Here is a 72089-nt window from a genome sequence, read left to right as displayed (position 1 = left end):
AACCTTTCTCATCTCATAGGAAATGAGGATTCCATGGAGTTCATCCATCTTGAGAGTATCTAGATCCTTCATTTCTTCTATGGCACTTACTTTGGATTCAAATCTGTCTTGGAGAGATCTTAAGGCCTTTTGAACAATGGTGCTTTCTTCAATCTTTTCTTCCAATCCTATAAGAGAATTGACCACTTCAACTACTCAGAGAAATTATGATGCAATATCTTCTTCATCATCCATTTTTAGACTTTCAAATTTCCTTCTATGAGTTTGAAGCTTTGCCTTCTTGACTTTGGAGTCCCCGTCGTATAAGCTAATTAGCTTATCCCATACTTCTTTGGAAGAGTTACAATTCATGAATTTTGTAAATTCAGAATCAGTGATTCCACTAGTGATGGAGTTTAAGGCTTTTGCATTTGCAACGTAGACTTTCCTCTCGTCTTGATCTGTTGGAAGAGTGGAAGGAGTTGTGTACTCATTTAAGACCGAGTGCTGAACTTCAGGTCCAAGAGACATTAAGTAGTATGGCATTCTCTTTTTCTAGAAACCAAAATGTGTGCCATCGAACAGAGGAGGTCTTCCTGACACTTCTTGATTTCTCATCATGACTAAGAATCCTTATTCAAGTTGTTAGATTGATATGAAGAAGCCTACTCTGATACCAATTGTTGGAAATACTTGGGGGGGGTGAATCTTTATTTCTTTTCAATTATTATTTTTATCAGTTAAAAACATTTATATTTGGAACACAGAAATAGATAACAGGAATAGATGCTTTTATTAATGTGATCTTTGCAATAAATCAAGTAAAATATATATGTGTGTATGTGTATATATATATATATATATATATATATATATGGTTTCAATCAGTTTCCAAGCACCAATTCTGTCTTGTCAAGGCACCAACCTTGAATTTAGAAGCACCAACTCCCAGGACACCAATCCTTTCAGTTCTGAGGCAGCAACCTCAAGGGCTCCAACCCTCTGCTGTAATTGTCTGGATTTGTTTGGTTGTAATACGTTGCTCCCAACCATGTTGGACCTATGACTTACTTCTGTCCTCCTGTTCCTTCCACTTCTGCCAAAACTTCGGCTCCCTTTTTTCTTACAGTTCGCCAGCACCTCAAACTTTCCCTTGTTCTCTGTTTTATATGCCTAATACTCCTGACCTTTGTCTTCCGCTCGTTTCCTCTTCGCTCGCTTGATATTTCGGCTTCCTTTGTGCTCACTCTTTAGCTTCCTCTATCTCTTCGGATTCATCAAATTCTTATAGGACACATTAATGCAGAAGAGAGGTTGTATTATGATAGTATTGCATGTTAAAGAAATAACTATATCAGAGAGGCCCCCCTTTTTTTCAATATTCATACAATGGAAAGACGTGTTTAGTGGAAGAAGGTCGACCGACTTGAATATTAAAAACATAGTGAAGAGTCTTCCATATTCACGGAAATCATATAGAATAGGTTATACCCATATAGAGGTCTCACATGCCACGGCATCCTTTTATCGCAATTGCAACTTACGGAGGTTCGCACATAACATAGCCGATTCCCAACTGCTGACGGAGCGGATGCGATATGGTATGAAACAATTATTAATAAGTCTGTCAGGTCCACACCCTTATCGCAATCACCAGTTTGACATTCCTTTGTACATTGCGATTACCGTGGATGCAACATTTGATTAAGCCATGCTATAATGGTGTAGTCAGGTCCGAAATTATATCGCAATCGGCGGATTTCAATGTGGCAAAACTTTAACAAGGCTTGCGATATTGTGACGAACGCAATATTACAATAGGGCATGTTATAACGTTGCAGCGGGTTTGCATACATATTGCAATTGGCATTTTAATGTGGCAAGGCTTTTAAAGAGGCTTGAGATATTGCGACGGACGCGATATTATATTACATCATATTGTAGTGATCCCGAGTTAACCCGATCAACCCAAAATCGTCCGTTGATCCTTCGCCATCGATCAACCCACGCTAGATCAAATGGCCTACATGCATTTCGGGTGAGCCACTTGCGAGAGAAATAACCACATAAAAAGTGGTTTTCTCTCTCCACCGGAGTGCTACGTGTTGCTCGGTTAATGGAATCAGGCGCTCTCCTCTAAATACCACTTACCACCTAGAGTCAGCCTGATAACCACTGCCACTATGACAAACCTGCCGATTAATTATTGAACATGGTTACACAGAGTAACGACTCTCTGCTCTTTGCTTCTCGTGGTTTAAAATGAATCTTCCTCTATGCTTCTCTTGCTCATCTAATTATTCTTCCGTTTGGATTCTGATAGTTCTTCTTTGGCATATATTACATGCGATGCTCCTCCGTTAACTCCTCTTCCGCTGGCTTCTCCTCCTGATGCGTGTTCCTCTTTGTTCCTTCTAATGAACTTCTTCCCTGCTTTGGTAGCTCTGCTCTGATAGCTCCTATGACTTCCGATATTGGTTTCCCTTGGACATATCTCTCTGTGACTTCTGATGACTCTGTGTATGTACCTTCGCTGATGTGACCCTCTTTCCAGTGGCTTTGCTCCTGTTCTTCACAAGTTTGCTCTGCTTCTCCTTGGCTTCATATTGACATTAATGATAATCTAGATCAAAATGTTAATGGAAACTCATTAATGAATCTTTGGACCTTCATCTTATCATCCTTGAGGTAAGGCACATACCTCAATAACTCTAGAAACTTTGTTGTGTACTCTTCATATGTCATAGACCCCATCTTCAGCTCATATAACTCCTTATCCTTTCCATCATAATATCTCTCAGACAAGTACTCCTTTATGAAGAGTCTCTTAAACTCATGCCAACTCATCTCCTCTATCATGATGCCTCTAACATGCTTCACGTCTTCCCACCAAATATCTACTTTTCCTTTGAGACTGAAAATAGTTATCCTAGATTTCATGTTCTTTGTATAATCATGCAGCTCGAAGAATGTCTTCATCCCAAGCAGCCATGCTTCTACATCTTCCATTTCTTCAACTCTCTATCAAAGGTAGGAGGCTTAGCTTTCTTGAACTCATTCAGTAAGTAACCCTTCTCACTCCTCCTGTAAGGATGATTGTGATGATGACAATGATGTCTCCTTGAACCAAAACTAGAATAGAACCCATAAGCACTACCTCTCCTTTCAGGTGTATCCAACCATCTGCCACCTTTGACCATGTCATCCTTGTCCAGCCTTTTCCCTCATCGAGACTTGCGACCATATGTACCATTAGTCCTTTCCTCATGTCCATAATTGATCATTGTTTGTCCCTGTCTCTGAAAATTTAATAAGCTTTGAAGGATAACTACATTGACCTTGACTTACTTTTCCTAAGCTCTAGAAATCCTTTCCTATGACTGAATTATCCTATCATTATCTGCCTTGCAAGATCTATTTTATGGCTTCAGAATTCTCAAGGTATTTCTTATTTCAAGAGAGTATTCCTTCCCATGTTGCTCAACTAGTCTATAAGGAGAGTCACGTGAACTGTAATCCACCATTTTGCTCGTCATCTTTGATTTTCTTCTTCTTACAAACATGCCATGTTAGATAAAAAAATATATAAACATAATCAAACATACCTTAGTGAAGTTTAGGGGAGGCTAACTCGTCTACACAAATCAATCCAGATTAGCACGATATACATGTATATACTCATAATGACATAATGACACCAATATATCAACCTATCGACGTCGTGCATGATAACTTAAATTGGAACACTAAAAATATACATGACAACCATAACCACTACAATGCATGGATACACCTGACATGTATGCATAATAATCACATCTAGTCCATCCAATCTAAGTGTTTGAACCCAAAAACTCTGATACCAATTTGTAACACGTCCTCCCCACATTTACCCACTCAGAGGGCTACAAACCACCCTCGATGGTTAATCCATGTGCTAGAACCCTTGTTCACTAACCTAACACCCCAACCGCATGTACAACAAGTCAAGGGTGTGGTTATAGTCCTCCAACCGCATGCATATGCTTGCTTCCATGCAGTTATGACTTAATTTTCCTTGTTCTATGCCAATAGTCCTAAGATCTAAGCCACATTTCTAGGTTAGCCTCCAGACCACTACATAGAATTTCCTGTAACTTTCCATAATCATATTTGACATAGCAACAATGCTAAACCTTCAAAATTGAATCAGAAACTTGACCTAGACTTCCTAGAACACACTAGACATTTCGTCAAACATATGGTAAACATGCGAGTTACATGTCATGAATTTATATCTGATCATAAATATTTGAACTTCATTTAAACATCACTGAGAATTCCTAATTCCCTCTCAATTAGCTGCAACAACACTTGTTAGCCCGTGCATTCATCAATTATTCAAATACGTATCAAATCACGAACAAGAGCCATAGCTAGAGCACATCATAGAACCACGCTTATAACCAGCATATAATCAGAATATTAACCATGGCCAAATATCCATCGAATCAACATAATGAAAAGTACAAGTGCTCATAAATAACAATAGGAAAAATAGCTCTTATTAACATATGCAAAATCCAACCAAGTCAGGGACTTCCACATAGAACCCAATTATAGAATGAGCTGAACCAAATATTTGTTTCAGTTAATCATACCCGTGCCATATTATAAGCGTGAATGTGGATCTCATGGGATAAAAAAAGACATAATCAACCAGGGAATCCAGAGGTTAAACCACCTCCACCCTCAAACTATCGTGGTCTCACCTAAACCGGTCTCAAGATCCCATAACCAAACTGAGCTTGGATGCCTCATAATTTATTCACCATATCTTGAGGAATTTTTCTATCTCAACCCACATGTTTAGTGCTTCCCGAAGAAAACCATCTCTACCCCCAACCCTTGGGAATTTTCTTGGGACCACCTCACTCGATTCCAAAACTTTCCAGCAATCCAAAGGCCAACCAAAATGAATCCCATCACACAATGGCTATCCAGGAAATGTCAAGGCAAGGTTGAAACCATTGTCAAACTAGGAAAAACCCATGCCAATGACAACAAATGAACAAAACAAAAAAATGCATGTACCATGCATTCACATCCTAGTAAGGAAATCACACATTCAACATGTTACTTGCAATATCTTCCTACTGAAGATGTTGATCAACCTTCTTCTTGATTTCCTCCTCTTTCCTTTGCTTTCATTTTCTTGTCCTTTTCTGTCCTTTTCTTTCTTGCTTGCTTTCTCCTCTTTATGATCTCTCTCTAACACTATTCTCAAGCCAAAACTGACAAAAGATGTGAACTAGTTCTCTAAAGCCTTTTTATTATTAATATCTCATTTGTCCTCATTTTCCTTAATTTTCCTTCGAATTTACTTAGCATGCAAATTTGTGTCTCTTCACCTCCCTTTTCTCCTATTTTCTTTTATTTTCATAATTTAATGTAAATTATTGCCTCTTTTCCTTTGACAATTACTTTTCCAATTTCCATAGCCCTAAATGAACCAAAAGTGATGCCCACTATAGTGCTTTGCCTAAAATTTAGCTTGGAAAACTTGTCCCATAACCTCGATCTTATTTTTCCTTTATTATCCTTTATTACATGAACTTTAACCCAGTGTTGTTACATCCTCAATCTTAGCAGGATCTATCTTTACCTCCCCTCCACCTATTACATACCCTAGATACACCAAAGAATGTTGTGAAAACTCATGCTTCTTGAGATTTTCTAGTAGTTGGTGCTTCCTTAATGTCTCCAACACCCACATCAAATGTGATATGTGCTCCTCCCAGGTAGCAATGTCTATGAGTATATCATCCAAATAGAAAATAACAAATGAATCCATAAAACTATGTAATATACCATTCATTAACCTCAAAAATGTAGTTGGTGCACTACATCTATCAAATGGCATGACTAACCACTAATACTAACCTAGTTGAGTTTTGAAGGTAGTCTTCTATATATATTCTTCTCTAACTGGAAATTGGTGATATCTAGACGTTAAGTCCATCTTGGTAAAGTATTTCACTTGTAACAAATCCAACAAATCATCTATCTTGAGAAGGGGGTATCAGTTCTTCAGCATAATTTTATCCAGCGCCATGTAATCAATAAACATCCACCAAGTCCCATCCTACTTTGTTATAATGATGATGGATGACCCACATGGTGATTTACTCAGTCGAATGACACCATGTTCTAGTAGTTACTGCAATTTTTTCTTCACCTCACTAGCTTCTATAATAGACTACCTATACAACCCAATGCTTGGCAATGGGAAGTCCTGAAATAGTTGGATCTCATGCTCCACTTCCATCTTAGGTTGTATAACTTTAAACTCCTGAACCACATACCTATATTCTTGTAGAAAATCTTCAACTTTTTTTTATTATTTCTTAGTACACCCCTTTAGGATTCCTTTCCTTATATTGACTCTTCTGCTAACAGGTTTTCTCTTAAAGATATTGAAACATACTTCTTCCTATAACTAATATTTTTCTTGGCTTGGTGGGCACTTACTAATGAAATTTTTGAATTTCCTTAGTGTGAATTGATGGTCAATTATTCTCCATCATTAACGAGTCGGTATATGTTGGATCTAGACATGAAGATTACATCCCACATAGACATTTAGGGACTTCCAAACACCAAACTACACACATCAAGGGGAACTACATTTAATTTTACTTCATCAGTAAAATCAACATTGATAACAGATTTAATTTTGCACCATTTTGTTACCTTCAACTATGCATCCTTATTTACCCATCCCAATGTATATGTGCTTAGATGATCGCGAAATTGCAATCCCAATTTTTTGGCCAACTCTGCTACAATGAGATTCACCTTTGATCCTGTGTCAAATAGAGAATCAACCTTTGCCTTGTTAACCTATATCTTTGTGTGGAAGAGTTTGATAATTTCTTTCTCTTACTATTATTGAAGGATACTAAGATTCACCTCCTTCTACATTGATGTACATATGATCTTCTTATCCAAATCCAACCTATTTCAACATTGTTTCTCGAATTAATGGCCATGAGATTATTCTTATTATTACCTTTCTTTTTGTTCTTTGGGTTAAGTTCTGAATGTAACTTCCAACACTTCTCCTCTGCATGACCGTCAATGTTACAATGGTTGTAGTGGTTACTAGGATATTTGCACCGGTGTGTTGTGACTTTTGTATTTTTTTATCTTTTCCACTTTTTCTTCCCCTCCTTAGAAGTATCATGTTGCTCCTTCTACTTCAATCCACTTGATTTCCCTTTCTTCAGGCCTATTTTCTTCAAGTATTGTGCCTATACACAAGCCTTCAATTGATCCGGGTTTGAAGAACATCACTTGCTTCCATAAATGGTTGTGTAGACCCCCTAGATACTTGAGGAGTATATCTAGGCTATTTGAAGAGATATCGATCTTTATGGCTATCTTTCTAAATTCTATGGTGTACACCTGTACACTTTGCCCCTACTTCTACCTATAGTGCCACCAAATCGACTAGTCTTGTACATACCTAATAAAGTAAAATTGGGACTTTATGATGGTTTTAAATTCCTCCCACTTAGTCACTGGAGGATCTCCCTAAAATCTCAAGGTGTTTGTGTGGCTTTCCCACCAGGTCATGCTATTTCCCTCGCGCAAATGAAATCTTTTGTTCTTCCTCTATATGACGAACATTGAAATACACTTATAACTATTGCAACTAGTGATTTAGCTTTAGAGTGTTGATATCACCTTAGTATGGCTTTATTTCGACCTTCGCCTCTGTTTAGAATAGGTACTATGAATGGTTTATGACACTCGAACTAGGTTTATATCTTTCAATTCCTTTCTTCTGCTTATTTTATTTCTTCTTGATCTCCTAATATCCCCTCTAATCATACTTCTACATTATAACCCCCATCTTCTTTAAATAGCCTCAGCTTATTGCTTAGGTCTGACACGAGGAGATCCACATTATGTCTTATGTATGAAACTTGTGCTTCTAGTTGCAGAAACCTCTCCTCTACAAGTTCACGAGGGTTATTCATAAATCTGTTAGTGATGACTAGAGTTTTCTGACTTTTGGCTTAACTTATCAAGATCCCCTATAAATACTCACAATATACCCAATCAAACCTAGTATGATATCAATATTATCCATAAAATACCATGGATATTCCATTGGACAGTTTGTCACAACATATCTAATAAAACTATATTTAAAAATACAAAATCTACAATATTAAGGTTTATTTCTCTTTAGATTTATGGATCTATAAATCATTGTTTATTTTTTATGCATGCAAATTAAATTTTATGCAAAAAATAGAGAACAACAAAATAAAAACTCAAAAACAAATTTGACACAAGATATATCCTGGGAAGCCCTTTCGAGAGAAAACCCTATTAGAAGGTAAGGTTGCTCTGTTGTCTATTTGAATATAAAATGATTGTGAGTACAAATAAATAAGGCCTATGTATTGTAGGATACTACATCGCATAAATAATATCTATTTTCTCTTTCCATATCCCTTTCGGCTACTCTGATCATCTATGGAAAAATTGCACTCGAAAACAATGGAACCCATGTTCCTCCTAGTGGCTCAATTATAACACATCCTGATAGCGTACTAGTGGTTAGGTTTGAATACCTCAACTCTTAACCTGAGTTACAATATGGAATCTTCTAAATTATTCTTCATCGTGATCACATGGCTAGCCCCTTTTCCATAAGTAATTTGGGTTGATATGGCATCCTCTAAAATTATGGTGGCCAAAACAAGAATGTAAACTATCGAGTGGCATAACTTTTGCATACAAACTCCAATTTAGGTGATTCTTGTGCCATTGGAAAGGTATCTATGTGTAGAATAGGATAAAAAAGGTGCAATGCTTAAGTATCAATTTTTTACCCTAAAAAAATTATTGTTTGATGCCTCAAAATTCTCCTAGAATGTTTCATACCCTAATTTTCAAAATTGGATCATGCCAATAAAACTAGTCCTGTGAGTTGATTCATCCACTTTTTCCACTCTAAAAGCATCACGATGGATGAAAATAAAAATGATCCAATCAGGATCAGGTGAAAATAAAAAATATTGATACTTGTGACCCATATTATACCATAGAACACAAACCATCTCTATTCTACCCTCTCTCTATCCAATCTTATCTACTCTACTATGGAACAAAATGAACTAGAATAGAATGGAACCCATTTTCCTCCTAGTCTCTTGGTTATAACACAACTCAATATCCAACTAGGGGTTATATTTGACTTATTAAATCCTCAAAGTGAGTTACAAATTCACCCTTTTAGAGTATTATTCATAGTCCCCACGTGGCTATCCCCTCTTCCCTGTGAAACAAGGGCTAATGTGGCATCCTCTAGAATTATAGTGGTCAATCATGGTAGGTCAACCTACAAATGGCATAACTTTCTCATATGAGCTCTAATTGAGGTGATTCTTGGACAGTTTTAAAGATATTATAGCATAGATTATAGAATATAGGTTAATATTGTTGAAATTTGTAACTAGGTTTGGTCTTCATTAATGTATTTGAGATGTAATTATCAAAATAATGAAGAAAATACTTTTATCATTATTATTATGACTTATTAAAGCATGGGTTTCATGCTTGGGTCATCATGTTTTAGGTCAAAGTCCCCATTGAGTACTTCTAGGATTTATTCTGAGTCATTAGAGTCAGTATACATTTAAAGAGACCCTTCTCGAGCTTTCGTTTCATGTAAAAAGAATTATTTTAAGTCAAAAATGAATTTATTCTCCTCCACACCAATTCAGCCTCAAAACAAGTAATTCAACCTCACAAAAGGGCTATAAACACAAGGAGTTTGAATTCATTTGAAGCAATGCATTCTCTCTCACATAGTTCGACTTTGAAGATGGAATTTGGGAAGTGCGAAATTGTTTAAGGGTTGGAAAAGAAGTAGGAAAGGAGTGTGATTTTCTGGAGGAAGATAAAGGGCCTCAAGATCAAAATTTTGGGACAATTCTCACTCTAATCTGAGGTGTATCAAGGGAGATTGAAGTATTCTAGGTTTTTTTGAAGTTGTTGTTGCTGCATCTGTTGGGTTGAAGTTGTTGTTGATGTTGCTAGGTCAAAGTTGCTTGTGAAGGGCTGTCATTTGCAATATGAATGAGTTTACTTGGTGTGGAGGGAATCCCTTGTCTTGGTCTAGATTCTTGGATTATCTTGAGAACCTATTGAAGGAAGAATTGTTGACTGCGTTTTCCCCTAGATAGGGGTTTTTCCCTGGTTGTCCGCCTGCATTTTTTGTCCCTGTGTTTTTGTTTTGGTAATTTCTTAATGAACTAAAAGATAAGAAGAATATAAAGATAAAAGAATCACAAGTAATTATCTATATAAAAAAATATTTCTGCCTTTCTGATTTTCTAACATAGTATCGAAGCTAAGGTGAAGGAGGAAAAAGGTAGTCTTGAGTATCTACTAGAAGGAATATAAAGGATGGATCTAGGGATCATATAAGGAGCTCTTAAAAGATAAGAAGCTCATTATCTTCATGGACAATATATAACACATTAAAGAGTGAGAACACATTGGAAGGAGCATCAAACTATGGATATTAGAAAAATAAGATTGATCATATTCTTGAAAAGAACAAGGTCTTGGATGTGATCAGAGGGAAGGTGAAGAAACCTACCGAAGGATCCAATGAAGCAGACAAGGTGAAGTATATGGAATTGTAAATATTGGCTATGACTCTGATGGTGGAAAGAATTAAAGACAATATTGTCTCATATATCTTCAATATAGACCATGCTCAAGAAATGTATGAAGAATTGACAAAATTATTCACTATCAAGAACTTAGGTCAAGTAGCAAGCTTGAAGAATGAATTGAGGACTACAAAGATGACTAAGGATGATATTGTGGCTTCCTTGTTTGTAAGGATATCAAGGATCAGAGATGAACTTCAAGCCATAGATGAAATAGTGCCAGAGAAGGAGCTAGTAATCACTCCATTGTTGGGACTACTACATACTTGGAGCTCTTTGGTTTCAGGTCTTAATAGTTGGAAATAATATCCCACCTTTGAACAACTATAGAATTATTGCACCCAAGAATAAATGAGGATTTCATTAGTATCCAACAACGAAGAAGGAAATATGTCAAATGCTTACTCTGCCTCTCACAAGAAAGGACATTTTAAGAAGTCAAGAGGACCAAGAAAGAAGGTTGATATGTCCAAGATAGAATGCTACCAATGCCACAGGATGGGTCATTATAGAAGTGATTCCCCCGACAACCCAAAGAACAAAAAGAGAAACAGGGATCAAGCCAATGTAGCTGAAGAAGGATCTCCAAAGAAGACTAAGCCTGAAGAACTGGTTTTGAGGGACTTACACTACTAAATTACTTTGATCTAATATTTTGTTATTTTATTTTGATTTCTATTTTTTTTAGGTTTAAAATTTTGGAAAACAATTATTTGTTTTTAAGGTTATATGTATCCCTGAAGCTTGGAGGGAACCCTCATCAACCTCCAAAGGTAGGTATCCTATTACCATTTTCATTTTTAGTTTTCTATACTTATTTGGTTTTGTTTACATAAAATACTAAGCACATGTCTCCTTATATTTTCCTTGTTTAGGAAAACTTGTTAAAGACTCAAGGAAGAAGATTTCACAAAACAAAGCATTGAAAGTGCAAGGTTTGTTAGGAGATATGAGGTATGCTTTGAATTACAAATTTTGCTTTCTCCATATTCATTCTTGATAAGCTATTACTAACATCTTTGTGTCTAGATTTCTTGAATCTTAAAAGATTCTTGATTGTGTGATTCATAAATAGATAACTCTACCGTCCTTATATCTTAGATTGCTCTTGTGGAACCCTAGAAAGGTTCATAGTGAAAAAACCTAACCTATGGGTATGTCGATGACTATATGTGAAACCCTAATCTTCTTAGGGTTATTGTTGAAAGAAAAGTTTGATGTTTTGATGAATTCCAAAGTAACTGATTGATGTTTGATGATGTCTTGTTTGAGGTTTTGGTATGGTTATGGAAACCCTAACTTGTTAGGGTTGAGTGGTAATGATTGAAATCTCGAACATTTGAATTATTGATAAATTAGGGTTTGGTAAATTTTGTGTTGAAAACCTAAATCATTAGGGTTCGTAGAATGTATAAGCAAGACCCTTATAAAGTCTTAGAAATGATTTCCTTAGGATGTGTGTGTTTGTCTGATCAAACCCTGGTATGATCAAGTCTGTTATATGTCCAACTCTTATTGATATTTGTAGTTGGGTTTGACTAACACATGTTGTATGCTTGTGCATGATCATGGAATCCTAGATATGTGAGTTGACCTAATTGTTGATGGTCATGATTCTTGGGGTTTCAAAATAAGCCCTTGTCGAATTTTGTTTCTCTGGGATGATAGTATTTTTTAAATCTACTGTTTTTGAGTTCAGCCTTACTAGAAGTGAAAATCTTTGATATATGATAACAACGTGATGATTTGAGATTTGTGTAAGTTTGTTGAAATCTGAGTTTTAGTTGTGATTGATGTTTGATTGAGAAAATATAGGGTTTGAAACAAACCCTAGTGGAAGCTAGTCATGTTATTGATTGAGTTGTGGTTGGTTTTGATTGTAAAATATCATATATGAAATCTAGGGATTGTATGAAACCCTAGTGGAAAGTCTAACAGATGAATTTTGAAAGTTTTTAGATACTTTGTATATCTATATTTGTTTGAATTATTTCTAGGGTTTGTTATATGTTGTAGTATGGTATTTCATACCTTTGGAAGAAACATTGAAACCCTAGATGTAATGAAAGATGCTATGAAATTATTGAAGCCTTGATGAAGTAGTCTTGGGTTTATGACAATGCCCCTAGAAAGATGTTGAAGAGTATGTGTCTCTTGTTTGTAATTTTGGGAATCTGACATATAAATTTGAATGCTTATGTGATTTTGATATGGTTAAACTTCAATCTTCTATATATTTGGTTGTACTTGCTATCTAAGTTGTGCAGGTACGTGATATTCAAGGTATAGAAGATGTTCATAAAGAAAAGTTGATGTGATAAGCATGATGTGAATAGTGATGGTAATGATAACTCTGATGAAAAGGATGGAAGCCACAAAAGATTCTTCGATGTTGTAGAGAAGAATTAGAACTCCCTAAGTTGAGGGATCTTGGATGAAATCTCCTTAGGTTAAGAGAGAGATTGAATGAAATAAATCTCCCTAGATTGAGAAGGAGAATGGATGAAAGGGATATCCCTAGGATAAGAAGATGGTTGAGAATACTCCTTGTACATGAATGATTATTTCCTCTTTGATTAATAGGAAGTGACAGATATGGTTCTCTACTTCGTGTGACCAGGACTAACATTCGTAAGTTTTAGTGAAGGTCATGAGTGAGAGAAGAAAATTGGAGGATGTATTTTGAAGGGCTGCTAAGATAAGAAAATCCTGATCGATTTGTGAAATATGTTTCTACATGGGAAGTAGGAAAGGAAGTTGCATGGTTGAGGAATCTAATGTCAAAGATTCATTGGAAAAGATCTAAGTCATACTATGAAAATTTGAGAAGCAACATCAAGTTGTTTGAAATATCTCAGAGTTTGTATCTATTTATGTACATTTAAAAGTTTGTTACTAATTGGGGTTTGTTTCTATATAGGTAAATCTCTCGAAATTTGATGGCATGTTTTCACATTTTTAAGTGTTGTCGATCAGTTTGATTGGAGATATTGTTTTTGATCTATTTCATTAGGGAGGACTTGTTATCGATTGGAATAAATCAAGAAGTGGAGCCTTTATGAGTAAGACATTGCTTGGGAATACATATGTCTGGCACTTTGTGTTGATGTCTAGTTCCCAAAGTAGGAGGGTGGCATTGGTCATGGAGATTTGACCTCGGATACGCACCTAGATCCCTAGGTTTATAGTTAACAAGTAAGTCTGATGGTACCTAGAGAGGCTGAAAGCTTTCATCCATCTTCGTCCCACTTGGATAGATTTCCCTAGTCGGGAATCTAGTCCATGGCATTGCATTGCCTAAAAACCATTTGAGGACCTTGGATTGATTTCCCTGGTCAGGAATCTAGTCCATGGAATTATGATGCCTAAAATTCTTCATGGTTCATGTGTTCTGCGATCTTCCTTGTACTTGTACTCATGAATACCTCCCTAATTAAGGGGGAGTGTTGAAATTTGTAACTAGGTTCTGTCTTCATTAATGTATTTGAGATGTAATTATCAAAAGAATGAAGAAAATATTTTTATCATTAATATTATGACTTATTAAATCATGATTTTCATGCTTGGGTCATCATGGTTAAGGTCAAAGTCCCCATTGAGGACTTCTATAATTTATTCAGAGTCATTAGACTCATTGTATATTTAAAAAGACCCTTCTTGGGCTTTCGGTTCATGTAAAAAAAAAAATATTTTTGCGTAAAAAATGAATTTATTCTCCTCCACGCCAAGTTGGCCTCAAGAATATCATGTCAGCCTCAAGAAAAGTAATTCGACCTCACAGAAGGGCTATAAATACAAGGAGTTTGAATTCATTTGGAACACGACATTCTCTCTCACATAGTTCAATCTTTGAGCCGAAAGCTGGGAAGTGCGATATTGTTTAAGGGTTGGAAAAGAAGTTGGAAAGGAGTGCGAGTTTATGGAGGAATATAGAGGGCCTCAAGTTTGAAATTTTGGGACAAATTATTACTCGATTCTGAGGCATATCAAGGGATATCGAAGTCTTCCAAGTTTTGTTGAAATTGTTATTGTTGTATCTGCTAGGTTGAAGCTATTGTTGATGCTACTAGGTCGAAGTTGCTTGTGAAGGGTTGTCATTTGCAAGAAGCATTGAGATTTTACTTGGTGTGGATGGAATCTCTGTCTGGATCTAGAGTCTTGGATTATCTCAATAATCTATTGAAGGAAGAATTATTCACTGGGTTTTCCCCTAGATAATGGTTTTTCCTTGGTTGTCTGCCTACATTTGTGTCCTTGTGTTTTTGTTTTGGTAATTACTTGATGCACTAAAAGATAAAGAATAACATAAATATATTATATATATAAGAAAATATTTCTGCCTTTCTGATTTTCTAACATGGTATTAGAGCTAAGTTGAAGGATGAAAAAGGCAGTCTTGAGTATCTACTATAAGGAATCTAATGGATTGATCTAGCGATCATATAAGGAGCTCTCAAAAGAGAAGAAGCTCATTATCTTTAGGGATAATGTATAACACATTAAAGAGTGAGAAAAAGTTGGAAGGAGCATCAAACTACAAATCTTGGAAAAGGAGGATTGATCTCATTCTTGAAAAGAACAAGTTCTTGGATGTGGTCAGAGGGAAGGTGAAGAAACCTACCAAAGGATCCAGTGATGCAGACTAGGTGAAGTATAGGAAATTGGAAATAATGGTTGTGAATTTGATGGTGGAAAGCATTAAAGACAATCTTGTCCCATATATCTCCAATATAGACCATGCTCAAGAAATGTATGAATCATTGACAAAATTATTCACTATCAAGAACATAGGTCAAGTAGCAAGCTTGAAGAATGAATTGAGGACTGCAAATATGACTAAGGATGATACTATGGATTCCTTGTTTGTAAGAATATCAAGGATCATAGATGAACTTCAAGCCATATATGAAATAATTCCATAGAAGGAGCTTGTAATCACTGCACTGTTGGAACTACCACCTACTTGGAGCTCTTTTACTTCAGGTCTCAATATCTGGAAAGAAGCTCCCACGTTTGAACAACTAGGGAATGCTCACACCCAAGAATAAATGAGGATTTCATTAGTATCAAACAATGGAGAAGGAAATGTGTCAAATTCTTACTCTGCCTCTCACAAGAAAGGACATTCCAAGAAGTCAAGAGGACCAAGAAAGAAGGTTGATATGCCAAAGATAGAATGCTACCAATGCCACAAGATGGGTCACTATAGAAGTGACTTCCCTGACAATCCGAAGAAAAAAAAAGAGAAACGGGGATTAAGCCAATGTAGCTGAAGAAGGATCTCCAAATAAGGCTATGCTTGAAGAACTGGCTTTGAGGGACTTACACTACTAAATTCCTTTGATCTAAGATTTTGTTATTCTATTTTGGTTTCTTGTTTTTGTAGGTTTAACATTTTAAAAAAAAATATATATATTTGTTATTAAGGTTATAGGTATCCCTCAAGCCTACAAAGATAAATATCCTATTGCCATTTTCATTTTTAGTTTTCCTTATCTAGTTTTGTTTGAATAAAATACTGATCACATGTCTCCTCTTATTTTGGAAACTTGTTAAAGACTCAAGGAAGAATGTTTCACAAAACAAAGCATTGAAAGTGCAAGGTTTGTTAAGAGATATGAGGTATATTTTTAAGTTTTTCTTTCTCCATATTCATTATTGATAAGTTATTACGAACATCTTTGTGTCTAGCTTTCCTGAATCTTAAAACTTTCCTAATTAGGTGATTCATCATTAGATAAATCTACCCTCCTTATATCTCTCATTTCTCTTATGGAACCATAGAAAAGTTCTTTGAGAAAAACCCTAACATAAGGGTATGTCAATGACTATGTGTGAAACCCTAATCTTCTTAGGGCTATTGTTGAAAGAAATGTTGGATGTTTCGATGAAGTCAAAAATAATTGGTTGATGCTTGATGATGTCCTATTTGAGGTTTTGGTATGGTTATGGAAACCATAAATTGTTAGGGTTAATCTCGAACCTTTGAAGTAATGATAAATTAGGGTTTGTTATATTTTGGGTTGAAACCCTAAATAATTAGGGTTGGTAGAATGTATAAGCAAGATCCTTATAAAGTCTTAAAAATGATTGCATTGGGATGTGTATGTTTTTCTGATGAAACCCTAGTATGATCAAGTCTGTTATATGTCTAACACTTATTGAAATTTGTACTTGGGTTTGACTAACACATGTTGTATGATTTTTCATGATGATGGAATACTGGATATGTGACTTGACCTAATTGTTGATGATCATGAGTCCTAGGGTTTGGAACTAAGCCCTAATCGAAGTTTGTTTCTCTAGAATGATAATATTTGTGAAATCTAGGGTTTTGGAGTTAAGCCTTAGTAAAAGTGAAAATATTTGATGTATGATAACAATGTGATGATTTTAGGTTTGTGTAAGTTTGTTGAAATATGAGTTTTAGTTGTGATTGATGTTTGATTGAGAAAATATAGGGTTTGCAACAAACCCTAGTGGAAGCTAGTCATGTTATTGATTGAGTTGTGATTGGTTTTGATTTTCAAATATCATATATGAAATCTAGTGTTTGTATGAAACCCTAGTGGAAAGTCTAACATGTGAATTTTGAAAGTTGTTAGATAATTTGTAGATCTGTACTTGTTTGAATTGTTTCTAGGATTTGATATATGTTGTAGGGTATGTCATACCTTTGGAAGAAACATTGAAACCCTAGATGTTATGAAAGATATTATGAAATGTTCGAAGCCTTGGTGAAGTAGTCTAAGGTTTATGACAAAGTCCCTACCAAGATGTTGAAGAGTATGTGTTTCTTGTTTGGAAGTTTGGGAATCTGATATATAAATTTGAATTCTTCTGTGTTTTTGATATGGTTTAACTTCATGCTTCTATAGATTTGGTTGTACTTGTTATCTAAGTTGTGCAGGTATGTGATCTTCAAGGTATAGAAGATGTTCATAAAGAAAAGTTGATGTTATAAGCATGATGTGAATAGTGATGGTAGTGATAACTATGATGAAAAGGATGGAAGCCACGAAATATTCTCTGATGTCGTAAAGAAGAAGTAGAACTCCCTAAGTTAAGAGGGAGCATGGATGAAATCTCCGTAAGTTAGGAAGGAGCTTGAATGAAAGAAATATCCCTAGATTGAGAAGGAGGGCAGATGAAAGGAATATCCCTAGGATAAGAGGATGGTTAAGAATAATCATTGTACATGAATGATTAGATCCTCTTTGATTAAGAGGGAGTGACAGATATGGTTCTCTACTTCATGTGACCAAGACTAGCATCTGTAAATTTCATTGAAGGTCATGAGTGAGAGAAGAAAATTGGTTAATGTATTTTGAAGGGTTGCTAAGATAAGAAAAGCCTGATCGATTTGTGAAATATGTTACTACATGAGAAGTAGGAAAGGAAGCTGCATGGTTGAGGAATCTTCTGTCAAAGATTCATTGGAAAAGCTCTAAGTCCTACTATGAAAATTTGAGAAGAAACATCAAGTTGTTTGGAAGACCCCGGAGGTTTGTAGCTACTTATGTACATTTGAAAGTTTGTTACTAATTGGGGTTTATGTATTTATAGGTAAATATATCTAAGTTTGATGGCATGTTTTCACGTGCTTAAGTGTTGTCGATCACTTTGATTGGAAATATTTTTTATCGATATTTTTGATCGGGGAGGACTTGTTATAGATTGGAATAATTGGAAATTGGAGCCTTTGTGAGTGAAACATTGTCTCGGAAGACATATGGTCAGCACTTTGTGTTGATTTCTAGTTCCCGAAGTAGGGAGGCTAGCATTTTTCATGGAGCTTTTACCTCGGATACGCACCTAGATCCATGGGTTGATGGTTAGTAAGTAAGCTTGATGGTACCTAGAGAGGCTAAAATATTTAGTCCATCTTAGTCCCACATGGATAGATTTCCCTGGTCAGGAATCTAGTCCATGGCATTGCGGTGCCTAAAAATTGTTAAAGGACCTTGGATTGATTTCCCTGGTCATGAATCTAGTCCATGAAATTGCAGTGCCTAAAATTCTTCATGGTTCATGTGTTCTGAGATCTTCCTTGTACTTGTACTGATGAATACCTCCCTAGTTAAGAGGGAGTGTTGAAATTTGTAACTAGGTTTAGTCTTCATTAATGTATTTGAGTTGTATTTATAAAAATAATGAAGAAAATATTTTTATCATTAATATTATGACTTATTAAAGCATGGGTTTCATGCTTGAGACATCATGTTTTAGGTCAAAGTCCCCATTGAGGACTTCTAGGATTTATTTTAACTCATTAGACTCATTGTACATTTAAAGAGACCCTTCTTGGGCTTTCGGTTCATGTAAAAAGAATTATCTTTTATTCAAAAATGAATTTATTCTCCTCCAAACCAAGTCGGCCTCAAGACAAGTAATTCGACCTCATAGAAGGGATATAAATAAAAGGAGTTCGAATTCATTTGGAGCATCACATTCTCTCTCACATCTAAGCTCAATCTTTAAAGTTGTAAGTTGGGAAGTGTGAAATTGTTTAAGGGCTGGAAAAGAAGCTAAAAGTAGTGTGAGTTTCTAGAGGAAGATAGAGGGCCTTCAGTGCATGCTCCACTGCATGCTTTGCTCCACAAAATGCAGAGTCTTTGCCAAAATCTACGCCAAGTTGGGTTGCGCCCAACAAAAGGTTTCTCACAGGTGGAGGGGATTGATTATGAGGATACATTTATCATAGTGGAAAGATACTCATCTATTAGGACCATACTTGCATTGGCAGGGCAGATGGGGTGGAGGATCCACCAAATGGATGTTAAGACTGCCTTCCTCAATGGAGTGGTTGAGGAAGAGATCTACATTGAGCAGCCTAAGGGGTTCGAGGCCTTTAGCAAGGAGACACATATGTGTAGGCTTAAGAGAGCTCTCTATGGTCACAACTAGGCACCTCTTGCTTGGTACACTCACATAGATTCTTATCTCACTGGATTGGGATTCACTAAGAGTAAAGCATATGCTAATCTCTTCTACATTATGGTAGATGGTTGTCTGGTCATCTTATTTCTCTAAGTGGATGATTTGATATTGATAGGAGATGTCAGGTTGATCCAATATTGCAAGGAGTACTATGCAAGAGATTTCGACGTGAAGGGTTTGATGCACTACTTCCTTAGCTTAGAGGTGTGGTAGGGAGATGGATAGATATTTGTTGGCCAGGGGAAGTACACCTCTAAAATCCTTCAGAGATTCCAAATACATGATTGTAAACCCATGGATAATCCTCTAGGTAATAAACTAGAGGAAAGAGGATGTTTCTACAGAAGAGGCAGTAGATGGAACTACCTACAGAAAATTGGTGGGGTCCTTGATGTACTTGAGGAATACAAGGGTCGATTTTTGTTTTGCAGTGAACCAGCTTAGTCAGTTCATGGTGGATCCTACTAAGCTTCATTGGAAAGCAAAAAAACATGTTCTTATATACCTCAAAGGCACAACAAATTTTGGTTTATGGTATAGGTGAACTAATGTATTGAAGCTCCCAAGCTTCACAGATGCATATTGGGCAGGGAGTCCCTTAGATAGTGTAGAAATTAATGGAAAATTTCCGCTATTGATGAAATTGAACTAAAATCAAGAGATTACAAATTTCCTCTACTATTTTGCAAAAAAGAAATCAAAATTTAGAAACACATGCAATGACATGAAACCATCAAAACACCACAAGAACACAATGATTTACAGGGTAACCCAACCGGTAAAAACCCCTCCACCTCTTTTCATTAATCAGATGAGAATGAGAAACTATTACAATGTCTTGCTTTGAATCTAAAGAACACCCTTCATTATAAACATGTTCTCCTTCTGACTATCCTCCTCTAGACAACACCAATTCAAGGCTCCATCTTGCTCATGTTTCCTCGCACAATCCTGGAGGAAATTAGCTCCTAAAAGATATGAATTTTTTCCTATTTGCTTGCGCAATTCCCAGGAAATGATTCACCTGCTTAACTGCCAATCTTGTACACTCCACTAGTATATATTTAATAATTACAATGTGCATTTTCCTCCACTCCAGCTAGGCAATTCAAATCGATGTATGTCTGGGCTATTTTTAGTTGATAACCTAGTTTAACTGAGAGATCACTGGTTTAACAACAGTTTTACTACTCAATTGACCTTGAACTAACTCAACTAGTTACTTGAGCTCAGTTAACTAAGTCAAACTAAAAATAACTAAATTAGATTGCTAAATTTTAGCAATCACTACATGCACAATTATACTTTTATCCTATAACACAAATTTACTGAGTAAACAAGTAGACAAATCCATGTCACACAAGTTAACTTTCATCCAAGCGATCCTCTTGATGTGGAAAATTAAATTAATAAATTTGACTAAGACACAAGTCAAATTTAGCCTTTTTTGCTACAATTTCTAATAGATATGAAGAGCACATTGGGAGCATTCTTCAGTGTTGGGTCAGTAGCAGTTTCTTGGTGCAGCAGGAAACATAGATTTGTAGCACTCATCTCAGCAGAGGCTGAGTATATGGTTGCTAGTCAAGCAGCATGCGAGGCCATTTGGATGAGGAAGATATTGGTTGGTCTCTTCAGTCAGGGGATAGATCCTACATTGATCCACTATGACAATCAGAGTTGTATAAAACTCTCTAAAAAAACAATGTTTCATGATAGGTCCAAGCTTATAGACATTAGGTACCATCACCTGAGAGATTGTGTGTAGAGGAGGATTGTTATGCTACAGTACATTCCTACAACGGAGCAGGATGTAAATATCTTGACAAAGGCTTTGTCAAGAGGTAAGTTTGAGTTCAAAAGGAGCAGGATTGGAGTTGTTCATAACCCTTTTATTCCTAAGAGGGAGTGTTAAATTGTAGCAAGAAAAGGCTTCATTTGACTTGCGCCTTAGACAAATGGAGAAATTTGAATTTCCACTTTAGTAGGATGACTTAAGTTGCATTTAGCAAGAGTGATATGGCCAAATCACTCATTTAAGTCATTCAATTCGACTTTTTTGGCAAGAAGTAGTGTTATGCATGAATTGATTTCTAAGATCTAGCTATCTAGTGGAGTTATATTTAGTGAAACTCAGTTATCTGAGCTCTAGTCTAGAATAGAGTTAGTATGAGTTCATTTGAGTAGTTATAACTATTGTAAACTCAACTAACTCTCAGTTAACTAGTCAATTTACTAAAAATAGCCCTATTCATGCATGCAATTCAAATTCCCTAGTGAAGTTGAAAGAAAAGGCACAATTGTAATACTATTGTATACTTTTTCGAGTGTACAGAGTTTGTGGAAGCAGATGAGGAGGAGGAGATCAATATTGCAGTACCAGTTGAGATTCAAGGATTGAAGCTTTCATTGTAATAGATCATTGTTCTCATCTGATATAATACAAACAAAGGAGGGGTTTTTCCCAATTGGGTTCCCCAGTAAAATTGTGTTCATTGTGATTGAATGATTGCATGTGTTTCTATTATTAGTTTGTCTTCCTCGAAATTTAGTGGAAGAAATTTTTGTTTATTGATTTCAATTAGATTTCATTAGTAGCTGCAAATTTCGAGTTATTTCTACAGGGTGCTTCCTCGGACCCCATGCAAAGGGGCGGACCCCCCGGGAAGGGAGCCTGTGCCTACCACAACATAATAGTGCCTACATCTAGTCGTGGAAAGAATAAAACACATACACAGCAAACTATTGAAACATGTTATGATCATTGTGCCTTAAAAATGATAAGAAACCAATAATTATAGTCTTCTTCGAGGGGAAAAACTCCTTTTACAATGAATACAGTGTATGAGTAGGGCTCCTTAGTACATATATATGAGAAAAATGGTACAATTATAATAAAATGGGACCATGAGGGGTTCTAGGCTACGTAATAATATAACAACAGAAATGTAATCACTCAATTTTTGGGGCTTAATAAGGGGATTTTGGGTTAGCATGGTACTTATATAGGGATTAACAAAACATTTCCTTAAAGTCATCATCCTCTTTATATGCCTCTTTGTATGCATCATGGGTTAAAGGCTCCTTATTCAACAGTGTTCCCAAAGTTGTGATCCTTAATGTGGGCAACCTTGAAATAATGTCAACAAGCTTGTTTTTGTTGTAATTCTTATACTTCATAACTAAATGAAACTATTGTTAAAATACCATCCAGTTGTAATGCTCGGTTTGTTGTAACTTATTTGGGGGTTGCATACATCATAGTGGCCAATGATCTATGTGGATTACTCTCTCCTTTCCCATCAAATAGTGTTTCCACTTTTTTGTAGTTTTTACTAGGGCATAAAGTTTCTTGTCATAGGTAGGGTAGTTGATAAATGCCCCATGAAATACTTTAGAATGGTATCATACATGCATTCCTCCCTACATCAAGACTACTCCCATAGCATATATGCTTGCATCTATCTCCATTTTGAAGGGTTGCTGCAAATTTGGTTATGCAAGAATTGGTACTTAACTAATTTTCTTCTTTAACTCCTTTAAATCCTCTTGCTAACCCCTTCCACAATGGAATCTCTTGCCACCTAGTTATTGCATGGAGGGGTCATGTTATTGTCGAAATTGAGGCTACGAATTTCCTTAGGCAATATGTTTCCCTAATGAAACTCCTCACCTCAGAAACATTGGAAGGAACTAACCACTTCATGATGGCCTCCATATTGGTAGGATCTATATTCAACTCTCCTACACCAATCACATATACTAAATACACCAAAAACTCTCATGAAAACTCACATTTCTTCATATTTTCTAATAGTCGGTGCTTCTTGGATGTCTCTAGCACCTATTTTTAACATGGGATGTGCTCCTAGGAATCATTGTAATATACTAATATATCATGCAAGTAAAAAATAACCAATGAATCTAAATATTGGTGCAATATATCATTCATTGATATCATGAACATAGTTGATCCATTATGTAAACCAAATGGCAGGACTAACCACTCATACAAATCTTGTCTGGTTTTGAAAGTGGTTTTCTACATATCTTTTTCTCTTACTCAAACATGGAGATACCCTGATTTTAAGTCCAAATTGGTAAAGTATTTTTGTTTCTGCAACTATTCTAATAAAACATCTATCCTTGGTAAGGGTTATTTGTTATTCAATGTAATTTTGTTTAATGCTTGGTATATTCAATGCACATTCATCAAATTTCATCCTTCTCGTGTGCAATTATGGTGGTTGACCCACATGACAAGGTACTTGATCAAATAACACCCTACTTCACTAGTTGTTGTGAATACTTCTTCACTAAGTTTGCTTCTATAATGGATTACCTATATAGCCTGATGTTTTGTAGTGGATATTCTGGCAACAATTGGATCTTGTGCTCCATTTCCATTTTTCACGGTATCCCTTTAAGATCCTAGAAAACTTCCTTGTAGGCTTGCATAAACTTTTCTAATTGTAGTTTTTGTTCCTTAGTGCAATTCTCTGTGGATTCCTTTGCTCTAATTGACTCTTTTACATATTCATTTTCTCTCAAAAATAGTAAAACACGCCTCTTGCTAGAATTAACCAGTTTGTTGTCTTGGTTGGCACTTACCAATGAAATTTTAGACTTTCCCTTGTGTGTTTTGATGGTGAAATATTTTCCATTGTGACGCCCCTTTTATTTCCCAATTTTGTGATGTAGTCGAGAAATTATAATGCTAGGGTACCAACATTGATGAAATGAGTTAAAACATTATGATATGACGTATTTTTTATTTTTATTAACGATAATAAAAAAAGTAATTCTAGAGATGAAGAAAGGGGGATAGCCAACAAATTATAATGCCTTGAGTGGAAATTTTGTCTTGTTTGAAATCTCCCTTTGATGAGATGGTTAATCTTCCCAAGGTGCTTCTACTAAGACATTTTGAAGACAAAGGATTAAGGTGTGATTATAAAAACAAGAGGGAGGATCAATCAAGAGGTTCTTCTTCCTTTAGGTTTTCTACATATTCCATTTTCTGCCATTTTCTCTCTCATACATTATTTTCCTTCTCACTTAGAAATTCGAATTGGCAAGAGAGTTGGTGGTAAAACCCAAAGAGGTCCATACCTTGTGATTGGTTAAGGGTTGTGAGCAATAGTTTATGTGACATGAAGTGAATGTCTCGCAACACTTTTGTTTTGGATTAGATGACTCTTAGGACTGGGAATGGTCTTGTTTGTGTGTGGCATATAGAGCACTAAAGAGGGGAAGGTCGAGAGACTATAGAGATCAGAGAAGAAATCCCTTGTGATGTGAAAACCTACATGGTATTTTTGTGAATGCTTATGAGCCTGGTAAAATATGGAAAGGTTGAGCACTAATTTTTACCTGTGTGTGAAGGAGAATGGCCTTCACTTTTATGTTAAATCTAGTCTAAAAATTGTGTGCTAAAATCGTGTCAATCAAATTCTATCCACACATAAATTTGTTTTTTTTAACAAACCCTAACCATCATTTATGCCATGTTGAATCTTAAGCCCATTTGTGTCCACGTTGAGGATGATTCTGACACTCTAGTGAAGGCCACAAAGCCACCAAACAATTAACCCCTGCACAAAAGAGGAGCAATAAAGGAGGCATAGTACGTCGTAAAGGAGGTGTGAATTACCAATTTATAGGCCTATGCATGTTTGTGCAAAGAAGTGACCCATGGATCCCAAGTTGAAGTTGTTATTTTAATAAAGACCACATCCTTCCCAATTTAGTGGAATTCATTGGGGCTACGAAGATAGTAGTTGAGTCAAATTCAAGAAAGAAACATGTGGGAAAGTAGAAATGTGGATATTTTCTCTAGTGGAGATGAGGGTTTGTAGTAGAGGTTGTAAAACACAAAAGAGAGATCGAGTTCTACCTTTTTTTTCTAGTAGACGTTGTTGAGAAATCAAGGGCAGTTAGATTAGATGATTTCTCTTACTATGATAATTGTTTGTGATGTGTTTTTACTTAACTTAATTAGCTTCTTCTTTTTCTTGATTATATTCGGTGTTCTTTTCATCAAACATCTACAAAACCATAAAGAACAATAAGGAAAGAGGACACAAGATGTAGGTGATCATCCAAGGCCAAAACCTCTCCACTTGAGAGGAAAACCCATAAGAATTCTTCTCTTCTTATAGAACTTCAATTGACGAATTCCAAGAACTATGACCCATTACCAAGACCGTCTAAGACCAAGTCAAATACTTCATTATTGATGAGCTTTCCTTCCAACAACTTCTGCAATTTTGACCTCCAAAAAATTCTTTGGCAACTTCGACCCCCAACAGAATCTTCTGCAACTTCGAATTCCAGTAGATTCTTCTGTAGAAACCCTAACCTTGACATGTGTGGAGATTATGATAGTTTCTTCCTCCTTTCCTCTTCGTTTGAGCTGATTCTCTCTCCTAGAGAACTCAGCCTGCAAGGTGTACTTCTTGATGCCCTAACTTGACTTTTGCAACTTGGCCTTTACTGCTACAATAGGTGCCCTAATTCCTTCGCACGTGTGGAGATTAATAGCCTAAAAAAAATCCATAAATCTCACTTTTCTTTCCTTCTCTTCATCCTTCCTTTCTTCGCACTTATTTCTCTTTCTTGATTGAACTTATGAGAAGTGAGTAAGTGTCATAAGTGAGGTTGAGGTCTCCCTTATATATCGGTTTCCCACTAGGTTGAATTTCTCCTTTTAAGTCGACTCATACACTTGATAATGTCGACTTGATCTTTACATCATGACGAGGTCTTGGAGGGTATTTTGACTCAAGAAGGTTATTTCATACATGACAATGACTCTGTTGACTTGTAGACTCAATGGAAAGCCCTAGAAGCTCTTAATGGGAGCTTGACCTATAAAATAAATTTCCTTGAGCATGAAACCCATGCCAAAAGAATAACAATAATAAATTTATTTTTCTCATTACATTAAATACATAAAATCATGAATACATATGTCATTATGAAGACCGAACCTAGTTACATATTTCAACACTCGCTCTTAACTAGGGAGGTATTCATAATCCATACAAGGTACGACATTCTCAATCTAAAGAATTCTCATAAGAAGAGTCAGATTGGTAAGCCATATCTTTGCATCAAACCAACCAACATTGTCACATAGCAATGCCTTGACCAATAGTTCTATCTCTCCACAAGATCACAGCACAACGTTGGTGAGACTAATGACTGATAGACACCATCAGCATTGTCTCTCAAGACACATACCCCACCCGAGTATTCATAGGGTGTGTCCTTCTAGGAATATTATTATCTTGGATTCCCAATCCTCAAAGAATATCGGGCCTCTTCGACTACTCTTATCTTGGATGCCCTACCTCATCCTCAAAGAGTATAGAATGTCAGATGCTTACCCAATCCTCCATTATTTCTTCACAATATGAAGACAGAATGATGTGTCTATCTATCCCTCTTAATGAGGGAGGATTTACCCATTCCTCTAAAGGAATGTACCCAAGCTCCCTCTTATCTAGGAACTTGTCCAAGCTCCCTATTAACTAGGAACTTGATTCCAATAGCAGCTATTTATTATTTGGTGGAAATCATTGTACCATAAGTTGTTTGTAGCGCTCCTTTCGCTGTCATGAATTTCATTTTCATCATTATGGAGCCTTCATATTTTATTTGTAGAGCATCAACCATCCATCACTTTCCTTATGAACCATGTCAATCATGTCATCGTTTTTATTCATCGGAAAGTGATCTTCTAATCCACATCTACCTCTTCCAAGTCATGTTTCCTTTAGGATCTTTCATCCAACCACATGAGTTCTAGTTGTAGGTGACACCTACAACTCTCTTTTGATAGCCCTATATTAACCCATCCAAATGTTGTTCAAAATAAAAAATGAACATCAAATCAAATTTACCTTTTGTGATGGCCTTTCATCATGAAATATTGCTTGCTTGCAACATCAACATCTTGCACATTTATAAACACATATCCAAGACTTTTAATGTCAAGGGTCTCCTTTATTTACAGAACTTATCAGGATCTTCATACCTTATATAGAGATGTCATGTCTAGGTCTTCTAGTCATCGAATGTTGATTTCATTTTCTTATGTGACCATAGTTGCATCTTTCATGATCTCTTCTTTCTTTCTTCACATATTTCTCCCCCAGGAACTTTCATCCATGGTTCCTTCATTTTTTATCAACTACCTCATGTTCCATATGAGGACATATTATGTTGATTTCATCTTGTCAATATGTGAATCATGTATTCATGCATCTTTCCAAAGGAATAGATCCATTTTTTTTTATCATGCTCATGAGGTAAAGCCTTTACTCATATTTTGTGCAGCTATATGATGACATGACTTAATCTATTAAACATATACATACCTCTTTTCTCCCTTTGGTCATCTAGAGTTCCTTCGATATATTCCTTTCCTTGATTGAAAGTATTTCAATCATGTTGACGTGCTACACTCCTTTGTCACCATGCCATCATCATTCTAAATAATGGATTCCACACAAGTTGAAATGATCAGTGAAACACTTGCTTCTTCCAAGAGAGGTGAACCTTCTAATGAATATTCCAACAGATGATATTTGGTTATCATCATCCTGCAAATGCTCCTTCCTAATGATGATGTATGATTATTTCTTTTTACCATGCTAGATGACTTTATTTCAACTATATAACTATTTATCAATGTGGTTACCAAGAGCTTCTTCCTTTTTATGATGACTGCTACATCCATGTAGAGTTCTACTTCAACTATCTTTCAAGCTTCTATAAGCATGTCACAAACTCTTGCTTCAATCATATGCTTCTAATACGATGCCATATAATATGATGCATCCTATCATTTTTATAATGCATTCTACCATGATGGCTATCTTTCATGAAAACTAAAAAAAGAACACAGTGAAGGAGATTATCTTAGTTGTAGTAGATATCTCTCACTTCCTCCTTTGATTTCTTCTTCTCAGGTTCTTCCACTTCTTCGGTGATATGGGCTTCATTCCTTTTCTTGTTGTCCTTCTTGAGTTTAGGACCATTTCTCTTGTAGTTCCCATATTCATGACATCCTTAGCATTGGATTTTTGATATAGCGATCTTCTTCTTTTTCTGAGGACCAAACTCCCCAAACTATCCTTTTCTCTTAGCCATGGCAACAAATGCTTGAATTTCTTCGCTTGGTCCTACATTTGTTTTTCCTTTTAACCTGGTTTCTTTAATATTACACAATGACTAGAGTCCACTAAATGGGGTGGTTTCCTTCTTTCAATAGATACTTGATACGAAGTTGCCTCATTCATTAGGTAGTGCATTGAGCACCACAATGGTCATTTCTTTATCAAACATTATTTCCCCCAACTCTTGCAGTTGGTCTCGTATTTCTAATACTCTCATAAAGTATTAGGCTATTCCTTCTTCCTTTGATATATTCATCTTGTAGAGCTCAGTTCTCAATTATATTACTTCTCATGCAGTGTTTACGGATAATAATTCTACCAGTTTTTCATGGATGTCTTTTGACTTTTCCAATTTTGCTACATATGGAATGAGATAATCCTTGATTTATTTTATAACGATTATTTGAGCCCTTATTTCCCCCTTCATGTGTTTTGCTGGAGCTTGAGCTTATTCTTTTGGTGGTTCGACAATTAAACGCTTAACATGATGAATGACTTCATTTTCTATGAGGATCAAATATGTCCTCTTTTTCCATGCAATATAGTTTGTTGACCCAACCAGTTTGTTGCTTTCCTTGCAAAATGAAGTCATTTTGATAGCAGATTCAAACATAAATATAGAGATACTTACTTGTCAAGTGAAGATGCTTCCTAATGGTGACATCTTCATGCCTTTCTTGATAATGTGAATTATAGAAGATGTCTTCCTTTAAAAGTGATCCTTCAAAGAGAGGGAGATCACCTTGATTTTTTGATGATGATGATAATGCCTCTTCTTGCTTCCCTTAGATGTAGAGACTTCAATATGCTTCAATGTGTAGTCCTTCTTTGAGTGGAGGTAGGGTCCTTGAGATCGTCTTTGTGTGAGCTTATTAAGAATGCTTCAAGTGTAGAACCTTTCTTCGTATGAGCTAGGTTTTTGAGGTCTTCTTCTCTTTTAGATGTGATGATCCTTGAAATATGATGAATAGTCCTCCTTTATGATCCTTAAATTGTTATGGTCCTTAAGTATCCCTTCTTGATGGTTTGATGTCCTCTTGGATACCTTGGCCTTTCTTGATACTCCTTTTGATGGTCCTTCTTCAAGCTACCTTTCCTTGGTGTATTCACCTTAGCTCTGATACCATGTTGAGAGTCAAGGGCGGCTAGATTAGATGATTTTTCTTACTTTGATAATTGCTTTTGATGTGTTTTTACTTGACTTAATCAGCTTCTTATTTTTCTTGATTATATTTTGTGTTCTTTTCATCAAAAAGCTACCAAACCATAAAGAAAAATAAGACAAGAGGACACAAGATATAGGCGATCATCCATGGCCAAAATCTCTCCACTTGAGAGGAAAAACCACTAGAATTTTTCTCTTCTTGTATAACTTCAATTGATGAATTCCAAGGCATATGACCCTTGACCAAGACCCTCCAAGACCAAGTCAAATCCTTCATTCTTGACAATCTTTCCTTCCAGCAACTTCTGCAATTTTGACCTCCAACAAATTCTTCTATGACTTCGACCCCTGGCAAAATCTTCTGCAACTTTGAGCCCCCAACAAAATATTTTGCAATTTCTACTTCCAATAGATTCTTCTGCAGAACCCCTGGCCTTGGCACGTGTGGATATTATGATAGTTTTGTCCTCCTTTCCTCTTCACTTGAGTTGATTCTCTCTCCTAGAGAACTCAGCATGCAAGGTGTACTTCTTGATGCCCTAACTCAAATTCTACAACTTGACATTTACCGCTGCAATAGGTGCCCTAATTCCTTCACAGCTGTGCAGAGTAATAGCCTAAAAAAATCCAGAAATGTTGCTTTTCTTTCCTTTTCTTTTTCCTTCCTTTCTTTGCACTTATTTCTATTTCTTGATCAAACTTGTGAGAAGTGAGTGAGTGGCATAAGTGAGGTCGAAGTCTCCCTTATATATAGGTTTCCCATTAGGTCGAATTGATCCTTAAGTTGACTTGTACACTTGAGAAGGCTGACTTGATATTTGCATCATGACGAGGTCATGGTGACTCAAATAAATTCCTTTTACAATATGCAGCATGCCCAAGAAGGGTCATTCATACATGACAATGACTCTCTTGACTTGTAGACTCAATGACAAGCCCTAGAAGCTCTCAATGGGAGCTTGACCTATAAAATAAAGTTCCTTGACCATGAAACCTGTGCCACAAGAATAACAATAATAAATTTATTTTTCTCATTACATAAAATATATAAAATCATAAATACATATGTCATTATGAAGACCAAACCTAGTTACATATTTCAACAGAGATCGATCTAAGGGATGCCACGAAATCCATTTTTTGTGGTAAAGGTACACATATATATTTTTCGTTTTTTTTCTAAATTGACATATTTTAAAAAATAAAAGAAAATAAAAATCAATTTGGAGGGAGCCTATGCATAGAGAGTTAATGGTGAAGATAATGAATGCTAAGTTTGATGTGGAGAAATTTAACAGAAAAAATAACTTCAAATTATTGAAGCTCAAGATTTGAGATTTCTTAGTGCCAAAAAGATTGCATAAGGTATTGGAAGGCAAAGAAACTTGCAAGTATGAATGATGAGGTGCAAGTATGACCAATGATGAATGGGAGGATCTAGATGCAAGAGTTCCAATTGAATCAAGTCCATGTATGGTTGATAAAGTCTTATTTATGTGTAATGTCCCATAATACTATGAATAATGGTTGTTGGATTTTGGGGCTTCACATCATGTGTTCACATAGAAGTTCATCTCCTTCTTATCAAGATTTGGTGGTGGTATTTTTCTTATGGGAAATATTTTTTGTCATAAAATTGTTGGGGTTGGAAGCATTAAAATTAAAATGTTTGATGGAATTATAAATACATTGACAAAGATTAGACATGTGCCTAAACTAAAGAAGAATTCAATTTCTTTGGGAGTTTTGGAATTTGGGGGTTACAAATACATAGGTCAAGGTGGAGCTCTAAAGTTACCCAAGGGTGCTTTGGTGGTTATGAAGGCTACAAAGATGGGGAACTTTTTGAATCTAGAAGGGAGTACTCAAATCAATGAAGCAACGGTGATATCTAATGAGACAAATGGATACTCTTTTTTTGGGCATCAATGATTGGTTCATATGAATGAGAAAGGGATACATGCACTGATTAATCACAAATTACTTCCAAATTTAAAATCTTTGAATGTGAGTCTCTACAAACATTGTATTTTTGGAAAGTAGTGTAAACAAAAGTTTAAAGTAAGAAGTCATAGTAGTAAATGTGTTCTAAATTATATTCATTCAGATGTTTAGGACCATCCCCTATAGTTTCTTTGGAAAGATCATCATATTTTGTAACATTTATAGATAACAAATTTAGATAGTTTTGGGTCCAAATCTTAAAAAGAAAAAATGATGTGTGCAACCATCTATTCCGGCTAGAGCAGCAGTACTAAAAGGTTGGGTTGAACCGGGGATATGGAACTTCAATCGGTAGGGGGGGAAATGACAGATTCGTATCGAATGTTGAGGAGAGGGAATCCATAGTAGGCATGGGCCAGAATAACATATATATAGAAGAGCGTGTGGTGCAAGAATGAACTAAGGCTTCCAATCGAGATGACCGAAGTTATCACATTCAACAAAATGATTGTTCGTTTGATTCATTCGCTTAACACTGAAAGCCTAACAATTGAACTTAACTATCAATCGAACTAACCATAAATCAAATCCCATAGTATAGTCTACAAGGACCTTCTTTTCAACAACCTAATCCAACATCAAAGTAAAGCTACCCCGGCTATAAAGGTGGAACCAGTCACAACGACTTAAAGTCAAATCCCAGATTACGGACAATAGAAAGAAAGGTTATGAAATAAGGACAGAGAGTAATACCAATTAAGATCTACCCCACAGTTAAGGATGGGTTGGATTCATAACTCAATAGTAGGAAGTCAATTAACCAAACCGATGTTTTGACTCTGGCTATTGGTAACATGATGAGAACCCATCATGCGGAATAGGTACCGGGGCAAGCAGGGCAGTGAGCTAATCTAATGGCAACCCTTTTATTGTTCCCTAGGAAATATGGAATAGATTGCTAAAGAGAAAAGAGAGATATTGAAAGGAAGGATGAGAATCGTGCCTGATTGTGCCTACCAGGAATGGTAGACTTAACTACTCCTTACTCTATTAAGGAAAGTATTGATATGTCTAGTATTATACGTTATTTAGTAAGTTAGAAAAAGAATGTAGCTCTTTCAGGGGGAACCTCCTAACTATATAGTACTTGTAGGTTATAGGTTCATATTTTCCCCTTGAACTCCCTATACTTCAATCCACCTTCAGAAAGCTTTGTTGAAATATGGAAACAAGAATATTCCAATTTAATTTGTCCTTGAATTAAATTGTGAATTAAAATCGAATTTAGTCTTAACAGCTACTTGGAAATAATTAATTTAGTTATTTTAAATTAATTAGTTGGAGAAATTCAAGTTAGAAGTCTTTCTGAAGTCATGCAAGAGTTATCTCCTAAATTAAGGAGATAAGATTGAGTTATATTTGAGTTGTAATTAGTTAACTCAGTTTACTGAGTTAAGTCCAGTTAAATTAGTTCCAAACTGTTTGAGGAACTAATAGTGAGTTAACAATCAGTTGATGCATGCATGCACTCAACTAGTGCTACTCCAGTTAACTGAAGATTCCCTCATCAGAAACTCATGCATGTCTATTCTAAGAAAAACCTAGTTGAGATTAAATTCAAGGACAATGTACTATCAGTTGCATGTGTTTTCTCATGGATAAAACTCATGCATGCAGTCAAGTTTTATCCTTGAGGATTGCACAGTTTTGGATGAGGTTTTCCACTTGGTTGAAGGTGAATCATCCACAAGGAATAGCGTAAGGAAATAGGAGCTTGGAGGGCAGAGAGGAAGGCTGGAGAGAAGCCAAGATTGCTTGTGAGCATCTGTGAGGATTGTACTGAGAGTTGGCTATCTGTGAGAGCTAAGGCTTTGTATAATTCCTATGTATTTCCACCATGTATGATAATACAATAGTGTGGGGTTTTTAGTTGAGGCTTTCCCCAAAGTATTTTCATGTGTATTGTGCGATTGATTCTTCTTCTTCTAGTTATATTGTTCAACTCGATCTTTAAGCTTCCACAAATTGATAGTAGAAGTAGGTTATAGTATTCTGCTTTGATTTATATTACATTATCGGGTTAACCTACACATATTTTCTACATGGTATCAGAGCTGGATTTGTAGAAATTTTCTACATGGTATTGGAGTTGTGAATAGTATACTGAGAAGAGAATTTGAAGTTTGAAGTTCGGGGTTGCAGGTGCAAATCGAATTCATATCATACTTCAAGGTTGGCCAATGGCGTTCTATGGCTTGAGACTTGAGTATGCCTTGGAAGGTAGCTCGAATTACATAGCATGGAAAGATAGAATGGAGGTTGTATTAGAAGACAATGGCTTGAAGGAATTCATTGATCAAGAAATCCCAAAGCCATCTTCAACTAATGCACAAGAGTTGGTTGAGTGGAAGAAGTGTGTGGCAAAGGCGAGACAGATCATCCTTGAGGGAGTTTGGGACCATATTGTCTCGAGTCTCCATGGAAGGATACTCCATTTTCAATGTGGAAGACATTGAAGGACCTCTACCAGAACAGTAGCGACTAGAGGAAATTGGCACTCAAGGATAAGCTTCGAAGAATCAAGATGGAGAAGGGCGATACTATTTCCACATATCTAAACAAGCTCAACACCCGCAGAGATGAGCTTGGAAGTGTGGTAATAACTACTGCCAATGATGATATGGTGAGCCTCGCTCTCCTTGGCCTTCCAAAGAGTTGGAATAGCTACCAGGACTCTATGAATGGAAGGGAGAAACTGCCGGATTGGGAACAATTGTGGTTGGATCTTATGCAGGAGGAGATCAAGAGGAGCACATGAGATGGTTCTTCATCCAAGAATGATGATGAAGAAAATCTGGCCTTAGCGAGTAAGGCAAGGAAAGGGAAGGGGAAGGCTTCCCATTTCAAATAGAATTCTTCTCATGGAGGGAAGAAGGGTGACATGTCTAAAGTAAGATGCTTTAATTGTCACAAGATGGGACATTATGCGACTAATTGCCCATCAAAGAAGTCCAAGAAGGGATCCTCGGAAGGATAGAAGGTGAGGCATTAGCCTCTTAGTTCGAAATGGACTTTACCCTCATCGCATGCATGGTGTCATCGATGATGGGTTGTGTTTGGTATCTTGACAGTGGAGCCTCATTCCACATGACTGGTGATAAAAATTTATTCAGTGCCTTGGACGAGAAAGACCTCAAGATGCGCATAGAGATGGGTGACGATGGAAGGTATAGTGTTTCAGGAGTGGGCACGGTTTCTTTTCAAAGGGAGCATGAAGCTCCTCTCACCTTGACAGATGTGATGTATGTGTCTGGACTGAAGAAGAACTTGGTATTGGTCGTGATGTTGGAGGACAAAGGCTACGATGTTGTCTTTAGTAAAGGAAAGGCATTCCTTAGACACACAGACACGAGTCAGACCAAGAGGATATGGATTCAGGTGAAGAATCTCTATAAACTAGAGGTAGATGATTGTGTAGCATTGAGTACGAAAGTAGAATTGGTGCAAAGCCAAGACATTGGCGAGTTGTGGCACAGGCGGTTGGGCCATTTGCATCATGGGGCTTTGAAGATAATGCAACAGATATCTACATGACTTCCCAAAGGTAAAATTGAGCAAGTTGACAAATGCAAAAGTTGTACCTTGGGAAGTACACCAAGTCTTCCTTTCATGATCGAGATAGTCGAGCAAAGGCTATCTTAGAGCGAGGTCATACTGATGTGTGTGGACCATTTTCGATGGCATCCATAGCGAAGCAAATGTATCATGTGATTTTCATTGATGACTATTCTCGTAAATGTTGGATTTATTTCATGCAGAAGAAGGACCAAACTTTCACAAAATTCTGTGAGTTCAAAGATTTGGTCGAGAAAGAGTCAGGGAAGAAGATCAAGGCATTGAGAAGCGACAAAAGTGGAGAATATGTCTCTCTCAAGAGTTTAAGGACTTCTGTGCAGCGGAAGGAATTAAACGAGAGTTGATGGCACCTCATAATCCACAGCAGAATGGGGTGGCCGAGAGGAAGAATAGAACTATTGTAGGGGTAGCACGGGCAATGCTGCATGACCAAGGCCTACCACTTCACTTGTGGGCTGAGGCATGCAACACAGTGGTCTATTTGCAGAATAGAAGCATGCATCGCATACTTGGGATGAAGACACCAGAGGAAGCTTTCTCCAGTAAGAGACCAAGTTTGGGTCACTTTAGAATCTTTGGCTCATCAATATATTGCCATGTGACAAAGGATGCAGGGAAAAAGCTTGAGTCAACAGCAGAGTTGGGGACATTTGTGGGGTACACTGATACACTTCACAACCTATCGGGTGTACTTGCCTACCAGTCGGAGGACAGTGGTTCATAGAGATCTCAAGTTTGATGAGCAGAAGGCCATGTGAGTTTCCCTTGAGAGGGAGCTCCAACTACAGGCTTTGGAGGAACTATTGGTTCCTAAGGAGAAGGAGCCTTAGACTGATGCGGAGTAGCCACATGCAGAGGTTCCAGGAGTGGAGACATCCACTCAAGCAAAGTCTTCCAGAGATGGACGGAAGCGCACAAGAGAAGCTGACAGATTGTTGGAGGATGCGAGAGAGAATGTGGGAGCACCATCTTCTCATCGCAGACAGAGGAAGTCACCTGAGAGGTACACTGGATACATGGCCCTTGCTAGGGAATGTGTTGAGACCGAGCCATCTTCCTCTGAGGAAGCAGTGCAGCAGTCGATTTGGGTTGATGTTATGGTGGAGGAGTATGACTCCATAGTTCGTAACAGTGTTTGGGACGTGGTTCTGAGACCGGAGAACAAGTCAATTGTGAGTTCCCCTTGGGTTTACAAGGTAAAGCAAGCTGTTGATGGTAGTGTGGGGAAGCTTAAGGCAAGATTTGTTGCCCATGGCTTTTCATAGGTCGAGGGGATTGACTATAATGAGACTTTTGCTCTAGTCGCAAGGTACTCATCTATCAGATCTATGTTGGCACTATCAGCACAGATGGGTTGGAAGATCCATCAGATGGATGTGAAGATTGCATTCCTCAATGGCCAGATTGAGGAAGAGGTTTGCATAGAGCAGTCGGAAGGTTTTGAGACCTTCGATCGTGAGTCGCATGTGTGCCAACTCAAGAGAGCGTTGTACGGGTTGAAGCAAGCACCTCGTGCTTGGTACACCAGGATAGACAACTACTTCACCGGGTTGGGCTTCACAAAGAGTGAAGCAGATGCGAACCTGTACCACATTGTGGTGAAAGGTAAGTTGTTGATCATCGTACTTTATGTTGATGATCTCATATTGACTAGTGATGATCAGTTGATCGTGTCTTGCAAGGAGGACCTTGCAAGATAATTCGAGATGAAAGACATGGGTCTCATGCATTACTTCCTTGGCATGGAAGTGTGGCAGAAGGATGGGGAGTTGTTTGTGTCTTAGGGCAAGTATGCCAACGAGATACTCAGGAGATTCCACATGGAGAAGTGCAAGCCCATGCAAACTCCTCTAGCAGGTAATAGGAGGAAGGAGGATGCTACTTCAAGAGAAGTGGTAGAGGCTACTATGTATAGGCAGCTTGTGGGTTCACTGATGTACTTAGTGAACACATGACCAGATTTGTGCTATGCACTGAACCAACTAATTCAAGCAATGGTTTAGCCTACCAAGATGTTTTGGAAGGCGGCAAATCATGTATTAAGATACCTCAGAGGCACATCTCAGTATGGATTATGGGTACAGGCAGATAGAGGGAGTGAAGCTACAGGGCTTCACTGATGCAGATTGGGCAGGGAGTCCATCAGATTGAAAGAGCACATCATGAGGGATTTTCAACCTTGGGTCAGCAACAGTTTCTTAGTACAGCACAAAACAGAGGTCGATTTCACTCAACTCGGCAGAGGCAGAATACATGGTTGCAAGTCAGGCAGCATGTGAGGCCATCTAGATGCACAAAATCCTAGTTGGTTTGTTTTATCAGAGGATGGATCCAACTGTGATCTATTGTGATAATTAGATTTGTATCAAAATCTCTGAGAATCCAGTATTTCATGATAGGTCCAAGCACATCGACATCCAGTATCATCATCTCAGAGACTTTGTAGCGAGGAGGATCATGTTGTTACAGTATATTTCGACAGAGGAGCAAGATGCTGACATTTTGACAAAGGCATTGTCAAAGTGTAAATTCAAGTTCCATAGGGACAAGATCGGGGTGGCAGATAATCCCTTTCTTGTTGAGAGGGAGTGTTGAAATATGGCAACAAGAATATTCCAATTTAATTTGTCCTTGAATTAAATTGTGAATTAAAATCGAATTTGGTCTTAACAGTTACTTGTAAATAAATAATTAATTTATTTTAAATTAATTAGTTGGAGAAATTTAAGTTAGAAGTCTTTCTAAAATCATGCAAGAGTTATCCCTTAAATTAAGGAGATAAGATTGAGTTATATTTGAGTTGTAATTAGTTAACTCAGTTTACTGAGTTAAGTCTAGTTAAATTAGTTCCAAACTGTTTGAGGAACTAATTGTGAGTTAACAGTCAGTTGATGCATGCATGCACTCAACTAGTGCTACTCCAGTTAATTGAAGATTCCCTCATCATAAACTCATGCATGTCTATTATGAGAAAGACCCAGTTGAGATTAAATTCAAGGACAGTGTATTATTAGTTGCATGTGTTTTCTCATGGAGAAAACTCATGCATGCAGTCAAGGATTTATCCTTGAGGATTGCGTAGTTTTGGATGAGGTTTTCCACTTAGTTGAAGGTGAATCATCCACAAGGAACAATGCAAGGAAATAGGAGCTTGGAGGGCAAAGAGGAATGTTGGAGAGAAGCCAAGATTTCCTGTGAGCATATGTGAGGATTGTACTGAGATTGGCTAGCTGTGAGAGCTAAGGCTTTGTATAATTCCTATGTATGTCCACCATGTATGATAATACAATAGTGTGGGGTTTTTAGTTGAGGCTTTCCCCAAAGTATTTTCATGTGTATTGTGCGATTGATTCTTCTTTTTCTGGTTATATTCTTTAGATCGATCTTTAATCTTCCGCAAATTGATAGTAGAAGTAGGTTATAGTATTTTACTTTGATTTATATTGCATTATTGGGTTAACCTACACAGATTTCCTACATGGTATCAAAGCTAGATTTGTAGAAATTTTCTACAAGCTCCTATTACAGAAGTACTCTTATTGTGATACTCTATTAAAGGAATAATACAAGACTTCTTCATACCCAGACCTATGTGCCACCCTTCTTTGCTTTCAGGCATATGAGACTTCTTTCCTCTGAAACGCAAAGGAAAGATCCCTCTCAAAAGGTATTGCAAATCCTCCTATGCTTCCTTATAAGGCTCAAACTATCTGAGCTCAAAGGAACAAGCTTTACGATAGTTCCTTACTCACAAGTAGAACACTGATAAGAATTGATTAAGGGCAGGAGATATCTTGAAGACAGAATGAGCTTAACTGCTTGCCTGCAATGATACAGTAAGAATAAGCTACTCTATTAGGGAGACTTCCTAACGTACACTCTATTTAAGCTTATCTATTCCATTAGTTAACCCCGAAGAGCCTATGCTACCTTCCTTAACTCCACTTTACCTTCCATAGGATTGAAAGTTAACAAGGTTGAAGGTATAGGTATGAGGTTTCCAAGGCGTAGTATGGAGAGTTGATGTATGAGTAAGATAATTATTTCTAGTCAAAGTTGTTACTAGTAATAAGTGGTAAGAACTGACTCACTTTCATTGGTAACACATAAAGCAAGTACGTTGATTCAAAAAAATTGGTGACCTAACTCAAACAACTTCTATATTGCATTATATATATGTGAATAAGAACACAAAAGGCTAATCACGCACCCAAAACCTATCAACTACTTGGGATGAGGTATGGTTTTTACATATTGGGCTAAGAGGCACTTCAAACTGGCATCAACCCTTGTATTGACTCTTGTATCGATTGCATTGAAACCTGAATCGAGTACCACCAGCATTGACTAGTGGCATTAACTCCCGGCATGACTATGACTCCTATATCAACAACTATTGGCTATTGGCAATGAGAACCAGAAATGAAAACTTACTTACATGAATGTCACTTACCTTCAAGCGAGTAGTCCTGGCAAGTACTTCTGGCTATTGACAATGCCAACTAGATAGCCACAACGACTATGATTTACTACTTGGCAACAACTAAGATTTACTACTTGGAACATACTAGAGATTTTTCCCTTAGTATAGCTTTGATGAGTATAGGTTCTATCCAATACTTCCCGTATATTTTAGGTAATGAGTATCCATCCCAGCCGCTTAGTAAAGCCAATTAGAAAAGCCAAATAGCACAGCATCCGTCCTAGTCGAGTATCCTAGAAGCCAAGCCCGGCTGAGTATCCTAGCCCACCAAGCAATAACATACATCTCCACCTATATCTAGTGCATCGATAGCATCAACTAGCGGCTAGCGGCAATGATCTACAACAATGAGGTTCAATGGGGATCTACTATTGGCTGACTGGCATAGACCAGTGGGTTATGAGGTTCTTTTGGCTGACTGGCATAGACCGTGTGGGAATGAGGGGCATGTCTCCCGGGTATCGTCCAATGGGCAGCTATCTATAGGAAACCATCAATAGGCACCTCCTGGAATAGACTCTTTAATTAACTAGTGGCAAAGAATCCTAGCATTGAGTGAATCAACACCTGAATGAGTACCAGCATTGACACCTACCTGGCTCGACTAGCAGCTATGAGTGTCATGTACCTCTTAGAAATCCATGTGTGGAGGCGTTATCGTACTATGTATAGCTCATTGTGTCTTCTCTGAGTACTCAATGTGTAATATCTAATTAGTAACCTCATTTTGTAATCTAACGTCCCAATAGAGTTACCTATCTCACGCCCTAATAGTTGTAATCTCTTGTCCCATAAGTTGTAGTAGTGCTAGTTGTTCAAACTAGTTTTCTCTAAGGTCATAGTCAAGTCTCATAGCTAATAAAAAGCTCTATCATAGTTGTTAGTCATAGCCAGACTAACATACCCGACAGAGATGGACCCTACGGGATGGCACTGAACGGATGGAACAATGGGTCGAGGGTATAGGTCTAGGGTTTATTTCGAGAGGAAAAGGATCTAGGTGGAGGTCAAGGGAGATGGATCTATCTATATCTGTGTTCGTCCAGCCGATGGCAAGCAATGACTGTGCCCATCCATAAGGTGTTATTTTGCTCTCTGGTTAGAATTATGGTAGAAAAGAGAATAGGTAGGACAATAAAATGTTTAAGAATAGATAATGTCGACGAGTTCACATCTTTAGAATTTGAAAATTATTGCAAAGACATTGTGATCAAAAGGCATAAATCCATTGTATACACTCCCCAACAAAATGGCATAGCAAAACACATCAACGAGACTCTTTTGGAACGAGCAAAGAGCATGCTTAGCAATGACAATTTGCAACAAGAGTTGTGTGCAAAGGCAATCACTACTATTTTCTATCCTGTAATTGATTACCATTAGTTGCATTAGATTGTAAATCCTTGGAGAGGCATGGATAGGCCATCCTTTCGATTACTCAAATTTAAAATCTCTTGGTTGTGAAGCTTATGCCCCTCATACTAAATACCAACATTCTAAGATATACCCCAGATTGAAGAAATATTTCTTTGTTAGTTATGATGTAATTAAGGGATATAGATTGTGGGATCATATTGCCCACAAAATCATCATTGCCAAAGATGATGTATTTCATAAATCCACCTAATTAAAAAATAGATTGTAAAAGTTGACTTGAAATAGGAACAAGTACCATTAAGTCAACAAATTTAGTTGGAGACTCAACCATCTACAAAAACTAGAAAGAAGGAAAAATTCATAATGATAAAGAAATTGTGGGCATTGAAGATATTTAGGAAAGTGTGAAAATTTTGCAACCAACTCCAAGAAGATCTTCACGAGACATAAATCCTCCAAAAAGGTATACTGATTTTGCTTCATCTATCACTTTGATCATTAATGATGGAGAACCTTATTGTTATTAGGAAGCAATAGATGATATAGATAATACTAAATGGAAGATGGAAATGAATGAAAAGATGGATGCCTTGGAGAAAAAGAAAAATTTGGGACCTATTAGAACTTCCAAAAGATAGAAAATTTGTTGTTTATGTGTCTACAAAATAAAGACAAACATCAATATTAAAGTTGAAAGGAAAGCTAAACTAGTAGCAAAGGAGTATTCTCATATGGAAGATATTGATTTCCATGAGATCTTGTTACTAGTTGTTAAGACAATATTTATATTTATATTGTATTAGCACTAGTTGCTTTACTTGATCTTGAGCTAGAATAGTGTTTAAACAATGTTTCAACATTGCAAAAGAATGTAATTTGCAAGCTCAAAAAGTCATTTGTATGGCTTGAAGTAGTCTCCCGAGGAATGGCACAAGAAGTCTAGTTCCTTTATGATGAGCTAGAACTATACTAGGAATGAGTATGATCATTGCATTTACTTCAAAAGTTTGAATGGTGTAATTCATTATCTTGTTGTTATATGTCGAGATAGGCTTGTTGGAAGAAAAAGCATGGACAACATCCACTGGTTAAAGGTTCAATTGGCTAAGACGTTTGATATGAAAGATTTTAGGAGCAACAAAATAAATTTCAGGCATAGAAATACATTGAGATTAAAAAAAATGGTAAGCTCAAGGTATCACAATAGAATTATGTGGAGAAAATACTCCTGAAATTCAGTATGGATAATATGTACCCTATAAATATCCCTTTAGTTTTCCATTTTAAGCTTTCTTCAAGTTTATGTCCTAGAAGTGAAGAAGAAAAGAATAATATGTCTCATGTACCATATACTAATGCAGTGGAAAGTTTAATGTATGCAACGATATATACTAGTCTAAATATTTCACGTGTAATGGGTGTTGTGAGTAGATACATGGCAAATCCATGAAAAGGGCATTCAAGTGCAATGAAACGGATGCTTCAGTGTCTAAAAGGTACAATTGATCACTGCATTAACTTTAACAATTGTAGTGATTATGTCTATGATTATGTTGCTTCATATTTTGTAAGTGATTTGCACAAAAGGAGATATACTTCATATTATGTATTTATCGTTGCATGAGGCTCTATTAGTTGGATGTCGAAGCTTCAAAAAATAATTGTTTTATCCACTACTAAAGCAGAGTATATCGTTGTATCACATTCATTCAATGAACCAATTTGGTTGAAAGGTCTTTTGGGTGAGTTTGCAAGAACACAAGACCATGTAATTGTATTCTATGATAATCATGGTGCTATCCATTTGACTATTAATCCAACGTATGATATTAAGACTAAGCATATTGATATTAAGTATTTATTTGTAGCGTCAAGCTACTAATGGAGGTGGAGTATTAAAAAGGCCACATTCAATAAAATTGTTCAAACATGTTTACAAAACCAATACTATTAGAGAAGTTGTAGTGGTGTTTAGCTTTTCTTAACTTACAGAAGAGGTGATGAAAGGACTTGCACAAGGTATCAAGTGAATTGTTGTCATATTGGAGATTGTCAAAATCATGATAACAATTAAAAGGAAACCATTTTATAAAAAAACAAAATTTACTCCAAGTAATATATGATAGTTTGTATAACAAGTGGTAATTTATGTGACAGATGTAATAGTCCAAGTTATATATATCTATGTAGCCTAGAAATTGAATTTGGTTGTATGTCTAATTGTAATATTGTTCCTTGATCAATAAAATACCATACATCTCCCCATGGATGTTTCCTTGGCACACTATCAAGATTTTACCATGCAAATTCTGTTTTTTTTGTGTTTCATTTGTTATATTATATCATTATTTTCTTTACAATTATTTATTTATTAAAATTCAAAAATACAATAAAAATTTCCATAGGTAGTTCCCTTTTAGAAAAATCTAGTAGCCTAGGATATATGTCAATTAGAGCATCCCATTTTTCTGGTCAATTTTTGTTTTAAATCCAATTAAAATTATATTGAAACTTTGAGTTCCACATATATGAGAAAAGCTTTATACATCAAGCTTGGCCCATAGAGAGTTTGGCCAATTTTAAAATGACCCAAATCATCAATTCTACGATCAAAAATACAAAAATGGAAATGAAACTAACCCATAAAAAAAGCGCACCAAAAATGAGACAATCTGAATGCGCGCCCCGTATCAAACACCCAAACTGATGGGGTACTTCACAGTCTTGATGAGGTTCTTTTTCAATCATTGCAAACACAAATAATGCCTCTCTAAATAACTTGTCCCATTCTCCTTACATTTTGAACCATCCTCCCTGATGGGGGTGTCCTGCTGTCGATCGCTTGCCAGCGACGGAGCTCACCATTTCTTGGGAGGCACAATTAACCAAATCACAAATACCAACATGGTTTGAAGACACACGCTTGTCCCTCCCAAGCCAAATCTATTGGCAGCTCTTGATAATCAAATCGGGGAACAAATAAATCCTATGCTATCGGGTTGTATTGAGCGGCGGCTATATATGCCCACCGTTCGATTTTGGCCTTAGAAAAATCAGACGATGCGCATATACAACGGCCGCTCAAATAAAGCCCAATAACATAGGATTTATTTGTTGCCATCGAATCAGGCCCTCCCCACCCTCACATGGCAACTGCGTGGCAGGGATATGTTCTCGGTACAGGGGTTAACTAGGTTAGAGTCCCTCCTATTAAATGCATATACCTCACACATTGTGTGTTCATACGTCACGGGATTGTTACTTTGATCATTCCTTTCCGCTCCTACGAATATGGAAACCTCCTCCCACGGCGAATTGGTCATGGCAAGCAATCTAACTCACTGGGGAATTAAACTCATTAACGAGGTCATCATGCACCTTCGTATTGGTTTTGCAAGCCTTGTTTATACCCGGGACACTTGGTCATTGCTGTGCGCAATGCATGGGTTTCTCTCCCTCCCTCGTATGAGACCTCCCATGCTCGTAGTTTGTTATAAAATCCCTACATTGTTGGCAAGGTGGTGGAACTCAGAAGCAATTCCCATCAACAAAATTGCAGTTCGTCATATTTTGGAATGGGCGTATACCACTGAATGGTGATTGAAGTCGTGGTTCGTGGCACTCTTTCAAGGTCATCTACCACCCTACCCACCTCTTCTTTTATATAGACCTTGTTGTTGTTTTCGTTGTTGGTCACAACGGTGCTTGTTCATCCACTCTGGTAGACATTGTTGTTGTTCTCGTCGTCGGTTATACCAGTGTTGGATCACTCTGAGCAGTAGTCCCTGCGGTAACTATAGTCATTGTTCAAATCGATGCTTGAGTATCTAGGGTGGTCATCTTTTTCAATGTTCTTTGTGTTGTTTTTACACAATACGAGGTTTGACCTATGTTTTGAGTTGGTGGTCATATTGTCTTCAGCTTCCTTGCAAAGCTTGGAACCAACAGGGGTATCCTTCAACTACCCAGTTTTTATCTGCGAAGTATGCTATTCATGTATTTTTTCGATTTGGTTCTGGAAAAAAGTCTAGCCTAGATAAAAATCTAGTCGCTCTCAACCCTCATACGTTCATAAGGTTTTGGCAATTACATGAGGTGGTGTCGTAGAGGCTATCCTCAACTCTTTGAACTCATACTTTACCTCCTTACTTGATAGTAAAACACTAGTTCAATGCCCGGTTAGAATTATACCCCATTGTGATATTGATAGGGTTGCTTCATGTGTTTCAACCTTTGTGGTCAGCCATCTTGTTTGCAGGTTATATATGGTGTTGCGACAATGACTACCTACCCGACAGGGTGGAGGGACAAGTGCATCTTCCTCCGGACATCGGAGATTGTTTGGCTAGGAATTCGTGGCAAATTTACTTGAGGCAGCGCTTTTATAGGTTATGAAAGAAATTTTGATGTTGGAAGCTACGGAATTTAGAGATCGCCAATACTTTTCAGATTCTGAGATAAGTGGAGGCAACCTCAAATGGATACTAGATCTTGGAAAATTTAGAAAAAGAAGAATCCATTTTCTTCATTCTATCACTCACCATCACCAAATGGAAACACTGCTTAGCATGGTTATCTATGATAAGCAGGTTGATAACTACAAACCCTTCGCGGGCCAGGAAAAACTTAAGCACATCACGGCGAGACATTAGATACACAACCTGGACGACATTGTGGTAAGGTTGACCTGATTTGAATGATATATAGCTTCAAATTTGGATACTAAACCCAATGGACACAAGGAAGAGGATGCGGTCATCAATGCAGTTCCTCTCAACACTATCAATGCCAATTCTACCTTACCGGAGAGCAACTCCCATGTTGATGGCTCTCCAAGATCATCAGTAATCATCCTTGACTAGTTTATGGCCTACTCAGTTTTTTACTTTCCTATATGGTGTCTAGTTTATGTTTGTGGTGTTGATATGTCCAGCGTAGTAGTCTCATGTTGTCTTTTTGTAAAGGTATCTGGATCAAGTTTATGTCTCTGAAGAGAGACACCCTAATTTTTGGACCAGAAAAAAATGATTAACATGCCCCAATTTTTTTGTATCTTGAGTGGGGAATTTTGTTCATTTTGGTTTAGTCAGTTCTGAAAACTTTTCATTGTAAAACACTATGCAATCTCCTCAATTATCAATAGAAAAGCATAGACACATTTACAAACAAACAAAAATACATTCTGAACGATCCGTATACACTACATGTGGGTTAGAATTCCTCTAGAGGTTTACATATAGGATTCTTAGGAGTATATGAGATAAAAGGGGGAACTCAAAGAATTTTGGTTTTACCTATGTTATGAACCACTCTCCTCACTGAAAGTCCTTCCCAATTGACTAACCAAGCCTATCAACAGGCTCCTCACTGAGAGTACTTCCCAATCGACTAACCAGGCCTATCAACAAGCACTACAAACTATGTCACTAATAAAAAAACACAACTCATAGCAAACAGCTCCAATCAATTCCAAAATGATGGAAAGCTTCATCGAAAAGGTCATCTACTGGCATTATTATCCCTGCCGCTAGCAGGGTATAATGTATTCAATGTTTCATTGACTTGCTATTAGTTTTGTTTTGACTAAAAAAATTTAAAATCTATCCAAAGTTTAACATTATGAAATAAAATTTATTTCTGTTTATCTCAAATATGATTGGTTGAAGTGTCTCTCTTATTATGTAATGATGGCAAAAATTGACTTTTGTGTACTTTATTATTAATTACTATGTGCTATATCACTAATTACTATGTACCATAAACACAAATGGTTTGTACTTAAATTACAAAAGAATAATTTAAAAAATATGTAAAAATAACATGTGTACAATTTGTACAACTCTCATTATATCAACCTATACTCTAATGACATGACATGTGTACTATAATATAAGCATTATATAAAAAAATTGCCATCATTCAATATTAAATAAATAATTATTAACTTGTTATCATTCTCTTCAATGTCAATTATACATATCTATATATATCTATATATATATATATATATATAACTTTTATCTATCAAAAAAATGTTTAATTATATTCATATAATTCATTTTACCATTTTATTATTTTTTGGAGTACATACAACACATCCTAACATTAAAATTTTATTAAACTAAATGGCAGAGAATGCTAGCTATACAACCTTGTTTAAAATTATCCTATATTTCTTGTTAGGTTATAAAAAGGCCAATTGCAACAAATGATATAGAGATTTGAATACTCGCCAGAATTGATTCCAAAGTCAATAGTCAATCTTTTGTTAGGTTATCAAAAGGCCAATTGCAACAAATGATATAGAGATTTGAATACTCGTGCGTATTGATTAGATTTAGTGCAAGTACTTTCTGCGTGAAAATGATTCAGGCACCCGTAGTATTTAACCGGGCTAGAGATGCTCACACAACTAGTTCAAATCACACTAAGCAGTTAGCTATTTTAGCTGACAACCATTTATCAAATATCATAAAACTAACCTAATGTTTCTAACTAATAAAGGATGACCTTTGAAAACCTTTAGGACATTTACCTTTGAAAGAAAAACGAAGTACCCTACTACCCAGCTGAAGTTAGCTATTTTAGCTGACAACCATTATCAAATATCATAAAACTAACCCAACCCTTCTAACTAATAAAGGATGACCTTTGAAAACCTTTAGGACATTTACCTGAAAGAAAAACGAAGTATCCTACTACCCAGCTGAAAGGTTTATGAGAAACTTTAAAAGTAAAACAGAACTATGCTCCACCATATGTGCACAGACAAGTCACCATGAAACAAGAGAGAACATCACAGAACTGCTATAAACAATTGAAATGAAGCTTATAGAGGTACAGCAGACCAAAGCAACCAAAATCTGATTTACCGATTCTGAAAGACATCTCATAAGCTAGCATTGATCACTAATCTCATTGCTTAATTTATCCAGGTTTTAGGCGGAGCTATGCTAGTTTTTAGAATTATTATTTGAATACAGTGAGACTGTAAGAGAAATAAGCAGTCTACTGTTTCGTTTTAACATAAAGACCATACACACATGAAAACGCATCTTTGTCTTCATATTTTTCCCCACCCAGTTTGCAGAACACCTCACTTCTCTTGGTCAACGACCCGACACTAATATTGAAGAAAAATCTCAAGTATCTTCCTAAAAGCAAAATACAGTAATAAGCTCATTGAGCTCTTAAAACTACAGCTCATAACAGATTCTTTTGACGAAAATTCCATTCTAACAAATCTCGTAAAACCCAACCATTATAAGAAATGAAGGATTGACCTTTCAAGACCTCAAGGCTTTTAGGTGATGTGCAGGACCTTACTGCCCAACTGAAATGTCGTAAGGAAATTTTAAAAAGTGGACAGGAAACATATGATTCACTACCTGTACACCAGACATGCTACCATGAACATAACAGAACTCCTCTAAAATACCATTCTATCAAATAATCTAACGCCCAAACCTTTATAAGAAATAAAGGATTGAGCTTTCAACACCCGAAAAAGACTTATCTTGGAAGGGCAGGAACTGACTGCCCAAAAAAGTCTCTAAGAAATTTTAGAAGTAGAAAAGGAAAATTTAGATTCACTACATGTACACAGACATGCTACCATGATACAAGATTGAACATCACTGCTATAAACCATGAAAATAAGAAGTTTATATGCCACGGACCAATACAACCCAAATCTGATGTTACTTTAAATTCACTCTTTATTTTAAAAGAAATGCTGGAATAGATCATTGATCTCAGTGTTTAATGTATAAACGTATGTACAGTCAAAATAATCTATATTAATTTTTATAATTATGTAAATATAGTGAAAGATAAAAAGTCTATTGTTCTTTTTTAACACTATTACACATCATAGTTTTAAAAATCGGAACCGGTAATTGATCCACTCCACTTATCAAACTAGTTTTTGAACTGAAATCGAAAAAACCAGACTGTCCCAATGCACTAGTCTTTAAAAAATTACCTAAAATAAATAAAAGATTTTTTAATAAATAAATAAAAGATTTACAACCATGATTCCAAACCATTAAAGTTTACTCATCTATATACTATACCATGTAAATGGTGAACATAACAAAATGGCACCAAGTGCAACACATATCAGCAACAACATACATCATCAATGAGGTTCTAAAGCAGCTCCAAGATGACCAACAAAGCCCAAACTCTCTGTTGTTACACTACTGCAAAAGCTTGGCACTCCAAGCTCATAAAAGCTCCAAATGAAGTGTGAGGCAAATGCGAGGGGAGGAATGATTTTATAGGCTCAGAGGAGCTATTTTTGGAGGGAAACAACCCCTAGTTTCTCAAAAAAAACCACTCACATCCACCTTAAACAGCTCAGTGTGATCCGCGGCCACACGTGTGAGTTGTCAATGAACCAACTGAGTTATGATTAAACCGGCCAGATTGACCTTCAAGCCTAATGAACTGGCCAGTTTGACTGGATAGCAATTCAACTTGGCTGGGTTTTAAAACCATGATACCAACACACATATGAAGCCACAATCTGCCCTCACATTCGTAGTAAAGCTCCTTTCTTCTCACCAACAATAATGTTAAAAAAAAATATCAAATATATTTCAAAAAATAAAATAGAGCTCTTAAAACAACAGATCATAAAGCAAACACAGTATAAGAAGAAATAGCATCCTATCAAATTGAAATATCATAAAACTTGATCCTTTCAACTCAGGAAGGAATAACTGACCTTTAATTTAGAAGAGAAGGACCTTGCTGCCTACCCAAAATGTTTTACAGAAAACATAAAACCAGAAGGGGAAAATATGTTTCATTATCATGTACACAGACATGCCACCATGAAACAAAACCAAACTTAACATAACTGTTACCAGCAATGAAAAGAAGCCTGTAGAGGTGTCACGGACCAGTGCAACCCAAATTTGATTTAACCTTAAACTATGTTCTAATTATGAAATAAATGTCATAAATTAGCATAGATCCCTGATCTCAAGGTTTAATGTATCTGGTATTAACATGGACCCATGCTTATTTTTATAATAAGGTTTAACATGAGAAGACAAAACTCCCCCGCCCAAACTGTAGGGCACCTTACTTCTCTTGGCATAATAACCCAAAAATAATGGTATATAGCATGTTCCTAAAAATAAAACACAGTAAGCTCTTAAAACTGCACGTCATAATACAACTTCCATTCGAGGAGAGTTGATAGTTGATCGACCATAACACCTATTAACATAAAACAGCACACAACTTGATAGGAATTTCTACCTCCACCTCACAGAACAAGGAAGAGCATGTATAAGAAAAAAATTGATGCACAGACATGTAAAACAGAACATAGCATAACTGTTACAAGCAATGAAAAGACGCCTGTAGAGGTAGAACATAGCATAACTGTTACAAGCAATGAAAAGACGCCTGTAGAGGTAGAACATAGCATAACTGTTACAAGCAATGAAAAGACGCCTGTAGAGGTAGAACATAGCATAACTGTTACAAGCAATGAAAAGAAGCCTGTAGAGGTGTCATAGACCAATACAGCCCAAATTTGATTTAACCTTAAACTATGCTCATATTTTGAAAGAGATGTAAAAAATTAGCATAGATCTCTGATCTCAAGGTTTTATAATTATTGTTTGAATATAGTGAGAAATAAGAGGTCCAATGTTTTTTTTCACATAAGAAGACAAATCTCCCCCATCCAAAAACTGTAGGGCACCTTGCTTCTCTTGACACAATAACCCAACAATAATGGTATATAGCACAACATCCTAAAAGCAAAACACAATAAGCTCTTAAAACTACAAGTCATAATACAACTTCCATTCGAGGAGAGTTAATGGTTGATTGACCATAACACCTATTAACATAGAAGAGCAAGCGACTTGATAGGAATTTCTACCTCCACTCCACAGAACAGTTAATAGTTGATTCACCATAACACCTATTAACATAGAAGAGCACACAACTTGATAGTAATTTCTACCTCCACCCCACAGAACAAGGAGCATGTATAAGAACAAAATTGAGGCACAGACATGCCACCATGAAACAAAATAGAACATAGCATAACTGTTACAAGCAATGAAATGAAGCCTGTAGAGGTGTCACAAACCAATGCAGCCCAAATTTGATTTAACCTTAAACAATGCCCTAATTATGAAAGAAATGTCATAAATTAGCATAGATCCCTGATTTCAAGGTTTAATATATTTGGTATTAACATGAACCTATGCTTATTTTTATAATTATTGTTTGAATATAATATGAGATACAAGAGGTCCACTACTTTTTTCACATAAAAGGACAAATCTCCTCACCCAAATCGTAAGGCATCTTGCTTCTCTTGCCACAATAACCCAACAATAATGGTATATAGCATGTTCCTAAAAGTAAAACACAGTAAGCTCTTAAAACTAGAACACTTAAAACTACAAGTCATAATACAACATAATTGGAGGCATCCTGTCAAAAAAAAATGATGGAAACGAACGGCCAAAACCCATCCAACTAAGAAATCAGTCAACAGGAACTTAAGTTGGTACTACCAGAGACACATTTCATCCATGATTTCACTGTACAATAACAACATAATTGGAAGTATCCTGTCAAAAAAAAAAATAATGATGGAAACGAACGGCTTCTCTGTACAGAGATAAGATACCACAATAGGAAGCATCAGATCAAAAGGAATTCAAGAAAGCTGAGGGGAAAGCCCTCCTAAAAGATGAATTGCTGAAAGTATTGATTTATGGTATTCAAATTAAAAAAAAAAAAAAGTATTTAGATCTTCAACAAAACAATACGAAAAATACAATATATCTTATAGCACAATATTTCACATTAACCCTGCAAAATTCAGAGGGAAGAAAACCATTTTATGTTTTACAAATTCTCAAATACAAGCAACCCGCATGCTCTGCAGGAACTCAACCAAAGCATACGCCTTGCAGGCAAAAAGCAACTTCACCAAAATCAAGTCAATTGAATTTATGATGCAGAACATATACATATTTTCCATTTATTGACTAACCTATACCACAGTTACATATCCTCTGGCGAAAAACCTCCCGAAAGTAAGAATTTCCAGAATATACATATTTTCCATTTATTTACTAACCTATATCACAGTTACAAATCCTCTGGAGAAAAACCTGCCGAAAGTAAGAATTTCCAGAATCTTGTATTTCAGCGGTCGGCCAAGGCTGATTTCGGAGGGTAATGGCCTAAAATCCCCCATCAAAACCGCCGCCCCCAAAATCGCCACCATCAAAACCGCCGCCCCCAAAATCGCCACCACCAAACCCTCCCCCGAAAGAATCGCTGACGATGTCTCCGAGCAACAAACCACCAAGAGCTCCGCCAAGTAAGCCTGCCCCCATACCCATCCCGAGTCTATTATTCTTCCTAGGCGGCTGCTGCGCTGCAGGAACGACGGGCGGATACCCCTGATACGGCGGGTAGCCCTGGTTAGGAGGGTAACCCTGGTAGTGAGGCGGAGGCGGGGGATAGCCTGCCTGGGGTGGATACTGTGGTGGAGGGTACTGGTTATTCGGTGGCGGATAAGGCGGCGGCTGTGAGGACGAGCTGGACGGTGGGTAAGCTGGGTAAGCGGTCACGGGCTCTGCGTTAGCCGCCCCGTATGAACCTGCCGGATACGCTGCCACGGGCTCAGACTTGCCCGCACCATATGACCCTGCAGGATATGCTGTCACAGGCTCAGCCTTGCCCCAACCATATGACCCTGCACCTGCCTGCGGCTGCTGTTGCTGCTTCTTGACCTCGGGCTTTTCGGCCAATTTTACAGAAAGATTGAGAACCCCCTTGGCTTTTCCAGAGGGTTTTCGGACCTGGTAGCTGACGAAATGCGCGGAGGTGGTAGCGCCCTTGTTGCCACCAGCGGGCCTGAGGAATTCGTTCAATGGGACGCTAACGCGACCGATCTCTTTGTCGCCGAAGGTAGCGTTGGCGTAGATTACGATCTCGAGAACCAGGCGGCTCTGCTGCAGGGCTGCCTCGTCGAGAGTAAACTTCATAACGTGGTTCCAGGTGGGATCGGTGCCGTTGTCTTTGTCCAAGGGTGTTTTTTGCCTGTTTTTGTTATCGTTGGAGATCCAGGCGACTGCGTAGGCCTTTGTCTTAGAGAGAATGTTCGTATTCTTCAGATCGCGGGCCGAGATCAGCGTCAGCTCCATGCTCCGGGACTCCATCGCACGACGATGAATTCAATACAGAGAAAGAAAATGATAGAATTTGCAAAATGAAATTGGAGAAGAATCCGAGTGAGATTTCAGAGCGGTGAACTGAACAGGGGAAAGGGGACAAATTGATTGAATGTAATAGGCATCCGCAACGTTCTTATAGAGATGAAACCTCCGGTAGCGAGATGCTCCGCGTCTTTCACACGCGAATCTCAGAGATGTTTCGAACGAAGTCAAAGTTCAGAAAAACCGGAAGGCTCCCAACGCCAACTGGGCCGGCTTAGCTTGAATATTCGGGAAATTGGAGGAAGCCCGCACGAACTTTTCCACTCAGCAGGTATTCCACGTGTCAAGACGAAACCGACTCATTTTCAAACGGTCCACGTGTCAAGTTGAACGGTTATTTCCACTGAGAAAGCATTCCACGTGTCAACGCATAAGCGGTTCATTTAAAATAATACTTTTGACACAGATTTTTTTCATTGATATTAACTAATAAATAAAAAACACGTCTCTCATGCAGGATAAGTGTGATCTTAAGATTTCCACTGAGAAAGTAGTCCACGTGTCAATGCATTAGTGGTTTATTTAAAATAATAATTTTAATAGATAGATATTTTCCATTGATATTTAGTAAATATCTTATGTCATGGACGGGAGGGGAAGTGTTATTTTTAGATTGAGATTTTTGTAATTCATAATGAAGATAAATGTCTTTCGGATTAGATATATTTTCAAGATTGATTTTCAAGAAGATAAATGTATTTCGGATTAGATATATTTTCAAGATTAATTTTCAAAATTAGGTCGATATTTTGAACCAATTAATATGATTCAAGATAAAGTAAAAAATATCATACAATTTTCAAAAATAAATAATATAAATATATCATTATCTAAAGTTAAAAAAAAAAAATTATCATAATAAATTCAAAAAAATTTACTAATATTAAAATATAATATCACACAATTGCTTGACTTACCAAGTCAAATTAAAAGAAATCATAATTAAATTTGCCAAACGCCTCAAGTCCCTATTTTTTGGAGAAAAAGTCATAACTAATCCAATTACTTGGTATCTTAACACCTTCCCCAAAGGTCTACGTTTGATTTTTCTTTGTGCCTCAAATATTATAATTTTATTAAACTAATTTATTATGCCTACTATAGTTTTCTTAATTGCCTCGATGCTTCACTATCCAACAAAAAAAATGGAGAGTGGCCTTTGAGTTGTTGTAAATATTCAAACTCAATAATTTTTTTCGTTACTTTATCCTTTTTGGGTTAAGTATATTAGTTTTATTTTATTATATTTAAAATATAATATATAAATTACAACAAAATCATAAAATTTAGGGTTAGTTTATGTGAGGGAAACAAAATTATTATGGGTAGTCAAGGACAAGTCTATAAGGTTTCTCTCTACAAAGATTTTACCAAAAAGTCAAATAGATTAACCTAATATGTGGGAGGGAAATCACATCATACCAAATCTTAGAAATGTAAAGTTGTAATATAAAAGTAAAATGGACCCAACATGATATAAAACATATTATAGAGTTTGTGGTATAAAATTGTATCAAAATTAAAAAATTTAATTTAAAAAAATTAAAGTCAATATTAAGTATTTTTAAATTAGGTATTTATGTTTGAATGGTTAAACGAGAAACCTTTTTAGGTTTTTTTTGGAACTTAAGGCAGAGGGATTAAGGGATCTACAGTAATATGATTGGATGTATTTAATAATGTAAGTAATAAATTGGAATTGACAAAGTAGAAGTGAGAGACAACCTATATATCTTTACACATAAATCAGTTACAGTAGTTAGTGTGGTTGAGAAAGGTCTTCAACCAGCTTTAAGAGCAAAACCTGAGCATAAAGCGAACAAACGTGATGTTCACAGCATATAGGCTTTATAATAAACATCAAGGACTCATTAAATACGTCAATAAGAAATCATAATCCAAGTCATTGCAACATAAGCATGAGAAACACACATATTAGACAACGATATGGATGAAACAACATTAGATCTATATATTCAATCAATGAAGGAAGATTACAACCATAAGCAGTTGCAACATGACCTCCTCCAGCTCCTAGCTCATATCTCTCTCTCTCTCTCAAACAATATCTTTGCAACATAACAATACATGAATTTTGATCCCAATCTCAATGGCCTAGTCTCCAATATATGCAAGGGGAGGCTGAAAAGACTACCAATTCTTCCTTCAGATCACTTTGGGCAAAAGCCATTAGGGTGGAAGATGTTTCCTTTGTTTTATTGCTTTCTCTTGCTTTAGTATGCTTTGTTAGGATAGGCAACACCAATGAATGAGCTTGAGGCAACATTTTTCCACTTTTTTAGAGTCCACTTGAGTAATTAATTGAGTTACTATGAGTCAACTCATGATTTTTGCTCATGGTTACGTGAAAGGCAGGTAACACAGTCCTCATGAAGATACAAAGTATTAAATGCTAGGGTAATTCATGTTATTGGTCCATGGCCAGTGTTAACACGCTCTGATATGGTCTTCTAGGGTGTGCTATAACTTCAAAAGGCCTGAAAGAGGGGCGACATATTCCAATCAAAATGATGATCTTCTCCTCTCAGTTGATGAGGAGGTATTTTCCTGTTTAACATATGCCCCCTACAGTGTGAGGCTAGAGAAGAAGGTGATGGTTGAAATACTTTATAACATAGTTGATGAGAGAGAGTTTCAGAGTTTCGAAACTTGAGGCCTACAAAGAACAAACATATGTCAAAAATATATAATCATGTCCTGATTCGAGCATTCCAATGCTCAGTAGCTAAACAGAATGATGTTTGATGGATCTATGACAGATCATGTCCACTGATAAGCACAATGTAGATAGATGTCATAATGTGATCAGTCTGAGAAGTTGTCTCCAAAAAATAAAAGTCACAACTTGGGAGAGGAAACAAGGTTGAGTGATGCAAGCCTCTACCCAAGGTCTTCGTCACCATCGTATAATAGCATAATTCTACATGTGAATAAATGATTTGATGTCAAACATGCAAGAATTCATCTTATTACGGTCGATGATGAAAATTGCTAATAGACGCGAGGATGGCCACCGATAAGGATGATGGTCTCCAAGATTAGCAGTACAATCTAACAAGTGTGAATAAAGGAGTTGATGTCGAACACTCATAAAATCATTCAAGTGGGAGCCAATAGTGAAAACCCCCAATCAAACGCATGGAAACCTACCACTAAGGACTGCAAGATCTAGGGTACTGTGAATATGTTTCTTAATCCACTTCCCAGGTAATGTGTTGAAGTCGATAGGAAGGGATTTGTCAAAGGTAGGAAATAAGGAGTCATACATCAATTAACAAGAAACAAGACAAAATGATTGATTTTGAAGATAGTGTAGAACAATGGGATGAACTAACTCAAGGTAATATGGCACATGATCAAATTGTTGATAAAGGTAACAGAGAGTAGGTGATCCCTTGAACAATAAAAGGTATGACGCCAAAAAGACTCGGCAGCTTAGACTCAAGAACACTAGGAGGAGTAGGACAGGAAGATGCAGGAACATCAGGGTATCAAGGAAAGACTCATAATATGGTAGGGTTCTTAGAGAAGATGGGGAAAAGAGGAATATAATGGGAAAAGTGCCATCTTCGAGGGATGGACAATATACTGCTACCAAAAAATCTGTCAAATATAGATATAGTAACCATTGTTTCTTCCATTTTTTTCCCAATCTTCTTAGATTCAACGAGTCCATAAAGGGTAAACTCAGTGGTCTTTTCACGTTTAAAGTCTGAAAGGAGCTTAAATATGACTCCAAAGGGCTACCTTTGTCATGGTTGATGACCAAGTGCGATAAAGGGTTATTAATATACCTGACACAATTCCTTTTCTGTAGTTATTCCATTGAGTCTGGATAAAGTGATTAACCCATGCTCAATAGACACCCACCTCATTTTGTTACAAGTATGGGGGGAACAAAGTAAAATCGATATTCTTCATAAAGTTTGAAACAATTAAGATGAAAAAACTCGTGGTATCTTCTTCAGTTTAGGGAGCGAGAAAAAGACAGAAATGAATGGCTCAAATCTTCTTTGTAGGAGTTTTACGAGCTTGAAGAAGGTAACTCGGGGCTTTTCAATTTCACAAGTGAGAAAAAGTCTCTAAAAAGAAATTTCACTTAGGGTCTATAATGGTTAATTCTACAAAAAATCACTTAAAATTGCATTAGAACATGTAAAACATATTACAAAATAGTTTTTGGGATTGATTCTTAGAAAAATAAGGAAAAATTGCTTAAACATGATAAAACCTAGGGTTTAGGCATACCTCTAATGTCTATAAATAGGAGTTGAGCTCCTCATTTGCACGAGTTCAGTTGGTGAGAGCAATTTGGAGAGCAAAAAGAAGGAGATCTTCTGAAGCTAATTGCACACAATCTGAGCCACCATTTCGACTCGCGTCAGTTGCAAGTAAGAGTTAAAGCCTTGTCCTTTCATTTAATTCCTTTTATTTTAGTTTTTACCAATGAAATTCGATCTTTAGGTGAGCCCTAATCGCTTGGTTGGGTAATGCGTTAGCCTGATTCAATTGAGTGCATTAAGACGCGCTTCTGGAAAGGGAAGAAAGAATTAACACGTAGCTTGCGTTAACGTGGACAAGCGAGGAGAAAAAATGATTTCTCAGTTTAGAAGCTCAACAAATGGGATGAGAACTCATCCAAGGGTTGAATTATGCAGGATAACTCTGGAAAAAAAATAAAATGAATTTTTGGAGAGAAAGAGTCCATGATCGGGAGGAATTGCAAATGTTGAATAATCTGGCATGCTTAGCAACATTGAGAAGATGTGGCTTGCTCAAATTTTCTTGCCTTGATCCAATGAAGGCCCAAGAAGAACCCTTGGCCATGATCATCCAAATGTAGGATGAACACCAAGGGGTACTCAATATAGGGGACAATGAGTTAAGAATTGAGAAAGATTACATCTAATTCCTCACTCATTGGTTTATCATGCAGAGGTGCACGAGAAAACCTGACAGGAGGAAGGGTTGATCCCCACAACACAAGATATTTCATCCTTAGCATTTGCACACCAGGTACATTGAAAATGAGCAACAGAATTTAAATTGAAAGGATAAGGGAAAGACCGTTAAGGTTGATCTTATAGGTGATTTCTTGATACATCATCAACTAAAGCCAACATGTAGCAACTAAGGCCCAAATGTTGTTAGTATTGGATTGCATACAACCACAAGTAGTTGACTAGTGTGAGAGTCTTCTCATATGGGTAAAAGCGTAGTTGTCAACGGTTTAGACTCGAGCCCAAAGAGAATCTGGGTATGGTACACTGATTATACCTTTCTTCCAAAAGAGAGTGCATATAATGAGGCCACAGGTGAGTTTGGTGGTAAAAGGTCCCAGGGAGCCAAGAATGGGAAGATGGTCTTCCTTGATGCCTCGAACAGGAGGTGGAACAATTACTCGATATTTCAGTTCAAACTTCTTTGATTGGTTGCAAACCCAAATCCCTATGATTGAAGACTTTCTGTATGTCGAGATGAATTATGAAGGGGAACCAGAATCAGTTCCACCACTGGGTACTCAGTGTGGCCCAATAGGTAAGAATATAGATCAATGACAAAGTATTTTTAGCTTTTGAATTTTATGCACTTTTTTTGTGTGGATGCAACAAACTAACACGAGTTTTGACATGATACATATGTAGCATTTTCATCCTACAGGCATGCACTGACATGCTAGACGGGATGAGCAGTTACTTGAGGTTGGAGCAGCAACTGGGGTTGTGGCAGTCGCTGAATTGAGGATGATACAAAGAGCTTATGGGAGGTTATGAGGAACCTCAAGGGTCTCATGATGGATGTTCCACTTCTTCTCATGAGGGAGATACCGATCCATCTACAATAGCATACGATGGGTGTGCCAAAGAGATTTCTTGTACCTCTTAGGAGGATAGCACGAGCCATGATATGTTATCATGAGTAGCAGGATCAACAAGATTAGATCTTTGTAGTGTTAGTGTGTTATGTCAGGCTCGATGAAGCCATTTTGTATAAAGCACCCAAGGTTTGGGGATTTTTGGATGTACTGAAACTTGATACTATATATATATAACATTTTTATGGTATATTTGATGTTTTTTTATGTATTTTCAAATGGAAATATACACTTATGCTTGCAACTATAATAAATGTGATATATGTCAATCTAATACATAATTTTCTAATGAATTAGCTAATGCATTATATTCTCTTGGAACATGTTGATAAGTAATAAACTCAAAATTTCATTCCAAAAGATGAACCCTTAAAAATTGATGCAACAATATTGGATTACAAATGTGATAATGATTATTCAAATGCATAACCACCATCTGGGAGTCTAATTTGACCACTAAGTTTGAAATGTGAAGAGAAATAGTCTTCGTAAGGAGTTCGATAACTGCAGTGTACTTGAAAACATTATCAGTATGATGACCAAGGAAGAATCCGTCAGAACTAAGTAGATTTGAAGTAGGTGTATAGAGCATCCAGACAACTGATGCAATGTGTCAAGTATGACAACTGGCACCATTTTCATAACCAACATATGGTAAGAATAACACCGAAATATGTGCAAAAGATACAAGCATAAGGAAAATAACCAAGTTTTAGCAAGAAAGTAAGAAACATAAAAGAAACACACCAAAAGAGGCAAAATATTTTACATAAAACTACAAGGCATATGTGATTTAAGCATAATACTTTTTTCAGATAGAGCCTATTGCAGGGCTCAGAGAGTGGGTTTCCATCATAGTCCATAAGTTCATAGGCCCCTTTAGAAAGGACCCAAGTGATGATATATGGACTAAGCCACATTGGTTGAAGAGTTACTGCCACTAAGAGGTAATTCGTCTAATCGTAGACAAGGACAAGATTACCCTCTTGGTAAGAATGAGGCTTAACATATTTGTTGTATTGAGCTTTGACTCGGTGCTTGTGAGCTTCGAGAGCTAGTGTAGCATCGCGACGAGTTTCATCTAACTTATGAAGTGACAACAAACTCTAATATTCGACAGAGGAATCATGCAGGAGTTCAACAACGAGTTCCAACGATGGGATCTGGCATTCAATAGGAAGGACTGCTTCCGGGCTGTAAAATAGTTGAAATAGTGTAAATCCTGTAGCAATCTTAACTGAGGTTTGATATGCCCATAGCGCAGAATACAACACTCTATGCCAGTTGGTCTTGTGATTTCCTACTAACCAACGAATCATGGTTTTGAGTATGTCATTTACGACTTCGACTTGGCCATTATTTTGTGGGTAGTAGGAAGATGAAAGATCTTGGAGAAAACCAAGCATATAAGCATGTGAGTACCTGATTCATGTGATTCTGGAAGTTTGATCCATTGTTTGTAATGATAGTGTGAGTCACACTGAATCGGGAGATTACCTGATTGAACATGAATAAAGCACTAGTTTCATTGTCAGCTTTGAAAGTAGGCATGGCTTCAGCCCATTTCATGAAGTAGTCGATGAGAAGTAACTATGACCATTAGCTGAAGTATGATTGTAAGTGATGAAGTCAATTCCCCATTTAGAAAATGGACCAACAATAACTACCAGGTGTAGGGGGGCAGGGGGCGCACACATTTTCTTCGTAAAAACTTAACAAGGGTGACACTGTTTGACCATGGTTATATAGTCTTTGAAAAAGGATGGCCAATAATATCCAACACATAGGATATTTTGGGTAGTAGCCATGCCTAAAAGATGATCGTTGCATGCCCCAGCATGGCAGTCATTTATAACATGTTCTTCTTCATCGTGAATAAGACACCACTGAGGACATAATCAACACCATGCCAATATAAAGTATCGTTAAGAACCAAGTAATGTTTCACGTGGTGGAAAATACGACAAAGATTGTATTTCGATAGGTTTGGGTGGAAACATTGGGTTTGAAGATACACAAGGATATCTCCATACCATGGGTCAGAAGAGTTGACCAGATAAACTGATTCATCATAGGATCATGGGCTACTTCATCTAGGTTGACTCGGGAAGATCTGATAACAACTCAAAAAACACCAAAGACTTTTTGGATTTCGTGGTAGTGAAGACTAGACCAAATTCCTGGAGTATAACTATCCACCTAGAATCTAATGATCTTGTGAGACAAAATGTGTCTCATAGGGTTCTTCAAAGCAATAATAGTTATCTGGTGTAGGAGTATGTAGTGTCAGAGTCGGTTGACAACAAAGACCATTGCCAACAAAAGTTTCTCCACGTGTGAGTACCTGAGTTTGGGCCCAACAAGGTCGTTGGAAAGGTAGTAAATCATATGCTCTATGAATGTCATCTTCTTAAACAAGAAACATGCCTATAGAGGATGGTGACACTGTGAGATATAATGAAAAGTCACATGTGAAGTCATGAGGGCTCAATAATGGTGCAAAAATCAAAGCCTTTTTTAAGGCATCAAATGATCCTTGAACATGATCATCCCACAAAAATGGAACTCCTTTCTTTAATAGCTGCATAAAATCTTTCATGGTTTCAACATGGTTCACGATAAAACAATGAAACAAATTTTCCTTCCCTTGTGAAAATTGGAGTTGAAGGAATGGATTGTGGAGAGAGAAATTTGAGGATTACCTCGACCTTAGTGGGATCAACCTAGATCTCATGTTTTGAAACAATAAAACTAAGGAGGCAACTAGACTTAACGAATAAAATGCACTTCTGCGGATTCAAATGCATGTGATAAAACCGACACCTAAGAAAATATCTCGAAGATGAGCTAGGTGTTCGGAACGTGTTATGAAACCAGCTCAAGAAAAGATAGAAAAGATAGATCAACGCCTTAGAATTCAGCCTCTTCGAGGGGGCAACCTCCTTTACATTACATAAATGAACATTTCTTGGATGATTCAAATGACAAAACCTCCTTTCTATATATAGGAGTCTAAGGAGTCACAATATAATCCAGCTGACCTAACAATAATAATATAAAGCCACAAAAATAACAATAGAGGGATTCTATGGGGCACAGTAATAACAATATGGGGGCAATAGGGGCACAACAATATTAATAAGGGGTATAACTAAAATAGTAATGGGGTAATCACTAGTATTATAGGGACCCAACATGCCCCTCTCCTTCAAAAAAGTGTTGTCCTCAACGCTTAAGTAGTTCTGGATACTTTTGCATAAAATTTTCATCCTCCCATGTGGAATCTTCAGCGGATAAGTTCTTCCACTTGATAAGATACTCTGAAATTGATCGATTTCGTAGCTGTCGAGTTCTTGTTTCTGTGACTGCTTCCGGTTCCAATATAATTTTTCCTTCCTCGTCAAGTTCTGGCAATATTGTTTGAACTGGGAGCTTGTCACCTATAACCTTCTTTAAACATGAAACATGGAAAACTGGGTGCAATCGAGAAGCTGCAGGAAGCTCCAATTTGTATGCCATAGTACCAATCTTTTGCAACACCTTGTATGGACCATAATACTTTGGTGATAATTTATTATCCTTCTTAGCTTGCTTGAGGGACATTTGCTTATATGGTTGTAGCCGTAGGAATACCCAATCACCTACATCAAAACTTCTTTCACTGCGATGTTGATCTGCCTGTTGTTTCATTCTATTCTGTGCCAACACGAGGTTATCCTTTAAGAGTTGGAGGACTTGTTGTTGATGTTCAATGTGATGTTCCACTGCCTGAACCTTAGAATTTTCTCTTAAATATGATGTGATGGATGGTGGTTGATACCCATAAAGTGCCATAAATGGGGTCATTTTTGTTGCTGTATGGAAGGAAGTGTTATACCACCATTCAGCCAAGGCAACCATTTGACCCATTGTTTCTATTTATCAGATACAAAGCAACGAAGATATCCTTCCAAACATTTGTTTACTATCTCAGTTTTCCCATCAGATTGAGGATGATAAGATGAGCTATGAGCTAACTGAGTACCAAGACAAGAAAATAATTCTATCCAAAAATTTCCAGTGAAAATGGGATCTCTGTCACTTACAATAATCTTTGGGTTTCCATGTAGCTTTTGAATTGTTTCCATAAATGCAGTAGAAACTGTACTGGCTTTAAATGGATGTGATAATGCACAAAAGTGTGCATACTTGGTAAGTCTGTCAACTACCACCATGATGACACTCTTTCCCTCAGACTTGGGTAAACCTGTGATAAAATCCATTGAAACCTCCTCCCAACGTTGGCTTGGAATGGATAAAGGTTGTAATAGACCCGGTGTCTTAATTGTTTCAACTTTATTTTGTTGGCAAACCAAACATTCCGCCACAAACTTTTGAATATCTGATTTAAGGCCATCCCAAAAAAATTCCTTCTTAACCCTGTGGTAAGTTTTTAAAAATCCTGAGTGCCCTCCTAAGGGAGAAGTGTGCAATTCCATAAGAATCTTTTGTTTTAGCTGGGAATTCTTACAGAGGTATAAGCGATCTTTGTACCATAACGAATCATTTTGCCAGCTAAATGTATCAGACGTACTGGAATCTTGTTGTAACTTTCGAATAAGTGCCCACACTTCTTCGTCATTCTTCCATTCCTCCCTTGCTTCATTTATCCAATCTGGTTGGATAATAGAAATGGCGCACAACAATGCTTCCACATCCTCATCCTTTCTTGAGAGTGCATCTGCCACCACATTTTGCTTCCCTTTTTTGTAGATGATTTCAAAGTCATAACCCAACATCTTTGTGACCCACTTTTGTTGCTCTTCAGAGGATAATCTTTGTTCTAAAAAGTATTTAAGGCTATCATGATCCGTTTTTACCTTGAAGTGTCTTCCCATTAGGTAGGGTCGCCATTTCTTAAGTGCATGGAGTATTGCCAACATTTCCTTCTCATAAATAGCTTTGCTTAAAAACTTTCCCTTGATTGGACGACTTTCAAAAGCAATGGGTCTTTCATCTTGCATTAGAACAGCACCAATTCCATTTCCTGAAGCATCACATTCCACAATAAAGGTTTTTGTGAAGTCCGGTGTAGCTAAGACCGGTGCTTGGCACATTGCCTCTTTAAGATGTTCAAAGGCCTTTGTTGCTTCCAGAGTCCATGAAAATGCATCTTTCTTCAATAATGTTGTTAGAGGTGCTGCTATTCTCCCATAATTCTTAACAAACTTGCGATAATACCCTGTCAACCCGAGAAATCCTCGCAGATGCTTTATGGATGTGGGGATTTTCCATTCCTTAATGGCTTTAATTTTGCTAGGGTCTACCTTAACTCCTTCATGAGATACAATATGACCCAGATATTCCACCTCCTGGCTCCAAAGAAACATTTGGATCTTTTTGCATATAATTGTTTCTCCTCCAATAGTTGTAGCACCCTGTCAACATGTTCAACATGATCCTTCCAAGACTTGTTGTAGATTAGTATATCATCAAAAAATACTAACACAAATTTTCTAAGGAATGGTTTGAAAATTGAATTCATCAAACCTTGAAATGTTGAAGGTGCATTGGTAAGGCCAAAAGGCATGACCAAAAATTCATAATGACCCTCATGAGTTCTAAATGTTGTTTTCGAAATGTCTTCAGTCTTCATTCTGATTTGATGATATCCTGAACGAAGATCCAACTTGGTGAAGTAAATTGATCCATGCAATTCATCCAGTAATTCATCAATGACAGGAATGGTGAACTTATCTTTAATAGTGAGCTTGTTGAGCTCCCTATAATCCGGACACATGCGCCATGATCCATCCTTCTTGTGCACCAATACTACTGGAGCAGAGAAAGAACTTTGACTCGGTTGAATTATACCAGCCTCTAGCATTTCTGCAACCATACGTTCAATTTCACTCTTTTGGACATAGGGATATCTGTACGGCCTGATGTTTGGAGGAACACTTCCTGGAATCAGATGAATAGCATGATCATGATCACGCATAGGTGGGAGACCTTTGGGAGTCTCAAATACCTTGGAATGATTGTCCAGGACTTTTTGGAGATCTGGAGAAATAGATGATTCTGATGTGGAAACATCTAGCGAACATAATTGTGCAATTACACCTCTTTGCTCCTTTTTTAGAAGCTTTGTCATACCATTAGAGCTTATTATCTTTCCTGGTTTCCCTGCAATACCCCTTAATTCAACTTCCCTTCCTTTCGTAGAAAATTTGATGAAAAGTTCTTGAAAATTAAAAGCTATTGTACCCAAGGATTGTAGCCATTGGACTCCTAGTACAACATCAGCACCTCCCATTGGAATGGAAAGCATTGGGCTAGTCAATACATATTCTCCCATGGATAGCTTGATATTATGGCACTTTCCATAGCAATTTATTGTTCCTCCATTTGCAATCATCACTTGACACTCTGGTGCTGGATATAGGAAGCAATTCAATTCTTTTGCTACCTTACAATGAATAAATTGTGGGTGCTTCCTGAATCAATCAACACTATTACCTTTTTCTTCTTGATTTGCCCTTCTATCTTGATGGTTTGATGGTAATTCCTACCAATGCATTACAAGATATGGTCTGATTTATTTGTTCTTCATCTAGGCTTTGTTCCTGGAGTATATCCTCTTCTTTTGACCTTTCTTGCTCCTTTTCTTCTTCCTCTTCACAATCTATGTAGAATAATTTCTTCTCAACACACTTATGACCTTTAGTGTATTTGCTATCACAACTGTAACAAAGCCCTTTTGCTCTTTTTTCTTCCAATTGTTGTGGTGTCAACCTTATAGGTTGTGGAAGACTAGGGGCAACAACACTTCCGTCTTTATAGTTGTGAGTGGTATGCTTCCTGGTTGCCATAATTTTGCTTTCCATTTTTCTTGCTAACCTGAATGCCTTCTCTAATGAATCAGGTTCCCAAAGGCGAACATCATGTTGGATATTATCCTTTAAAGACCCTATGAACACATCAATCCTATGCTCCTCTAGAATATCTTTTACCCTTATGTTCAATTTTTGGAACTCCTCAATGTGCTCCATTATTGAACCCTTTTGTTTGAGACTTATCAATTGGCTAAAAAAAGTGTTGCTTTTTGTATCCTCATAATGTGCTATCAATTCTTCCATAAAAATTGCCCAAGTGATAAATTGTTTACGAGAGCAAAGCCATTGATACCATACAAACTGATTTGGTTCCAAATATAAAGTTTCCATACGTACCTTTTGTGTGTTTTGCACATTATTGAGATCGAAGAATTGCTCCATCTGTAATATCCATGTTGCGGGATCCTTGCCATCAAACTTCCTCATATTGATTTTTGGAATATGGTGGGTCTTCGATCCAATATTAGAGTCTATGGAATCATGATTAACATTTCTTTTGTTCTCATCATGAGTTTCCTTTACTACCCTTTCACCATTAGTGACCCTTTCTTGTAGCAACTTCTTCAATTATTCCATGTCTGTCTTCAAATCTATCTTCAAATCGTCCATCTTAGCTTCTACGCCTTTCTTTAAGCCATCCATCTTAGCTTCTACATCTTTCTTTAAACCATCCATCTTAGATTATGTTCCTTTTTGTGCAAGTGACACTTGTTGCACTTGGTCTTGTAATTTTGCTATATCATGTTGCATTTCTTCCTCTTCTTCATAAGTCATGCTAGAGCTTTCAGGTTGCTTACTAGGTGTTTGCATTTTCTTTCCTCGGGATTACCGATAATAATGCTTTACTATGCCCTTTGAATTCCTTCAAACCAAGCTTACGCAAAAAATAAAAAAAAAACTACACACCTTTTTTCATTTTGTCGAAGCCTGATATTGAATATGATGTATCTCTGTAATTTCGAATCATCCAGTTCTGAAATTGTGACCTGTAGTAGCCTTCTGTGTCCTATTTCCAATGCCACTAGTCTGATCCAAATTGGATTCTCCAAGAAATATTTATGCACAATCTCCCGCAGTGACCTGATTATAGACTAGTTCAGTAGAGCGAACTTGTATGAAGTGCCATGTGTCATTGTTTCGACCTTTGACTCTGAAAAATATATACAAGAAAACTATAGTCCATCCTATTTCTGTACCTTCTTATGAAATTTCAATCCGATGCTCAGAAAGAAAGTTATGACGATTTTCCCCAGGTCACCTGTTTGGAATGTAATTCAGGAGTCTGCAAAAAGACCAACTTCCTCAGATCATATCTCCGCAAATATAGCGCAAAAAGCTCTGAAATTCGGACCCGACGTTTAGCACGATTTATTCTCAAATGGGTTTTTTTTTCAACTTCTGAAACATCGCAGAAAAAAAATTATAGCGAAAATGCCACGATGACCTGTTTGGAGCAACGAAACCCTAGAATCCAAAGCTCTGATACCAAATGTTATGAAACCAGCTCAAGAAAAGATAGAAAAGATAGATCAACGCCTTAGAATTCAGCCTCTTCGAGGGGGCAACCTCCTTTACATTACATAAATGAACATTTCTTGGATGATTCAAATGACAAAACCTCCTTTAGGAGTCTAAGGAGTCACAATATAATCCACTCGACCTAACAATAATAATATAAAGCCACAAAAATAACAATAGAGGGATTCTATGGGGCACAGTAATAACAATATGGGGGCAATAGGGGCACAAAAATATTAATAAGGGGTATAACTACAATAGTAATGGGGTAATCACTAGTATTATAGGGACCCAACATAACGACATTTTGAATGAGCAGGAAGGTCATCCAAATAAGCCTACACAATTTGTCTGATATCATGAAAGGCACAGTCCATAGCCTTTTGAAAAGTCCCCCCCTGCGTTCTTAAGACCAAAGGGAAGCTTGCGATAAGAAAACATGCCCCAAGGATAGATAAAGACAATTTTGTGTTGATTGGCTGGTTTGATAGTGATTTGGTTGTCGCTGGGGAAATTGTCCATAAAGGAAAAAGCATGGAAACTAGCACAATCATCGGTAATCTTGTCAATGAAAGGTGTTAGATAATTATCTTTTGGACAAAAAATATTCAAATCGTGGTAATCGATGCATTTATGGATGGTTCCTTGTTTCTTATTGACGAGGATTACATTAGGCACCCATTTTGTTAAAGGAACAAGGTAGATGAAACCAACTTTGAGAAACTTTTCAATTTCATCCTTGATGGCAGCTAACTTGCAAGGGTGGACTGATCTAAGTCTTTACCAAACATGTTTGGTGTCAATATATGTCTTGATCTCATGTTCGACAATATATGTATCTATGTTGGGAATTTCCTCATAAGACCAAGCAAAAATGGCATGGAATTCTTTAAAGAGGCAGGTGAAGCTAGAAATCTCCTCAGGAGTGCAGTTTTCTCCAATCTAGATGTTTTCCATGACAACTGTCTTGATTGAGATGTCAATAAGCATTTTTTAGACATGTTACCTAAGTTTCCTTCCACATCTATTTCATGAATCGTTGTAAAGGGGGAAGGAACAATCTCAGGGTGATCAATAGACATGATTTGTAAAGGATAAGTGCTTAGTTCAATTTGAAGAGAAACAAAGGCACGATGATGAAGCTCATCCTAAGGTGGCTCACCTAAAGACATGATTTCCATGATAGCCTCATCAAAAGGCAAGACATCATCAAGGAAATCAATAGAGGGAGTTGTGATGGGAGAGTAAGTGGCACCATTGGCCTGGATCAAGGAAGACAAAGACTTAGATGTCGTCTAAATAGCTTGATAAGCTAACTTGGTAGGTGATAGGGGCATATGATCTCCAAAAGAATCAATGGTAGAAGGGGTTAGGAGGATCCAGGGATCGATAGGGCCATAAAAAATAATCGAGACCGTTGAAACAATCAAAGGAACCTCAGGTGACAGAAGAGGGAAACACCCTGAAAGAGAGGAGGCCTTTAGCAAAACGGTATTGATGTTGACAAATGTGTCGATAGAACCACCCACTAGAGGAACATTTCTTGTGGGTAACGGTTGAAACTTAGGAGTCATAATCTTCCCTTAATGAGGGAAAGTGATAAATCTGAAGATTGATGAGACAATGACTGACATTTCATAATTCCAACTACGTCCAAGAAGAAGAATGTAATCGAACGAGTGGTCTACAACTTCAATATCAACAGAAGCAATTCCCCCCCTCAAGAGTGATGGGGAAGCTAGCAAGATATCCTTTAGGAGTGAAGGTGTGGTCGTCAAAATATTTCAAGGAATTCAATGGCAGGGATAAAGTGGGTGAACCCAAGGTGATCCAACAGGAAGTAGACATCACACAAGTAGATGCACCTTCGTCAATGACAATGTTGTGAACATCACACAAGTAGATGCACCTTCATTAATGATAGTGTTGTGGATGACTTTGCACTTCGCATGAACCTGCACTTGGAATGCAAGTTGATGGGAAAGGTGAGGTGTAATTTTCTCCATATTAAAGACAAATAGGTTGGAATCTTGAGGGTCAACTCTACCTATAGCTGAAAAAAAATATTTTTGTTGCATTGGATAATTTTATAATATTGCGAGAGCAGAAATAGCACAAGGAGCCTGGGAAAGACCTTCTATAATATTGTAGTTTTATGCAGCATGTGAAAATAGAATGTGTGTTGTATGATAAAGTGTGCAATTTGGGGGACGAATCACAGGGTCCACAACGGGCCTCTTGATATGTAAATCATTAGGTGGAGCTGGGGTGGAGCTTGATGGGGTGTCCAAAGTGTCTAAGACAGGGTTCCCATAATTATTGGCTCAAGTATGTAAATCATCTGCCTTAAAAACATAGATAGTTAATGATCCTCCTCCAGAAGGTGGGGGAATGAGAACCACTATTTCCCCCTTGTGGGGGTGGGGGTGGGTTTGCAACAAGGTGTTGTTGTTGTTGTTACTGTTGAGTAGGGAAAGAGTTATTAAGTACAATTGGGGTCCTAGAATCCTTTTTAGTACGGAGATCAATACATTCATGTAAATGAGGACATTTGTAGGTTAAATGGTCCTCAACGCATTTCTTGCAAGGAAACTCTCTCGCTTTCTCTTTTCCTTTATCATATTCTGTAGCGGAAGGGGTTTTTTGAGCTTGGGTGTTTTGAACAGGTTGTTGCTCCTTAGAAGGAGAAAATTTCTTCTTATTCTTCTTTTTCTTACCACTTGTCTATTGTGCAGATTGCACAAAGTTAATCACAATGATTGGAGGGGTAGTAGGGTGAGTCATTGTAGTTGAGGTGGGAGCAGTAGCAATGGATAACTGAGCAACTTGCCCGCTCAACTAGTTTAAAACAATTCTGGTGATAGCACCAATGAGACCGTCGGTGTATGGATCAAGCTGCTGAGTGGTAGGAGTATTCAAAGTTCAAGGTGCATTAAGGATCAAGTCGTAAAGTGTTCCTTGATTGCGAATAGATAAGATCAAGATGTTGGGCATGTCGAATGACCTGATCTTCTATAATAGCTCCATACATGGTAACATCCTTCGTGATGGTAGGTAAAAGAGATTTGCAAAACCAATCGACGAGTAGGTAATCCAGAATGGGTGCCTTTACTAACCTCTATTGTTATCTCCATTCATGGATATGATTGGAGATATGGGTGGAATTATTCTGGCGTAGTGTAGTTAATAATTTCGTTCTAGTTTCAAACGGATTGGTAACTGAAAATGCTTGAGGAATTCCATGGAGAGGGTGTTAAAATTGTTAATAGAGGCACATGGTAATTCAATATACCAATTATTATTGTTGCCAGTTAGGGTATGCGGAAAAAGTATGAGCCAAATAATTTCATCAATTATGGAATTGGAAACACACCAAAGATGGTATGTAGCGACATGTCTCATTAAATCATCTCCCTCTTTGCCTTCAAACTTCAGAATGTCGGCAATAATTTTGTGTGGGGTCGGAGGCCACAAGAAGTTATGGTTGATGGGATCATTAGTTAACTTGTACATATATGGGATTTCAAGAGTAGCTAAAAATGATAGTGGAGTAGGCATCGTCAAAGCTAACCAGGGAAGACTAGGATGACCAAAAGGACCTAGAAGTTCAACCATCAATTGGTTTCCAATAGGGTACATGAGTGTTGATGGGTAAAAAATTCCTTGAGGTGGAGGTGAGGTCATATACAGTGGTGGGCCATAAGGCATACTCCCAACTTGAGGGATGTTACCAATAAAATAGATACCCCCAGGATAGAGGTTTCCCTCAATAGGTATTGACAGTTGAGTTGGGAGGCCCCAAGGAGATGAAATGTGTCGAGGATATGAAACATCATTGGAAACATAAGGCGCATTAGGCACAAGACTTCCACCTTTCATGATAATAGGGGTACCATTAATAGGATAGCCACTGACAAGAAAATAATCGATCAAAGAAAGGCTATGTTGTACCATAGGTTACATGGGTGCATGAATACCCCCAACTTTTAGATAAGTACCAGAAACATTACCCTCTCCCTATGGTGGAGGGGGTAGGGAGGGGGGGTTGAAATTAGTAGTGGATTCCAACCAAAAGGATTA

The 72089-nt window shown here is 37.1% G+C and overlaps 1 protein-coding gene across 1 annotated transcript; it reads right to left on the bottom strand.

Annotated features, from left to right (window-relative positions):
* Positions 1-52260: 52260 nt before the first annotated feature.
* LOC149199933 (uncharacterized) lies at positions 52261-53934 on the bottom strand. Its single transcript, XM_089402559.1, has one exon. It carries the CDS (start codon positions 53661-53663, stop codon positions 52680-52682), a length of 984 nt encoding a protein of 327 aa, XP_089258685.1. The 5' UTR covers positions 53664-53934; the 3' UTR covers positions 52261-52679.
* Between the last annotated feature and the right edge of the window lie 18155 nt (positions 53935-72089).

Source organism: Pinus tabuliformis, chromosome 2_1 (assembly GCF_031772625.1).
Source record: "Pinus tabuliformis cultivar Carrire ecotype Pingquan chromosome 2_1, CPIR1, whole genome shotgun sequence".
In the NCBI taxonomy this organism is placed as follows: Eukaryota; Viridiplantae; Streptophyta; class Pinopsida; order Pinales; family Pinaceae; genus Pinus; species Pinus tabuliformis.
This window is presented reverse-complemented; position numbering and strand designations above follow the sequence as displayed.

What these genes read in the sequence shown, in the direction of transcription:
- LOC149199933 (XM_089402559.1), bottom strand. Translation starts at nt 53,663, where the DNA reads ATGGAGTCCCGGAGCATGGAGCTGACGCTGATCTCGGCCCGCGATCTG.